General features: G+C 40.2%; 6 protein-coding genes and 1 pseudogene across 6 annotated transcripts in view; 5 read left to right on the forward strand and 2 right to left on the reverse strand.

The window, feature by feature from the left end:
* Positions 1–4,039: 4,039 nt before the first annotated feature.
* Positions 4,040–4,981, forward strand: LOC113266608 (olfactory receptor 1J4-like). The gene has a single exon (XM_026514342.4). The coding sequence runs from the start codon at positions 4,040–4,042 to the stop codon at positions 4,979–4,981; it is 942 nt and encodes a 313-aa protein (XP_026370127.3).
* Positions 4,982–18,560: 13,579 nt separating this feature from the next.
* LOC113249781 (olfactory receptor 1L8-like) lies at positions 18,561–19,490 on the reverse strand. Its single transcript, XM_026491239.4, has one exon. The coding sequence runs from the start codon at positions 19,488–19,490 to the stop codon at positions 18,561–18,563; it is 930 nt and encodes a 309-aa protein (XP_026347024.3).
* Positions 19,491–30,162: 10,672 nt separating this feature from the next.
* LOC113266264 (olfactory receptor 1J4-like) lies at positions 30,163–31,095 on the forward strand. Its single transcript, XM_026513730.3, has one exon. It carries the CDS (start codon positions 30,163–30,165, stop codon positions 31,093–31,095), a length of 933 nt encoding a protein of 310 aa, XP_026369515.1.
* Positions 31,096–52,445: 21,350 nt separating this feature from the next.
* On the reverse strand, positions 52,446–52,777 carry LOC113266266 (tubulin beta chain-like). The gene is made up of 2 exons (XM_026513731.2): positions 52,656–52,777; positions 52,446–52,614 (listed from the first exon to the last, which is right to left on the reverse strand). Exons 1-2 carry the CDS (start codon positions 52,775–52,777, stop codon positions 52,446–52,448), a joined length of 291 nt encoding a protein of 96 aa, XP_026369516.2.
* Positions 52,778–57,872: 5,095 nt separating this feature from the next.
* Positions 57,873–58,814, forward strand: LOC113266609 (olfactory receptor 1J1-like). The gene has a single exon (XM_026514343.4). The coding sequence runs from the start codon at positions 57,873–57,875 to the stop codon at positions 58,812–58,814; it is 942 nt and encodes a 313-aa protein (XP_026370128.1).
* Positions 58,815–62,486: 3,672 nt separating this feature from the next.
* On the forward strand, positions 62,487–63,651 carry LOC113266267 (olfactory receptor 1J4-like; annotated as a pseudogene).
* A 5,434-nt stretch (positions 63,652–69,085) lies between these two features.
* The window catches only part of LOC123001870 (olfactory receptor 1J4-like), an 8,501-nt gene continuing 5,497 nt past the window's right edge, over positions 69,086–72,089 (forward strand). Inside the window, exon 1 of the mRNA XM_044389515.2 lies at positions 69,086–69,996. Coding sequence (XP_044245450.1) covers positions 69,086–69,996 — 911 coding nt within the window. The remainder of the gene's footprint in view (positions 69,997–72,089) is intronic.

Below are 72,089 nucleotides of genomic sequence, written 5' to 3' on the forward strand. Positions count from 1 at the left end.
ACTATATATATATATATATATATATATATATATATATATATATATGTAATATATACAAGATTCAAGTCTCCACACCTCCTACCTTCCAAAAACTGGTCACTTTTCTATTTGCAGAATTGCAGCATTTATTTTCTCAGATCTCGGATTGATTTTGGAGGTGTTCAGAATGATTTGATAACTACCTAGCTGAATTCCAGGTACCAGATGAACTTAGGGTCCCCTAATCCTCCACCATCTTAACTCTTCTCCCTTGCATAAATCAATTCTTAAAATCTCTCTCTCTTTCTCTCTCTGTCATATATATATTTCTGTGGTGGCATACTGAGGAAAGAAGACACAGTATCAAAAGTACAAAATGAAAAGTAAAGTCTTGTGTTCCTGTTTCCCATTGACAGTCTGCTTTTAGTTATTACTATCTTAATTTAAAATTAAATGAAGAGTTGGATTGGTGTGTTACACACGGGAACAGTTATTAAAGTGAATGTTTCATTTGGCAAATTCTATTAGTCCCTTAGGCCAGCTGGTCTTTAGGAAACTGGCTGGGTTTAGTACTTTTGCATGCAGTATCTCACTTAACTCTCACAATAACCTTGCAGGCAAGGTACTGTTACCACCTGCCAAAGATCTGAGGGAGCAGAACTTAAGTCCCTTTGTTAGAGCACCCAGTGGCAGAGATGTTAGTGATCTCAGATCAGTCTGTGTCTAATGCCCTGGGATCAATCTCACCACTTGACTGCTTCCTGAACAAGCCTCAGCCCCTGCCTTGCAGATACCTCAGGCGAGGCCTGCAAGCCCTCAGGGGGCAGTGGAAAGCTTGCTCTAATGGAAGCTAGGTCTGAGATGTGGGAGTCTGCAAGGGCCAGGCTTTACCCTGTCTTGGACATTCTGTGAGGTATAGAAAGGCTGACCCTGTGCCATAGCTATTTCAGAAGCCAAGGTGGCCATGGTCACTTCTACTTCCCATGTCATGAATATCGACATCTAGGACACCTTCTCCTGGGACTTGTGGCTCAGCCCCTCTAGTCCCTTCATAGGTTACCTACCATGGGTAGGCAGGAAATTGGGCAATTAGCCCACATAGGCTTCTTCTCTCATCAGAAGCTCATAGTGTCTCCCCCAGGGTATTAATCTTATTGGTGAATGGGGATCTTCTTGCCCATTTTTCTGCCACTCAAAAACAGGGAAGAAACATTCAAAAGGTCCCTAGGTCATAAGAACTTGTTCTTTGGATACCGGGTCTCCTGAACAGAAAGTAAAGGCTCAGGAAACAACCTTGACCAGAGGTGTCTGAGCTCACCAAGGAGGGTCTCAGGTGAGAGGAAGATGGAGAATCACCACCTGGCACTAAATTGTATGTTTATGCAAGAATGTGTATGCATGTCTATGTGTTTTGTGTTCTTTGTACTTACTGGTTAACAGATTCACATACCAACTCTGTTCCTGTAGGAAGGGGCTCAATAGATTATGGAGAGAATACTCTTCTTGGTCGTGTGTGTGTATGTGTGTGTGTATGCACACGCTGTTTCGGTTTATGTGGGTGTATGGTATGTTTGCATGTCTGCATGTGTACCTGTACGTATACAGTATGTGGTTTTTGGGTGGGTTGTGCTTTGTCTGGATGACTGTAATGTTTATGTATTATATCATGTGTGACAGTGTTCTATTTATCAGTTGTGTGTAAATTCATGTAAAAGTAACACAAACCCTGTTTTTTTTTTCTACCTAGAATGAGTATAGGTCCAAGGTCTATGATGGTGTGTATGTGTGTGTGTGGCCACATGTGTGTTTTTATGTATAAAACACTCACACTCTCACTATTTTTAACCTAGAATGGGTATAGAAGGGAGAGAACTAAAACCATGATAAGGCAATGTGTGTGTGTGTGTGTGTGTGTGTGTGTGTGTGTGTGTGTGCATGGGTGGGTGTGCTGGATAAATGGACTCAGCTCATTCTCCTCTTATGTCTTATCTCCTCTTATTTTGGACAGAGACAGGCAGTTCTAAGCAGTCATCCTCAAGCCAGGTTGTAATCCATTTGTCCATTGATTTGAAGACCCCATAGTGCTCCAAGGGTACTTTTCTTCACTGGTCTTCCATAATGCTGTATTTCTACTCTTGAGACATGGTAGTGTTTAAGTGCTTCGGCTCCAGTATCACACACATTTTGATTCAAATATCCTATTTTCAAAATTTCATTTTGGACCTTGGGCTCGATCTCTGTGAGGTTAAGAAGTCTGAACTGTAAAATATGATGGGAGTATTCAACACAGTATGTGGCATATTACAAGCATACACTAAATGGGTGCTAGCATCATGATTATTGCCTAAATGCATGAGATTTTAAACTCGCTAGTCATTTCTTGACTGTTTAGAGTATTTTGTGCAAAGGCAGAGGAAACATCCAAAGAGCCAGCTGACAGCTTCCCTCCTCCTTCCTGAGCAGGTGGCCAGCTGTTTCTTTCACATGGGGGTGGCTTGCGTCAGAGTTCTATTCTTCCTGATCCAATCACTGAATGTGAAAATCCTAGTTGACACAAAACTTTTGGATTTCACCCCCAAATGCTTGATTTCCAAAGAGAAATCTTATCCAATAAATGTCACCAGGCAGCCACGTATCAGCAAAACATTTAAGTCTCTGCCTTCCTTCTGGTCCCACTCACTGAGATGAGCTCAGAGTTCATCTGAGTTCATCTCTGTTCTTTGAAGAGGCTCTTCTATCAGATCCCTGTGCCTTAGAATGATGCTGTCTCACTGGGTTCCATTCTAGGGCTTCTGTATGTGGCCTCTACCTCTGATTTAACTCCCAGTGAAGGAGTTGCCTGGCCTCTAGTGTAGACTTATTAGAAGTCTTATGCTTAAGATCAGGGTCCATCAACTAGTATACACTCTGGAGTATGTGACTTCACACCTGTTTCCACAATAGTAACATAAAAGAATTAACTGTTGGAATGCCTGATTTACAGGCACTCAATAAATGTTTACTAATTAATGTAAGTAAGCGCACGTGGAAGTCCTTTGCAAATTGGAAAGTGTGGTGTAAGTAGGTGACCGTACATTCTGGTTTGCCCAGGAACATCTTGGTGTAGACCTGTTGTTCTGGTATAATAATAATAATAATAATAATAATAATAATTATTATTATTATTATTTTTAAATCACATCTTTTTTTTTAAAGATTTTATTTTATTATTTATTCGACAGAGATCGAGACAGCCAGCGAGAGAGGGAACACAAGCAGGGGGAGTGGGAGAGGAAGAAGCAGGCTCATAGCGGAGGAGTCTGATGTGGGGCTCGATCCCATAACGCTGGGATCACGCCCTGAGCTGAAGGCAGATGCTCAACCGCTGTGCCACCCAGACGCCCCTGTTCTGGTATAATTATTATGTAAATTCTCTTTCCAGTCTTAAAGAGTCCTGGCTTGGATAATAAAATATAGGGTCATCATATGTATGAGTATAGGTAGATAATCAAGCAGGTGGCTGGGGTAATTTTGAAGCCCTGAAACAATTCCAAGCATGGCCCAGGATTTTCTGCCTAGTGAATGAAGGGCAGGAATAGCAGAATGGTGAAGAGTAGGATCTCTGATCAGTGACATAGAAAAAGTGCCCAAGGCCACTCAGGTAATAAGTTGTTGAGGTTGGAATCCAATTCAAGATTTTTGGCTACAAAGCCCTCGCTCTTGATCAGTACTCTAAAATGTGCTCAATAATTATGAGCTCCAAGGAGGAAGAGGATTGAATGTTTTATTTTCTGTTCTATTCTCAGTGCCAAGAAAGCAGCTGGAACATGGCTCAATAAGTGAAGAAATTTATTCTGGTCTCCTTTGAAGGAAATCTTGTTTGCTGTTGGAAATCTGGCACTGTGTGACCAGAAGGGCGCAGACAGAAGATTTAGACAGCAAAATGTGTGGTTTGTCTCAATTTTGACAGTCTCCAGGAAAAAAAGCATGTGGCTGTTATGTGCACACAGTTATGATAACCACCATATCTCAGTCCCTTATATTTCCTACTCCTTTTATCCCAGCAGAGATTAAGGAGACAATGAGGAGGGAGAACCAGAGCAGTGTGTCCGAGTTCCTCCTCCTGGGGCTCCCCATCCGGCCAGAGCAGCAGGGCGTGTTCTTCGCCCTGTTCCTGGGCATGTACCTGACCACGGTGCTGGGGAACCTGCTCATCGTCCTGCTCATCAGGCTGGACTCTCACCTCCACACCCCCATGTACTTCCTCCTCAGCCACTTGGCCTTCACCGATGTCTCTTTCTCATCTGTCACAGTTCCAAAGATGCTCATGAACATGCAGACTCAGCACTTATCCATCCCCTATGTGGGGTGCATTTCTCAGATGTATTTTTTCCTACTTTTTGTTTGTCTTGAAAATTTCCTTCTTTCTGTGATGGCATATGACAGGTATGTGGCCATCTGTCAGCCACTCCACTACACCACTGTCATGAGGGAAGAGATGTGTACTTTACTAGTGGCTGGCTCCTGGCTCTTCTCATGTGCCCATGCCCTGTTGCACACTCTCCTTCTGTCCCACCTCTCCTTCTGTGCTGACAATACCATATCTCATTTCTTTTGTGATCTCACTGCCCTTTTGAAGTTGACCTGCTCAGACACTTCCCTCAATGAGCTAGTTATCTTCACTGAGGGGGGAGTGTTTGCCTTCCTGACATTTTGTGCTATTTTGGGCTCCTATATCCGCATTGGGGCAACCATCCTGAGAGTCCCCTCCATCAAGAGGATCTGCAAAGCCTTGTCCACCTGTGGCTCCCACCTCCTCGTGGTGTTTTTGTACTATGAGACTCTTGCAATGATTTATTTCATTCCGTCATCAAACAATTCCAAGGTCAAAGACATAATTGCTTCAGTTATGTATACAGTGGTGACACCCATGTTAAATCCCTTTATCTATAGCCTGAGGAACAGGGACATGAGATTAGCTCTGGGGATACTTTACAGGAGGAAAGTTATTGTTACCAAGTAACCATTACTCACTCATGTTCTTTTTTGAAAAAAATTTTTTTATAGAAAAGCATAATCACTTTTTTAAACTTTGTCCTGCACAATATTGAGTTGTTTACTCACTTCTCATTACTTATTTTTTTGCTATTTAAATTTTAAAGTTTGATTTTCTTTATTTTTAAAGTTTGTTTTTATTATTATTATTTTTCGTAGTGTTCAACAATTCATTAGTTGTGTATAACACCCAGTGCTCATTGCAACATGTACCCTCCTTAATATCATGTTCTTAATTTTCCTAGTGATGTTTCCAGGGACATCTCCTTGAAAAATTGTGGAGGTGACTGTGGTAGACTGCAAAAATGGCCAAGTTACTTTGTTGCCCCTCCTTGCAAGTGTGGTTTTTTTTCCCTATCCACTGAATCTGGGCAGGACTTGTGGTTGGCTTTGACTAATAGAGTCAGTGAAAGTGAGATTTCCAAGCCTAGATAGACTCCGTTGCTGCTGCTCTTGGAACCTTGAGACCACAATGTGAACTAGTCTAAGCTAGGCTGTGGGAAGGTGGGGGCCACATGGAGGAGAACCAAGATATTCCAGTTAACAATCAACAAGCTCCCAGGTGACTTGGTAGGTAATAGGAGAGGCATGAGTGAGCCCTTGTTGAAATCAACTGAACCAAACCCAGACAAGAAGCCTCATCCACCTGAGCATATTCCCAGCCCAAACTGTCAGCCCATGGAACTGTCATATAAACAATGGTTGCTGTTTAAGCCACTAAGTTTTGGAATGGTTTGTTATGCAGCAAAAGCTAACTGATACAGTGGTGCCCTCCAAATTCTCCTTGATTTCAATGGTTTCTCCCCCATTTTGGACCCCTGGCTGGATTGCATTCCCTGCCTATTTTTCTAGAACCCACTGAAATAAAAAAACATTCAGGTCATGATCTCCGTAACCTATTGCCTTAGCTTTAGGTATATCTCTTCTTGTCCTCATTATTTTCACATAACCCTTGGTATGTGGCATTATGAGCAACTCTCATTTTTGTAAAGTCAACATCTTAAGGTACTTCCTTATCCAAGAGATAAGAATGACTTGCTATTATATCAAAATATATGAACTTCTTTTTCTGAAGGAAGATTACACATTATATGTTTTCTCTTGAAGAAGAGAGACAATCTTAGACTAAGATTAAAGGTCTGAATAACATTGCATTTTGTGTAAGTTATACCTTCTTACCCCTTAACTTAGTGATACCAGGTTGAAAAGACAAGAATTCTCAAATGTGATCTGCTCCTTGTCTTTAGAACAAAATTAACATATGGACAATTACAGCTGAATTAGTAGGAAGGTTTGTGAAACATGGTTTTAGATAAACGAAAAGTCACTAAAATGGCTAATATGACACTGAGTAATATATAGAATTGTTGAATCACTATATTGTACACCTGAAACTAATATAACACTATGTTAACTATAGTGGAATTAAAATAAAAGGTGGCACATAAATGTTTTTGTTTGTATAAAGAATGGCTAATAAGAAATTTAATGATAATTCATAGTGTGTATCAATTATGTAAATGATATAATAAACATTTTAGTTTCTTTGTCCTTTGGCCTATCATGTCCTATAGTTATATAGTATGTGTTGCTGCAAGTGCTTAAAGTAATAAAGTTGAGAATGTTTGCATTTGTAATGTAGTTGCTAGTTATATATTGTGTCTGATTGTTTCCTAAAATCTAAACATATTGCAAAGATTTTGGCTTTATTACACTTAAGTCAGTTTTTGCCCATGATAAAAACCCAGCACAGGAGCACAGTGCATTAAATCTCATTTCCAAATTCCCTAAACCAATGTAGGCTGTATGTTTTTATAACCAGAACTTTCTTTGTGGGGACAGCTTACTTCTGCCTTCTCAATTCCAGGTTATGAAAATGAGTTATTTTTTGCTGCACAAACAGCATGACCTGATTTCTAAAAAAGAAAAAAGATATATATATGTAATTGATTTTTTTGACAGGTATTTATTACGTATCTACTGTGTTATGGAAATTTCTGGAAGTGAACAAATCAGACAAAAATATTTTCCTTTTGTGGAGCTTATATTTTAGTGGGGAGACAATGAAAACAAACTTAATATGTAAGTTTCGTGTTTTTTTAAGTGCTATAAAATCCAGCATTGTGAAGAAGTCAGGAATGCAGGGGACAGGCTATAACTTTAAGTGGTGTGATGATGACTGGCCTCACCCAGTCACCATCACAAAGATATTTGAACAAAGAATTGAAAGCAGCAGGGAACAGAGCCACTGGGATATTTGCAGGATAAGTATTTCAGGGGGCAGGTACAGCAACTGCAACATTCTGAGATGTGACAATGCCAGCTATGTTCAGGAACAAAAATGAGATTCATCCCTGAAGGAAGGGGAGTGAGCATGTAGAAGAGCCCGAGGAGAGGGATTTATATATATATATATATATATATTTTTTTTTTTTTTTTTTTTTTTTTGAGGAGATAATTTTAAAGCCAACAGGGGCTAGATCCTTTAGTCTTTGTGATTTGATTTTTACTGTGAATTATTTGTGTAGTGCCTGGAAACTTTTCAGCAGAAGAGTAACATGATTCAGCTTTTAAAAAGGATCATTCGGGCTGGAGAAGGGGTCTGTGTGGAAGGAGGGGGACCATCTAGGAGCTATGGCAACAGTGCAGTTAAGAAATGAGAGGCTGGGATCGTAGCAGAGGAAGTAGTAAAAATTTGGTGAATACAGTATTTGGTTGTAATTTGGAACTGACAAGAGTTACTGATGAACTGAGAGGAGTGTGAGAGAAAGTAGACATCAAGGATTCCTACATTAAAAAAAAAAGTTTTTATTTAAAATCCAGTTAGTTGGGGAGGAGTAGGGGTCCTCTTTTCAGCTGGTCCCCTGAGTCTAGCTGGATAGGTACCAGACCATGCTGAAAACCCACGGAATCAGCCTGAGACACAGGCAGATACATCTGGATCTCTACAAATGAACATCTCCAGCGCTGAATATTGAGGTACGAAGCGGGGAGCTGTGAATCCACGCACAGATATTGGAAGATAAACGGAAGGGGGAGGGAGCCTCCGCATTGGGCGCTGGGAAGCGGTAGCCACCTGCACTGGGGAGCAGGCTGGACTCCCGGATGGACACCCACGAGAGAGCAGACTGAGACCGTGAGCCTGGGAACGCGTGTGCATCCGAACTGAAAACCAGTGCTCCGGTGTGCTCACTGCAACCGGACTGAGACCGGGAGCTCGGGAGCGTGTGCGGGGGCGGCTGGCGGTGTTAGAAACACAAAGGACAGAGACATGCCAGCCCTGAAAGTGAGGGCTGGGACACTGGCAGTGGGGTGCACAACCCGGGATGCTGCAGGGTTTTTAGCAGCACCAACAGAAACAGAGTTAAAGGGGCCAAAAGAGCTCAGTGGAGAGCGGACTGCGATCTCTCTGTTCTGAGATAGAGGCTAGGATTCAGCCATTGCTGCTCTGACTCTCAGAAGAGGCACAGAAAACCACCAGGGAAAGCCGCAAAAGAACAAAAGCCCAGAAATACCAGCTCACATTGTGCCAATCCCTATCCCCCCTCGGAGGGGACAGGGAGACTTTAACCAAACAGTGTTGCCTGAATATCAGCGCGGCAGGCCCCTCAACTAAAAGGCAGGCTGAAAAATCAAAGCCCACATCCCTAAGGTCCCTATAAAACAAGTGCACACTGCCTGGGTCCTAGCCAATAATTTGGGCTCTAGGCAACCCTGCAACCTCTCCTCATCGGAATGACGAGAAAGAGAAATCCCCCCCAGCAAAGAAAAGATACTGACTCTGTGGCCTCAGCCACAGAACTGATGGATATGGATATAACCAAATTATCAGAAATGGAGTTCAGAGTAACAATGGTCAAGATGATGTGTAGACTTGAAAAAAATATTAACAAAAATATTAACTAGAATATAGAATCTCTAAGGGCGGAAACGAGAGCGAATCTGGCAGAAATTAAAAATGCTATGAATCAAATGCAGCCAAAACTAGATGCTCTGACGGCCAGGGTAAATGAGGCAGAAGAACGAATTAGTGAATTGGAGGATGGGATGGTAGAAGAGAAAGTTAAAACGGAAACTTGGCTCAAAAAAACCCAATCTCAAGATGTAAATTAAGGGAGATTACTGACTCAGTGAAACCTTCCAATGTCAGAACCATCGGCATCCCCGAAGAGGTGGAGAAAGAGACAGGTCTACAAGAGATATTTGAGCAAATTGTAGCTGAAAACTTCCCTAATCTAGCAAAGGAAACAAGCATTCAGGTCCAAGAGGCAGAGAGGACCCCTCCCAAATTCAACCATGACAAACCTACGCCACGTCACGTCATAGTGCATTTCACAAATATTAGATCCAAGGATACAGTATTGAAAGTGTCCAGGGCAAAGACATTTCTCATGTACAAAGGCAAAAATATTAGGATTTTATCAGACCTGTCTACAAAGACCTGGAATGAGAGAAAGGGTGGGGGGGGGCATTTTTCATGCTCTTTCAGAGAAAAACATGCAGCCAAGGATCCTTTATCCAGCAAGGCTGTCATTCAGAATTGATGGAGAGATAAGGACCTTCCAGAATCACCAGACACTGACCAATTTTGCAACCACGAAACCAGCCCTATAGGAGATATTAAGGGGGGTTCTATAAAAGTCAAAAGGCCCCAAGAGTGATACAGAACAGAAAGTTACAATCTATAGAAACAAAGACTTTACAGGCAACATGACATCATTAAAATCATATCTCTCAATAATCACTCTCAATGTGAATGACCTAAATGCTCCCATAAAACACCACAGGGTTGCAGATTGGATAAAAAGGCATGACCCATCCATTTGCTATCTACAAGAGACTCATTTTTGAACTTAAAGATACATCCAGACTGAAAATGAATGGATGGAAAACCATTCTTTATGCCAATGGACGTCAAAAGAAAGCTGGGGTAGCAATTCTCATATCAGACAGATTAGATTTTAAACTAAAGACTATAGTTAGAGACACAGAAGGGCACTATATTATTCTTGAAGGATGTATCCAACAAGTGGATATGACAATTATAAATATCTATGCTCCCAACAGGGGAGCAGCAAGATACAGAGGCCAACTCTCAACCAGAATAAAGAGACATAGATAAAAATACGTTAATATCCATTAGTTCTGTGGCAGACGAGAATGAAAACACAATGGTCCAAAACCTATCGGACACTGCAAAGGCAGTCCTAAGGGGAAAATACATAGCCATCCAAGCCTCACTCAAAAGAACAGAAAAATCTAAAATGCAGTTTTTATATTCTCACCTCAAGAAGCTGGAACAACAACAGAGGGACAAGCCTAATTCACGCACGAGAAAGCAATTGATCAAGATAAGAGCAGAGATCAATGAATTACAAACCAGGAGCACAGTGGAGCAGATCAACAGAACTAGAAGCTGGTTCTTTGAAAGAGTAAATAAAATTGACAAACCACTGGCAAGACTTATCCAAAAGAATAGAGAAAGGACCCAAATTAATAAAATTATGAATGAAAAGGGAGAGGTCACAACCAACACCAATGAAATTGGAAGGAATATTAGAAACTTTTATTAACAGCTTTATGCCAATAAATTAAGCAATCTGGAAGAGATGGAGGACTTCCTGGAAACCTATAAAGTGCCAACACTGAACAGGAAGAAATTGATTTTTTAAACAGGCCAATTAATTATGAAGAGATTGAAACAGTGATAAACAACCTTCCAAAAAACAAAACGCCAGGACTGGATGGTTTTCCCAGGGAACTCTACCAAACATTCAAAGAAGAAATAATACCTATTCTCCTAAAGCTATTTCAAAAAATAGAAACAGAAGGAAAACTAGCAAACTCATTCTATGAGGCCTATATTACCTTGATCCCCAAAACAGGCAAAGACCCCATCAAAAAGGAGAATTACAGACCGATTTCCCAAATGAATATGGATGCCAAAATTATCAACAAGATCCTTGCTTATAGAATCCAACAGTATATTAAAAGGATTATCCATCATGACCAAGTGGGATTCATCCCAGGATGCAAGGGTGGTTCAACATTCGCAAATCTATCAGTGTCATAGATTTTATCAACAAGAAAAAAACCAAAAAACCTATGATTCTCTCAATAGATGCAGAAAAAGCATTAGACAAAATACAGCATCCTTTCATGATTAAAACCCTTCAGAGTGCAAGGATAGAGGGTACATTCCTCAATCTCATAAAAACCATCTATGAAAAGCCTACAGCAAATATCATTTCAATGGAGAAAGCTGGAAGCCTTTCCCTTAAGATCAGTAACACGACAAGGATGCCCACTCTCTCCACTATTATTCAACATAGTACTAGAAGTCCCTGCAACAGCAATCAGACAACAAAAAGGGATAAAAGGTATCCAAATCAGCAAAGAAGAAGTCAAACTGTCTCTCTTCGCAGATGACATGATCCTCTATATGGAAAACCCAAAAGAATCCACCCCCAAATTACTAGACGTTATAGACCAATTCAGTAATGTGGCGGGATACAAAATCAATGCTCAGAAATCAGTTGCATTTCTATACACAAATAATGAGACTGAAGAAAGAGAAATCAGGGAATCCATCCCATTTACAATAGCACCAAAAACCATACGTTACCTTGGAATTAACTTAACCAGAGAGGTAAAGGATCTATATTCTAGAAACTACAAATCACTCTTCAAAGACATTGAAGAAGACACAAAGAGATGGAAAAATATTCCATGCTCATGGATCGGAAGAATTAACATAGTTAAAATGTCCATGCTACCCAGAGCAATCTACACTTTCAATGCTATCCCGATCAAAATACCGAGGACATTTTTCAAAGAACTGGAACAAATAGTCCTTAAATTTGTATGGAACCAGAAAAGGCCCTGAATCACCAAGGAACTGTTGAAAAGGAAAAACAAAGCTAGGGGGATCACAATGCCGGATTTCAAGCTATAGTACAAAGCTGTGATCACAAAGACAGCATGGTACTGGCACAAAAACAGACACATAGACCAATGGAACAGAATAGAGAACCCAGAAATGGACCCTCGGCTCTTTGGGCAACTAATTTTTGACAAAGCAGGAAAAAACATCCAGTGGGAAAAAGACAGTCTCTTCAATAAATGTTGCTGGGAAAACTGGACAGCTACATGCAAAAGAATGAAACTTGACCAATCTCTCACACCATACACAAAGATAAACTCCAAATGGATGAAAGACCTTGATGTGAGACAGGAATCCATCAAAATCCTAGAGGAGAGCATAGGCAGCAACCTCTACGACATTGGCCACAGCAACCTTTTTCATGACACATCTCCAAGGCAAGGGAAACAAAAGATAAAATGAACTTATGGGACTTCATCAAGATAAAAAGATTCTGCACAGCTAAGGAAACAGTCAAAAAAACTAAGAGGCAGCTCACGGAATGGGAGAATATATTTGCAAATGACACTACAGAATAAAGACTGGTATCCTAGATCTACAAAGAACTTCTCAAACTCAATACACAAGAAACAAATAAACGAAACATAAAATTGGCAGAAGATATGAACAGACACTTTTCCAATGAAGACATACAAATGGCCAACAGACACATGAAAAAATGTTCAAAATCATTAGCCATCAGGGAAATTCAAATCAAAACCACACTAAGATACCACCTTATGCCAGTTAGAATGGCAAAAATAGACAAGGCAAGAAACAACAATTGCTGGAGAAGATGTAGAGAAAGGGGATCCTTCCTACATTGTTGGTGGGAATGCAAGTTGGTACAGCCACTCTGGAAAACAGTGTGGAAGTCCCTTAAAAAGTTAAAAATTGAGCTACCCTATGATCCAGCCATTGCACTACTGGGTATTTACCCCAAAGATACAGACATTGTGAAGAGAAGGGCCATATGTACCCCAATGTTCAAGGCATCACTGTCCACAATAGCTAAATCGTTGAAGGAGCCGAGATGCCCTTCAAAAGAGGACTGGATTAAGAAGATGTGGTCCATATATACAATGGAATATTACTCAGCCATCAGAAAGAACGATTACCCAACATTTGCATCCACATGGATGGGACTGGAGGAGATAATGCTAAGTGAAATAAGTCAAGCAGAGAAAGACAATTATCATATGATTTCTCTCATCTATGGAACATAAGAACTAGGAAGATCGGTAGGGGAAGAAAGGGATAAAGAAAGGGGGGGTAATCAGAAGGGGGAATGAAGCATGAGAGACTATGGACTCTGAGAAACAAACTGAGGGCTTCAGAGGAGAGGGGGTGGGGGAATGGGATAGACTGGTGATGGGTAGTAAGGAAATCAATGCTCAGAAATCAGTTGGTGCACTGGGTGTTATACGCAACTAATGAATCATCGAACTTTACATCAAAAACCGGGGATGTACTGGATGGTGACTACCATAATATAATTTAAAAAATTAAAAAGAAAAAGAAAAGAAAAGTCATCCTAATATCAACACAGAAAATTGTCTCATGAGTAAACAAATTATAGTTTACATGTTAAGAAAAAAATGTATCCAAATCACACTGGGTGTTATACGCAAATAATGAATCATGGATCATTACATCAAAAAGTAAGGATATACTGTATGGTTACTAACATAAAATAATAAAAAATTATTATAAAAAAGAACATTTATTGCAACTGAAAAAAAATAAATTCAAAAAAAAGAAGAAAAAAGTTATCCAAATCGGCAAAGAAGAAGTCACAGTTTCTCTCTTAACAGATGACATGATACTCTATATGGAAAACCCAAAATAATCCACCCCCAAACTACTAGAAATTATAGAGGTATTCAGTAATGTTCGGGATACAAAATCAATGCTCAGAAATCAGTTGCATTTCTATATACGAACAATGAGACTGAAGAAAAAGAAATCAGGGAATTGATTCCATTTACAATAGCACCAAAAATCATATGTTATCTCAGAATTAACGTAACCAGAGATGTAAAGGAACTATATTCTAGAAACTATAAATCACTCTTGAAAGACATTGAAGAAGACACAAAAAGATGGAAAAATATTCCATGCTCCTGGATCGGAAGAATTAACATAATTAAAATGTCCATGCTACCCAGAGCAATCTACACCCTCAATGCTATCCCGATCAAAATACCAATGACATTTTTGAAAGAACTGGAACAAACAGCCCTTAAATTTGTGTGGAACCAGAAAAGGCCCCGAATTGCCAAGGAATTGTTGAAAAGGAAAAACAAAGCTGGGGGCATCACAATGCCGGATTTCAAGCTATAGTACAAAGCTGTGATCACAAAGACAGCATGGTACTGGCACAGAAACAGACACAGAGACCAATGGAACAGAATAGAGAACCCAGAAATGGACCCTCGGCTCTTGGGCAACTAATCTTTGATAAAGCAGGAAAAAACATCTGGTGGAAAAAAGACAGTCTCTTCAATAAATGTTGCTGGGAAAATTGGACAGCTACATGCAAAAGAATGAAACTAGACCACCCTCTCACACCATATAGAAAGATAGACTCAAAATGGATGAAAGACCTCAACGTGAGACAGGAATCCATCAAAATCATAGAGGAGAACATAGGCTGTAACCTCTTCGACATCGGCCACAGCAACTTTTTTCATGACACATCTCCAAAGGCAAGAGAAACAAAAGAAAAAATGAACCTGTGGGACTTCATCAAGATAAAAAGCTTCTGCACAGCCAAGGAAACAGTAAAAAAAAAAACAACAAAAAAAAACCACAAAAAACTAAGAGGCAGCCCACAGAATGTGAGATGATATTTGTACAGGACACTACAGATAAAAGACTGGTATCCAAGATTTACAAAGAACTTCTCAAACTCAATACATGAGAAACAAATAATCAAATAAAAAAATGGGCAGAAGATATGAACAGACGCTTTTCTGATGAAGATATACAAATGGCTAACAGACATATGAAAAAATGTTCGAAGTCATTAACCATCAGGGAAATTCAAATCAAAACCACATTGAGATACCACCGTTTGCCAGTTAGAATGGCAAAAGTTGACAGAGCTGGAAACAACAAATGTTGGAGAGGATGTGAAGAAAGTGGATCCCTCCTACATTGTTGGTGGGAATGCAAGTTGTACAGCCACTTTGGAAAACAGTGTGGAGGTCCCTTAAAAAGTTAAAAATGGAGCTACCCTGTGATCCAGCAATTGCACTACTGGCTATTTACCACAAAGATACAGACGTATTGGGGCGCCTGGGTGGCACAGCGGTTAAGCGTCTGCCTTCGGCTCAGGGCGTGATCCCAGCGTTATGGGATCGAGCCCCACATCAGGCTCCTCCGCTATGAGCCTGCTTCTTCCTCTCCCAGTCCCCCTGCTTGTGTTCCCTCTCTTGCTGGCTGTCTCCTTCTCTGTCGAATAAATAAATAAAATCTTTAAAAAAAAAAAGATACAGACGTAGTGAAGAGAAGGGCCATATACACCCCAATGTTCATAGCAGCATTGTCCACAATAGCTAATTTGTAGAAGGAGCCGAGATGCCCTTCAACAAATTACTGGATTAAGAAGATGTGGTCCATATATCTAAGGGAATATTACTCAGCCATCAAAAAGAACGATTTCTCAACATTTGCTGCAACATGGACGGGAATGGAGGAGATAATGCTAAGCGAAATAAGTCAAGCAGAGAAAGACAATTATCATATGGTTTCATATGGAAGATCGGTAGGAGAAGAAAGGGAAGAAGAAAGGTCGGGGTAAACAGAAGGGGGAATGAACCATTTGAGACTATGGACTCCGAGAAACAAACTGAGGGCTTCAGAGGGGAAGGGGGGAAATGGGATAGGTTGGTGATGGGTATTAAGGAGGGCACGTATTGCATGCTGCACTGGGTGTTATATGCATGTAATGAACTATGGAACATTATAAAGAAAACTAGGGATGTACTGTATGGTGACTAACATAATAAAAAAATTATTATTAAAAAAATAAAAAATAGAAAATTCAAAAAAAAATAAATTCCAGTTAGTAACATATATTGTAATATTAGTTTCAGGAGCAGAACTTAGTGATTCATTACTTACATACAACACCCAGTGCTCATCACAACATGTGCCCTCGTTAATACCCACCACCCATTTAATCCATCCCCTGCCCACCTCCTTTCTGGCAACCCTCAGTTTGTTCTCTATAGTTAAGAGTCTGTTTGTGGTTTGCCTCTCTTTTCTTTTCCCCCCCTATGTTCATCTGTTCTAGTTATGTACTTGGATAAATACTAAACTAAATTAATTATGGTACCTTTGTACAAGTCTTGAAATTTGGTAATGTGTTTCCTCCAACTTTATGATTTTTTTCTTCAAGAGTGTCTTGGCTGTTCTAGGTTACTTTTCATTTCCACTTAAATTTTATAATGAATCATTGAACACTACATCGAAACTTGTGATGTACTATATGTTGGCTAATTGAACATAATAAAAATTTTTAAAAATTATAATGGACTTCTTGATGTCCAAGGGCAATTATCAGACCCCTGTACTCAGGCTTGGAGTAAACTGGGTAGAATCATGGTTCACTCTCCCACAGCCTACTCAGTGGCAGGGGGCCATATTTGGTGTTGGTATCTATAGACTGTGGTTAGGGGAGGAAGTCACAAAGGAATGCAAATTACAATGACCTCTTGTTTCTAACTGAAAACATTTGATGCACTAGGACAGTGCAGATATATTTTTAAACTTTCAGAAGTTTTGGTACCTTGAGTACTATCAAATTATCATTAAACTGAAAGAGCCAAAAGTAATGCATACACTTAGAATATTTCTCTTCTTTGGTACCCTACATAGAAATTCTTTCACTATTGGTTTGGTCATCTGATATATTAATAGGTTTATATTACATGAGATATATATATATATATATATATATATATATATATATATCAATTTAAACAAATCAGACATTACTAATGTGTATGAGTTGGAAATTCTCTCCCTCTCTGTCCACTGCACTTCTATTCTTACTCTAGTGACTACACACACACACACACACACACACACACACACACACAGATTGATACAGTTTTTAAAAACATAATGAATTCATACTTTTATAATTATTCCACATCTTGATTTTTCTACCTGGTGGCTTTTCAAGGAAGTCATAGACATCCATTTGATTCTTTCAACCTGCTGCATATTCTACATTCTATGTGATTAATCTTTATTTCCCCATTGCTGATTGATTGGATTTTAGGTTGTTTTCAATTTTTATCTGTTATAATCCGGGAATGACTGAAAAAAATCTCAATATCGAACATATATTTATGATAATATTTCCATAGGATAGACCCTCAGAGTGGGAGTTTCTAGAATGAAATACTTAATCCCATACTTTAAACATAACTTTGGGGATAGGTGGGAATGAGAAAGGTTCCAACTTCCTCACTGTGGAATGGATGACTTCCATGTAATCACTCTTGTTTCTTAATCTTTCTGACCATTACCATTCTTAAAGAGGTATGTATGTATGTATGTATGTATGTATGTATGTATGTATTTACTTACTTATTTGAGAGAGAAAGAGAATGCGCACACGGGGGGGAGGGGCAGAGGGGAGAGAGAAAGAATCTCAAGCAGACACCCCACTGAGCGTGGAGCCTGATGCAGGGTTCAGTCCCATGACCCTGAGATCATGACCTGAGTCAAAATCAAGAGTTGGATCCTCAACCCACTGAGCCACTCAGGCACCTATGGCCATTACCATTAAATTGTATGGTAAAAAAAACAACAACAGGAAATTAAAAAGAAAAAACACAACATTTTAATAAAGGATAGAAATTTAAGAGGGAAGTAAAAGTAAACATTTTGAAGGAAGAAAAGTTTTTGAAAGAAAAAATAAGGAATTCTAAAAATCCTCATAATGAGAAAGGTTACTAGAATATAATTCTCCTCCTCCCCTTCCCTCTCTCCCTCCATTCTTTCCCCTTGAAATGTTGCAAAGACACTCAGAAGCTATAAATTCAGTAATCATTTTCAGCAATAACTGTAATGTGAAGGGTTTTGGAGAGTAGGTCTTTTTTTTTTTAAAGATTTTATTTATTTATTTGACAGAGAGAGACAGCCAGCGAGAGAGGGAACACAAGCAGGGTGAGTGGGAGAGGAAGAAGCAGGCTCCTAGCAGAGGAGCCTGATGTGGGGCTCAATCCCAGAATGCTGGGATCACGCCCTGAGCCGAAGGCAGACGCCCAACGACTGCGCCACCCAGGCGCCCCTGGAGAGTAGGTCTTAATAAAAGGAGTGAAATTTGTTCAGGATTTATTTCTGACAAGAGAATTAGTTTAAAGCAATATTTGGAGATTGAGAACATAATGAATCTTCACGGGAAAATGGAAGAATAGTGAGGAAGCATATCATGATTTCAGCAGAGGCAGGGACAATTGGTCAGCTATCATCAATGGATGTGAGTCTTGTCTCACATGAGTTAAAAAAAGCTAACCTCCCACAGTTTAATTGTTCACCAAGACCTAATAGAGACCAGATTTGAGTGGAGAAGATTATATTTGTGGGTTTGTCAAGAGGGTGCTGCTTAGGGCTTCCTCCTGCCCATCAGCTTCCTCAGACCCTGTTTCAGGTCTTTGTTTCTCAGACTATAGATAAAAGGGTTTAGCATGGACGTAAGAACTGTGTAGACAAGTGTTGCTATGTGGTCCCTGGCAGTGTAGGTGGACAGGGGCTGTAAATAGATGTAGAAGATGCTTCCATAAAAGAGTGTTACTACAGTGAGGTGAGAGCCACAGGTGGAAAAGGCTTTGCGTTTCCCAGCGGCTGAGGGGATCCTGAGAACTGCAATGAGGATTCGTACATAAGAGAAAGTAATGCACAGAAAGGGGGTCACCAAAACAACAGAACATTCTGACATTATCACGATTTCATTTACAAAAGTGGGGGAGCATGACAATTTCATCAGCGGACTGAGGTCGCAGAGGAAGTGATGGATAACATTGTTGTCACAGAAGATGAGGCGATTCAGTAGCAGTGTGTGTAGGAGTGAGTGGAAGTGAGGAAGTGAGCAGGAAAAGGCCACCAGCAGGACACAGCAGCGGTGGTTCATGGTGGTGACATAGTGGAAGGGGTCACAGATGGCCACATAGCGGTCAAAGGCCATGACCGCCAGAAGGCAACTGTCAGTGTTGCCCAGAGCATAAATGAAATACATCTGTGTCAGACACCCAGCATAGGAGATGGTCTTCTCTGACAGGAAGTTCACTAGCATCCTGGGGACAATTGTTGTTGTAAAGCAAATGTCAGTGAAGGACAGGAAACTCAAGAAGAAATACATGGGGGTCTGGAGCTGGGGGTCAGAGCGGATGGCCAGGATGATGAATAGGTTCCCTATTATGGTGACCAGGTACATGGTGAGGAAGAGGATTAAGAGTGGCTTCTGGTCTTCAGGCCGGGAGGAGAGTCCCATGAGGATGAATTCAGAGACAAGGCTGGTTTGGTTGACTCTTGCCATTGACTTGGTTCTAGTTATATATGTTTTGTTATTTACCTTACCCCAAGTCCACAACCCAGCAAGTCTTCATTTTCTCTAGTCACAATTAGTTGCTATGCAGGGACAGCTTGTCAATCTCCCTTGAATTTGCCCTCCCTTCCCAAATCCATGGCATCACAAGTCCTTATAGTGAAGGCTGGTGGGACAGAAGAAGAGTTTTCCTTTAGAAACCATCAGAGATGGACCTCACTGATTCCAGTTCACTAGTTCCTATTCTGTGAAAATACTGCTCCCTTGCTGGCGATTTAGTAATAAAAACAGGCAGATCCATGTATTGTGTAGCTCAAGTTCTAGGTTGGGAGACAGATCATCAACAAACAACTTCAGGCAGTGTATAAGGAATGGAGATGGATGGGGGATGAGTTTGCCAAAATAACCAACAGGGAAAATCTAAGGGGAATGTTGAACCCATTTCAACAAAATGGGCTTTTTCTCCTCTGGGCACAGGATGAGGGGTTCATCCTCCTTAGCTCATGCCATGCTATAAGTGTAAGTTTCCCCACACTGTAAACTATTTTTTGTTTCTTTAATGATTTGTACTAGGACATGTTTGTACAGGATGGGCATCCATTGTTCAGTATTCAACTCATGATTTATAATTCACCAGTCATATGTGTATGCAAAAATACCTATGAGAACATAGTAATTTTTTATATATTAAGTGTTGATATATATATCAGGTTGATATATATTTTTTTCAGTCTTATCCAGCTACCTGGCAATTGACATCAAAGTGGCCTCCATTTTCTTGCTACTACAAAAATCTCTGCGCTGAGAGATCTTGTATAAGCAAAGTATTTTAAATCAACTCTTTTTTTTAAAGATTTTATTTATTTATTTGACAGAGAGCAGGAGAGAGAGTGAGAGAAAGCACAAGCAGGGGGAGCAGCAGAGGGAAAGGGACAAGCAGACTCCCTGCTGAGCAGGGAGCCGGATTTGGGGCTCAATCTCAGGACCCCGGGATCCTGCCTGGAGCCGAAGGCAGATGCTTAGCCAAATGAGCCACCCAGGCACGCCTTAAGTCAACTTTTTAGAGTCAGCATATCTGTCCATACCTCATAAATGGACATATTACATAGAGATTTTCAAATGGTTTGAGATATTGGTTATTTATGTATTCCTACTTACTATAAAAATCTCTAACATGAACATACTTAAATCACCAATGTGTTTGAAATAATTTCTTTAGAAGCACCATATTCTTTCACACCTTTTTAATGATCCCTTTACAGTGGACTTTTCATGGATTCAATATTGTTATTCTAATTAATATATTAATTCATTTAACATTGAAATAGTAATATATTAATTAATTTAACAATTAAATGCAGTAATTACATTAAAATTAAATGATGTCATGTGCATAACAGTGATTATGGTTAACAACACTTTATTGCATATTTAAAGGTTGCTAAGAAGGCAAATTTAAAAGAATGCTTTATTTTTCTTTTGAGGGAGAGAAAGAGAGAGAACATTCAGGAGAGACAGTGTGAGCAGGGGAGGGGCAGAGGCAGAGGGAGACAGAGAATCTTAAGCAGGCTCTATGCCCAGGGTGGAGCCTGAAGTGGGGCTTGATCCCACAACCCTGAGATCATGACCAGAGCCAAAATCAAGAGTCAGCCACCCAGGTGCCCTGACTCAGGAGAAACTCTTCATCGTCATCATCTCAGTGTCACCTTCCCTTATCTGCTGTTACTGGTTGTCCTCAAAATCAATTAACTCACAAGCTTAAAATATACTCCTCACTGCCAAGTTGTCAGACTAATCTCATGATTTTACTAGATCTTACAGAAGAAATGTTAGTTTGTGCATTGAATGATTTGAGTGAACCAGTAGTTAAAAGTTAATAACAATAACCAATATCATCGAAAATTTTCTATGTGTCAAGCTTGTGCTAAGTACCTCACAAATCCCATGATGAGGGACGATGAGGCATGTGTTCTTATTAGGAGCCTGAGGCTTAGAGGTGAAGTGGTTTGCTCAAGGTCACCAAGGAAGTGAATAGCAATCAGGATTTGAACCCCACTCTGAATCACTCTGAAACCCATGCTCTTAACCCTTAGGCTACACCTCCTCATGTTTTGGTGTGTACATTGTGTGTCACAATCATACACAGGCACTGTTTGCCTCACGGTGGTCATTTCCTACATGACCTCCCCTTCTATCCCCCTTTACTGACAAGCTTTCTTCTCCCATATTCAAAGTCTATCCTTGTAGTGGCTAGGGAGGTGCCTATCTTTCTGTGTTACACAAATGGAGGATACGAAGTTTTGAACATCCATGATTAACTGGCCAAAATCAGGTGGAAAAAACTGGCCACGTATGGCTGGGGCATGTCTGTCACATGGAGTTGTGGTCAGTGCTGGGCAGTGTCCTGGACCAAGACAAAAGATGGGGTTTGATTTATCCTCTGTCACGTGCTCATAAGCTGATTCCTGATGTTTTATGAGTAGCTAGTGAGATACCATGTCTGCAAAACAATTTGTCAAACACAGGTCAATAATAAATAAGGAGCCATTTGTGAAAAGGCTGCTTGTGGAAATAAGAAATTAGTGGAGATTTGGGTTAATTGATGAGGTTGGGTGATCCAGGTCATAGGTGTGAGGGTCACCTATTCTGATGACTAGGAAAAAGAAGGTTTTGAGAGTGAGAACCAGGAAGAACAGTCTTCAAAGCACAAGGTGAGTGGGTAAGACCAGGAATATAATAGTTTTCTTTCCTTTGTTTCCTTTCTTTGAAAACTGATGGCGTTCTCCTTCCACCAAATTCCACAGTGTAGACTGCCTAGAGGTCAAACTGGATGGACTGAAAACTAAAAGTCAGATGGAGGTTTTAGTTGGACCCTATGACTGCTTAATCCATGAAATATTTGAAACTCTCAGGGAGGAAAGATTAAGTGCTAGAGGTTGGAGGAGCCAAGCAGGTGGTTAGTTTACTGAAGCTCACCTCCAGATCCAGGTGCTCTTCTTTCCTGCCCACTGTCTCCAGAAGCTGGTCTGCACCACATCTGCTACTCACCTGTCAGTCTGCTTCTCAGCCAAGTACAGCCCCCTCATTTGTCTCCCACAACATTCTGGGCTGATGAACAAGGAGAGGAACAGGACAGGCAGGGGAACTAATATGGTACTTGGAAAGGATAGCACGTTTCTCCTCACTGGCCACCAACCCCTCGTGTCTAGTCCCCAGCATGTTGCTGCTTTCCCAGCTCCCCATATCAGAAGGCAGAGATGCCCTGACTCAAGGGACAAGGACCCTTTTGATTGTGAAAGCCCAGGCAGTGTCTCCTGAGTCTGAGCTCTGCTCTTCTGGCCTCTGGGGTCCTTGTTAGGCTGAGGAAGTTGTGGAGTGATGACCTCTCAAGGGAGCTGGTCCTGTGATCCCTCTAAGCAGAGTAAGCAGACTGGGAATCACACCTAGCAGGGCTGACTCCAGGGGACAGGGGAGCCCATAGCTCCCTGTTTTGGTGTGGCGACTCATCCCAGAGCTTCTTAATCTCACTGCAACATCTCAAGGGTGTGCTTCAGTTTCCCCAACTCTGGGTTATCAAGGGTGACCAAATATTTATGTGGGTGAATATTTTTATGTTTGGGGATTCAGGTGTGGACCTAGGTGTATTCTAGAAATGAGGAGGTTGTAGTTTGCAGAGGATTCAGTGAGGGTAGATCAGTGATGTATGGTGTGTTCCAGTATCTTGGCAGCCACGTGGATTCGATTTCTTTCTATGTGGGATTAGGTTAATGTCTGTTTATGTATGTTTAAAGCACAGGATAGAACAACAGTTATTGTCAGATTTAGCAAAAGGACTTTGGAAATATGCTGCATGTGTTTTCAAAGTTTAGGTCCAGAGTGTCTGTTAAGGTTTAGTGTTGAAGAAGGAAGACATTTGATAGAATGCCTACATTTCCAGTAAGTAAGTTGCTTTTAGCAGGTTACTGAGTGTCTATAAGCCTGAGTTTACTCATCTGAAAAATGAGGATAACAACTATTCTTGGCACTGAAATAAAAAAAGAACATTTCCTTTTAGGTTTTATGTAGAGAGTATTGTGTATCTTGTTGATCATCATCCATAACAATGTGTAGGAAATAAAACACATTCTGTTCTTGCCCTCAGTGTAAACCACCATCTCACACAATACAGCTGTCTTTTTCCTTAGCTTTTGGAGTAATATTTAAAGTTTAATCTATATTTTATGAGTAAATAATACAGAGACAGAAAGCTTTGGGTTAGAATTCTGCCTATTCATGGGGCTGTGCTTTCTATTCATTCATTCAACTTCCTTCCTCCCTCCCTTCATTTTTTACTAGCTTTATTCTGATATAATTGACATAGAACATTGTATAAGTTTAAAGTGTACAGTGCAATAATTTTATATATATACATATTACAAAGTTACCACAGTCATATTAGCTGCAACATCCACTACCTCACAAGTTATCATGCTTTTTGTGTGATGAGAACTTTCAAAATCTACTCTCTCAGCAACTTTCAAATATACAATACAGTCTTATTAACTGTAGTCACCATGCTGTACGTTACATCTCCAGACCTTATTCATCTTATACCTGGAAGTTTGTACCTTCATCTATTTCTCCACACCCTACTCCTGGCTCCTGGAAACCACCCATCTACTCTGTTTCTCCTAGATTTTTTTTTTCAGATTCAACATATAAGTAAGATCACAAGAATTTGTCTTTCTCTGTCTGACTCACTTCATTTAGCATAACGTCCTCAATGCCGAATAGGAGTAATAAGAGAGGGTATCTTTGTCTTGATCCTAATCTTAGAGGAAAAGCTTTCAACCTTTGACCATTGAGTATGATGTTAGCCGTAGGATTGTCAAATAGGGCCTTTATTATGTTGAGAGATGTTCACTCTATACACAATTTATTGAGGTTTTTATCACACAGGGGTTTGCATTTAGTCAACTGATTTTTCTGTATCTACTGAGAGGATCAAGTGATTTTTATCTTTTATTCTATGAATGTGGTGAATCACATTTGGATTTGCATATGTTGAACTACTCTTGCAACCCAGGGATAAACCCTACCCTATCATGGTGTATGGTTCTTTCAATGTAGTGTTGAATTAAGTTTCCTCATACATTGTTTTTCCAATTTATTTAGTTGTCTGTCTGTGTTCTTGTAGTTCACTAAACCTTAAGAGGATTATTCTGAATTCTTTGTCAGACAGTTTACTGATGTTATTCCTTTTGTTTTATTATTAGAGCTTTATTAGTTTTGTTTGATAGTGTCATTTTTACCTGATTCTTCATGATCCTAATTCCTTGCGTTGGTATTTGTATATTTGAATAAGCAGTCTCTTCTTCTACACTTAGCAGATTTGCTTCGGCAGGGACAGTCCTTCACCAGTCAGTTCAGCATGGGTTTATGGCCAGGTCAGTTGGTGGCACCCTTGAGCAGAGGAGGCTTGCTGTTCGGGTCTCTACTGGATGAGGCCACTGTCCACGCTGAGGTCAGGGGGGTACAGTGGCTGGATAATTTATTTTTCTTGACTGGTATTTTTAAAAATGTGTCCGCTGTGTTTACAGAAATTTCTAGAAGTGAACAAATCAGAAAAAAATATCTTCCTTTTGTGGAGCTTATATTCTAGTGGGGAAACAATGAAAATAACTTAATATGTAAGTAAGTTTCTTTGCTTTTAAGTGACATAAAAAGTAGTATTGTGGAAAAATCAGGAATGCAGGGGACAGGCTGCAACTGGTGTGATGACGACTGGTCTGACTCTGAAGGGATATTTGAACAAAGAATTGAAGGCAGCAGGGAAGAGAGCCACCAGGATATTCGCAGGAAAAGTATTTCCGGGAGCAAGTACAGCAACTGCAACATTCTGAGATGTGACAATGCCAGCTACGTTCAGGAACAAAAATGAGATTCATCCCTGAAGGGGAGTGAGCATGTAGAAGAGCCCAAGGAAAGATATTTATATATGGGTTTTTTTTTTTTTGAGGGATAATTTTAAAGCCAACAGGGCCTAGGTCCCTTAGTCTTTGTGGTTTGATTTTTACTGTGAATTATTTGTGTAGTGCCTGGAAACTTTTCAGCAGAAGAGTAACATGATTCAGCTTTAAAAAGGATCATTCTGGCTGGAGAAGGGGGTTGTGTGGAAGCAGGGGGACCACCTAGGAGCTATGGCAACAGTGCAGTTAAGAAATGATAGGCTGGGATGGTAGCAGAGGAAGTAGTAAAAATCTGGTGAATACTATATTTGGTTGTAAGTTGGAACCGACAAGAGTTACTGATGAACTGAGAGGAGTGTGAGAGAAAGGTAGATGTCAAGGACTCCTACATTAAAAAAATTATTTTTATTCCAGGTAATTAACATACAGTGTAATATTAGTTTCCGGTGTACAATATAGTGATTCAACCCATCTATACAATACCTGGTGCTCATCACAACAAAGATGCTCCTTAATCCCCATCACCTACTGAACCCATCCCCCTCCTCCCCCCAGCTCTCCTCTGGTAGCTAAAGGATTTCTACATTTTGGTTTGAACAACATGGAGTTATCAGTAACTAAGATGTTAATGAAATAAATGTGTGAGCATGTGTGAGCAGCTGAAGGTAATGAGTCCGTAAACCACAGCAACAAAATAGACAAAGTTTATTCAGGACTTACAAAATGCCAGACAATGTTCTAAATTCATTATATGTTTTAACTCATTTAATCTCTTAGGGTGGGAATACATTCTTACTATTAGATTGGGAGAATAAATTAATCAGTTAATTCAGTTATTCATTCAATAGAAATCCTCTGGTAATAACAGTGATTCTAGAAATCATTATCTTTTTTTGGAAGATACAAAGATCAAATGATCACAAGAGCTGATGTCTACTGTGCATTGATTATGTGCTTTACCACAAAACATCTCATTTAATTTCAAGAATAACTTCTGCGGATAATGTATTTTTTTTCTTTCTCTTTTTTAATTTAAATTCAATTAGCCAACCTATAATACATCATTAGTTTTTGATGTAGTGTTCAATGATTATTTGCGTATAACACCCAGTGCTCATCACATCACATGCCCTCCTTAGTGCCCATCACCCAGTAACCCCATTCCCCCACCCACCTCCCTTTCCCCAACTGTCAGTTTGTTTCCCAGACTCAAGAGTCTCTCATGGTTTGTCTCCCTCTCTGATTTCTTCCCATTCAGTTTTCCCTCCCTTCCCCTATAATCTTCTGTGCTATTCCTTATATTCCACATATGAGTGAAACCATATAATAATTGTCTTTCTCTGCTTGACTTACATCATTTAGCATAATACCCTCCAGTTCCATCCATGTAGATGTAAATGGTAGGTATTAATCCTGTCTGATGGCTGAGTAATATTCCATTGTATATATGAACCACATCTTCTTTATCCATTCATCTGTTGAAGGGCATCTTGGCTCCTTCCATAGTTTGGCTATTGTGGGCCCACAATTAATGAGCGGCATAGCCCAGACCCAGTTCTTCTGAGAACTGAGCCCAAGGACTAAATCTCCCCTCTCTACACTCTCTTGGAAAAGGCATGCCTCCAAGCCCTGAAGTCTCTTCCCAGGGAGAGAGGGGACCTGTAGGATGTGAAGTTAAAGCTAGATCTGAGTGCTCATGGTAGCGAGTGGTGTGGGAGTTTGCAGAAGCCAGACATACTCTTCCTGGATCATAACGTGCTGTTGGGAGAGGCAGACCCACTGCATTGGAAACACTGGTGATAGAGGCTGACTAAGCCATTCCTACTTGCCTCCCTGGAACTACGAACAGGCAGAGAGGACCCCAGAGTGTCCCTGAGATCTGGGTCACCCTCTCAGGTGGCTCTAGCAGTTCAGTCCCTCCCCTGAGCTCCTGTACAAGCTCCTCCCTAAGGTCTGATAGGAATTGGTGGCCTTTAGTCTGCTTTGATTCTTTCCTTAACCAGGAGCTTAGGGACTTCCCATGAGTCCTCTCCCACGTTTGTAAAATAGTTATCTCCTGCCTGTTGCCCTGGAGCTCAAGGACAGACACAGAGAGCTCATGAGGTCATGAGCTCACAGAGGCCTTCTTCTTACATTTTGTTCCTGGTGTTCTCAACAGAAGCTGAGGATTCAGGAAACTGTATTAGAAGGTACCTGAGCTCACTAAGGAGTGGCACAGGTCAGAGTGAGCTGGGAATTCTGGGTGGGCAAGGTGTGTCTCTGTGTCTAGAGTTCTACATATATATGGGTCTGTGTGATGTTTCCTTGCCTGTACAATGCGGATATATGTATGTTTTCTTCATGAATTTTCTCTCTGTGTGTGTGTGTGTGTGTGTGTGTGTGTGTGTGTGTAATTGACTCCCAGTCTTATTCTTTTCCTCCCTTAGACAAGAGCACAGAAGTCTAAATAAGTGTTGCCCCTTTAAACAAGGGCAGGGAGTTTGTGTGTGTGATCTGGGATCTCCTAATCAGTCCCATTGAACTCAAGTATTTGCTCCACTCTCTTTCTATAACTCCCACATTTTCATCCTTGGGCAGACATCATAGTTAAGTAAATGAGATTGTGTAGTCTGAAGAGGGAGATATATGCTCCCCAGTCTGAGTGAGAAGTTTCCTGAATTTACTCATGACCAGCAATAGGTAAGAGGTCTTGAAATGTCAGCTCAATGTGTGATTATGTGTGATATTGCATTTTGTTTATAAGTCATATTTTAAAATGTGGTTCCAAATGTTTAGAGTGCATTGTTGTTGTATGTTTCATGTACTTGCCTTAAGGGCCTCTGGTTCTTTTCTATGAACTCAACTACTTTTTTAACTGTGTTTCAACAGTGGCTATATATAAATATAATACTGCATTAAGCAGGCAGGTTCACATGCATTTCCAGCCCTGGACAGGTGTTATGTACTAATGGGTATAACCTCAGTGTCTACAGTACGGCAGACCGGGGCCCAATCTTCAGTCTGGCTCTTATATGTTTTGTGATCTTAGGAAGTGACTTTCTCTGGCTCAGATTCTTCACTGGCAAAGGAGAGGTAACCATTCTTACTTCATCATGCTATTTTGAGGATAAATGAGGCAATGCACACAAATTATTCAGCACCATGCCTGGAACAAAATAAGTGGAATAGGAGGAATTTTTATTATTTTTTTCCCGAATCTGATGTTTGTGTCATAGAGGTTCCTATTTCACCATTGTCTGGAGCAGGACAGGTAGAATTCTGAGAAAACAGATCCATCTAAAGGCTCTTTCTCATACTTCGAGGTCATGGTCTGACATCTTTTCCATGGCTAATGGCCCAGCTGTCTCCTTCTAAATGTCCTGCCTGAATCAAGGTTCCTGGTTGGTCCTGGCCCTCTTGTTTTCTTCTGGTTTCTCAGTAAGGACTGACACAAGCTATGTCAGTGAGCAGGCATACCTTCACATAAAAGTCAAGTCATTGTCCTTCTTGGTAGCCATGAACTGAGAAAACCAGTGCCCCTGAGCAAGGTTGTGGTCCTTGAGGAGGACTCCCTGTCCTGTTCCTACACTTGAGTGAGAATGTCAGTCTTGATTTCCTCTTCAAGGGTATGTGTTTATCCTAACCTCTAGTCAAATGTCCAAATAGATACTAAATCTGGAATCCACCACCAAAAAGCGGAGTCAAGGGGGGTAAGTCAGTAATCTTTTTAGTTTCAGTTGTTGTATCTATAAAATGAGGACATGAAGTTTGCCTTGTGAACTGAACAGTCCCTAAATATTTACTTACTTTTTTCAGAGAAGTCAAAGCATGTGAAAGTCCTTTGTATATTGTATGACGTATAAATGTGAGTGTAAATTTTTCTTAGAGGGAGTTAAGGACATTTTGGATAAAGGTAGCTGATATATAGCTTCTCCGGACATTCTAACTAATGAGGGTATAATTTCTATGCAGAGTGGTTGAAAGTATGCATTCTTGTCAGACATATGTTGTGATTCTATCTGTTGCACTTAATTGTGTGTACTTTTGCACATTTAAATAATGTATGTATTTGTTGTCTCATAGTTAAAATGACTATAATAATACCATTTGTTAGGACTACGGTGAGGTTCTGATATGAAGGTACACGTAAAACACTTGAAATAGTGCCTGATGCTATTCTCAATGTTGGTTTGAAAACCTGTCTTGGACACTTTTGGTAACAGGGAATTTTAAATGACTTAAAACAGGTAGGACCCAGCCAATTATACTGAGTGCCTGTGATGAAGCTAATTCTGTTCCAACTTAGGGAGCTTCGCATCCTTTTTAAGAGGAAATGACTCATATCTCTTTCCTGGTGCCCATTTCACATTTTGATCTTAGTAAATTATTTGGGTTTGAACCTGGCTTGATATAAAGATATAAACTCCTTGAACATAGAGACTTACCATTTCTTGTTCATTGCTATGTACTCAATATACGAAAGATGTTGTTCAATAAATATTTGTTGAATAAAGAATAAAAGTCTTTTGTTTGGCGAAAAACCTGGCTAATGTGATAGTTTCATGTATCATTAGTGCTAGAGATGGGCAAATTAACTCATGCAATGACAGTTGTGAGAAATAAACAGAAAGGTAGCTAAAATTAAGAATTTTCATAGAAAGGACCTTACTATAATGTTATGACATGTTCACTGACATTTCCCACTTTCTCCAATTGCCAGCAGAGATAAGAACAGCATGAGGCTGAAGAATCAGAGCAGCATGTCCGAGTTCCTCCTCCTGGGGCTCCCCATCCGGCCAGAGCAGCAGGGCGTGTTCTTCGCCCTGTTCCTGGGCATGTACCTGACCACGGTGCTGGGGAACCTGCTCATCGTCCTGCTCATCAGGCTGGACTCTCGCCTCCACACTCCCATGTACTTCTTCCTCAGCCACTTGGCCTTCTCTGATATTTCCCTTTCATCTGTTATAGTTCCAAAGATGCTCATGAACATGCAGACTCAGCAACAAGGCATTCCCTATGTGGGGTGCATTTTTCAGATGTATTTTTTCATAGTTTTTGGTTGTCTCGATAACTTCCTTCTTGCAGTGATGGCATATGACAGATATGTGGCCATCTGTCAGCCACTCCACTACACCACTATCATGAGGCAGGAGCTGTGTATCTCATTAGTAGCTGGGTCCTGGTTCTTCTGTTGCATCCATGCCCTGTTGCACACCCTCCTCTTGGTCCAACTGCCCTTCTGTGCTAATAACACCATCCCCCACTTCTTCTGTGACCTCACTGTGCTCCTGAAGATAAGCTGCTCAGACATCTCTCTCAATGAGCTGGTCATCTTTACTGAAGGAGGAATGCTTTTCATCCTGCCTTTGAGTAGTATCTTGGGCTCATATATTCGTATAGGAACAACTGTCCTGAGGATCCCCTCTACTAAGGGACTCTTTAAAGCCTTTTCTACCTGTGGCTCCCATCTTTTTGTGGTGTCTCTATACTATGGGACACTTGCAGGTGTTTACTTTTTCTCCTCATCAAGGGACTTCAAAGACAAAGACATTATTGCTTCAGTCATGTATACAGTAGTTACCCCTATGTTGAACCCCTTCATCTATAGCCTGAGGAACAAAGATATAAAACAGGCCCTAGAAATATTTGTCAAGAGGGATAACTTTTAAGTGACAATCACTAAATCTGATTATTGCGCTCATGCACATTGAGATATATCTCCTAAAACTTTTATATAGTTGCCAACTCTATGTAACTTAAAATGAATATACATTCTGCTGTCATGTATAGTGTTGTTAATATGTCCACCAGGTCAAGTTTGTTACTTGGATTGTTAAATATTTTTTATCCTTAATTTTTTCCTCCTTGTTCACTACCTCTTATATGTGCAAAATCGTATGTGAAGCATGCTGCCAATTGTAATTGTGCATTTATTTTTTCCCCTTTTAGATATACCCAGTTATTGCTTGTGTCGTTTATATACCATGTTATTGAGGACATGCAGATTCAGCATCATGATCTGCTCTTGTGTACTGATTCTTTAATGCACTTACATTGGCTTCAAACTGAATGTGAACATCTCTTTCAACTCCCCATTCAATGACATCACATTGGTAGACTGAAATCAGCCATACTGGAAATAATTACACTATGGAAACTGGCAAATGCTACAAAGCAAGGTTCCTCTGAGAGCTATTTTTATTCATTTAACAGCACACCACTGCATTTATAAATAGGAGATATTTCTCTTTATTTCTAGCAGCAGCTCCTGCCTTAACATCTCATCTACTTCTTCTGATTATTAGTATACATGTATCAGCTTTCTTTTGGTTAGTGTTTACACAGTATTTTTTTTATGTTCAGTTAGCCAACATATAGTACATCATTAGTTTTTGATGTAGTATTCAATGATTCACTAGTTGTGTATAACACCCAGTGCTCATCACAACACGTGCTCTCCTTAATACCCATCACCTGGCTACCTACATGGTATTTCTTTTCCAACAATTTTCTTTAAACTGTTCTATGTCCTTATATCTGCGACACGTTGCTTGTTAGCACTCTGAAGTCAGGCTGTGTTTTTGTTTTTGTTTTTGTTTTTTTTAAGAAATAGCTGTGTTCTTTTTATATAGATTCATAATCATTGTAGTTCTGGAGAATTTGATCTTGTAACATTTAATATAATTATGATATATTTGAATTTATATTTTTCATATTACTATATGTTTTCTTTTAAAAAATTTTTATTTAAATTCAGTTAGCCAACATATAGTACATGATTAGTTTCAGATGTAGAGTTCAGTAATTCATCAGTTGCATATAACACCCAGTGCTCATCACATCATATGCCCTCCTCAATGCCTGTTACCCAATTACCTCATCCCGCCACCCACCTCCCCTCCAGCAACCCTCAGTTTGATTCCTACAGTTAAGAGTCTCTCATGGTTTGTCTCCCTCTCTGATTTCTTTCCATTCTCTTTTCCCTCCCTTCCTCTATGGTCCTCTGTCCTGTTTCTTATATTCCACGTATGAGTGAAACTATATGATAACTGTCTTTCTCTGACTGACTTATTTTGCTCAGTATAATACCCTTAAGTTCCATCCATGTTGATGTAAATAGTAAGATTTCATCCTTTTGGTGGCTGAGTAATATTCCATTTTATATATATGCCACCTCTTCTTTATTCATTCATCTGTCTGTGGACATCTGGGCTCTTTCCACAGTTTGGATATTGTGGACATTGCTACTATGAACACTGGGGTGCAGGTGCCCCTTCAGATCACTACATTTGTATCTTTGGAGTAAATACCTACTAGTCCAATTGCTGAGACATAGGGTAGCTCTATTTTTAACTTCTTGAGGAACCTCCATACTATTTTCCAGAGTGTCTATACCAGCCTGCATTCCCACCAACAGTGTAAGAGAGTGTTTTATGCAAACAATGAATCATGGAACACTACATCAAAAACTAAGGATGTACTGTATGGTGACTGACATAACATAATAAAAAAAACCCAAATAAATACATATTTTGTTATTCTATTCCCCCTATTAACTTATTAATCATATGTTGCTATTATTATTATATATTTTGTCTGTGCTTTATGCTGAGATGACATCTTTCTTTCTCTTTTAGATTTTAAATGTACTATAATATAGATGCATGAAATTTATAACTTTAACCACTTGAGGTACACAATTCAGTGGCAGTTAGTACACTTCATCACCACCATCTCTTTCCTGGACCCCATGGAAGGTAACTCCATGGAAGATCAATGCAATTGAGTACTTTGCAGCTATGAAAAAATAATGACAAAGACACCTACGAACCAGTGTGGAGGGATGGCTAAGATATCTTAAGTGGAAAAAAACAACGTATAAAAGAGCATCTATAGCTCACTACATTTTTTTTATAGTTCACCACTTTCTGTATAATAATGAAGGAAAAATAAAATATACATTTATCTGCCCATTCAAGCAAAAGAAACACAGGAAGAATAAATCAGAAACTAGTGAGATTGCTTACTTACAGGAGGTAGGTAAGAATGGGGAAGAAAGGATGGGGAGATGAGTTAATTTACTTGTATGGTTTTGACCAGGTTATCTTTTACCTAGTAAAAATATATAGAAGAGGACAGGGAATAAAGCAAAATAGAATAAAACAAAACAAATGAACCAAACTATATTTCAAACTAATATCATAAGTGAATTAAAGGGGTAAATAAAATACCTAATCTAATTACTGAACACAGAATTTCTTATCTATATATTCACAGTGAAGAAAAAACTGTAGACCAAGATTTTAGGCTGTAGTTAGTTTGTCATTACAGTGGAATGAGTTGAAAATTCTGAAATTAGTTAGCATGTATTCAGAGATTCAGTAAATAAGTAACATACTGTAGAAAAGGGAATGGCTCCTTCCTATCAGGGAATGGTGCTATGTACATGGAAAAAGGGAGGCTGGAAAGAATTCTAGGGTGCCAAACTGGAATTGGAGATATCTATTTGAACTCATGGGTATTAATATGTACAAATAGATTGAAATTTATATATTATATATTAATATCGATACTTTTCCCAGTCCTCCATTCTTTCTTTCTTTTTTTTTTTTTTTTTGATTTAAGAGTTCTTTTTCTCTTAGTTTTTTTGACTGTTTCCTTGGCTGTGCAGAAGCTTTTTATCTTTTTTTTTAAATTATAATAATATTTTTTTATTATATTATGTTAGTCACCATACAGTACATCCCTGGTTTTTGATGTAAAGTTCAATGATTCATTAGTTGCGTATAACACCCAGTGCACCATGCAGTATGTACCCTCCTTACTACCCATCACCAGCCTATCCCATTCCCCCACCCCCTCCCCTCTGAAGCCCTCAGTTTGTTTCTCAGAGTCCATAGTCTCTCATGCTTCATTCCCCCTTCTGATTACCCCCTCCTTTCTTTATCCCTTTTTTCTCCTACCGATCTTCCTAGTTCTTATGTTCCATAGATGAGAGAAACCCTCCATTCTTTCTGTCTCTTCCTTGACCCACCTCCTATGAGTAAACATTTCTTTAGTTTATTAGTTTGTGGTTTCTATTTCCTGTGTTTCTTTTACATTTATTTCCTAGCTGCATTCTCAGATCATGTAGAGGCCTTGTAAGCTATGAGCACAACTAATGCCAAATGTGCTCTTTACCATTCTCCTTTAAAAGGGACCAAGGTTAGCCCTCTGGAGAGGTCTCTGTACTGCAGGATACCAGGCACATACTCTCACTCTGGCCCTAACCCTAACTCTAGATCTGAGGGGAAAAAAGATGTGGCGCACGTGCACACACACACAGAGGAATATAACTCAGCTATCAAAAAGAATGAAATCTTGCCATTTGCAACAACATGGATGGAGCTAGGGAGTATTATGCTAAGCAAAATAAGTCAGTCAGAGAAAGACAAAGACCACATGATTTCACTCCTATGTGGAATTTAAGAAACAAAACAAAAGAGCAAAAGGAAAGAAAAAAAGAGAGAGAGAGGCAAACCAAGAAACAGACTCTAAACTATAGAGAACATACTGATGGTTACCAGAGGGGAGGTGGGGGGGGGGATCAGTAGGTGATGGGGATTAAGGGGTGCACTTTTTGTGATGAGCACTGGGTGTTGTATGGAAGTGTTGAATCACTATATTGTACACCTGAAACTAATATTACATTGTATGTTAACTAACTGAAACTTAAATAAAAACAAAACTAAACTAAAAGGGACCAAAGTTACCTAGAAAAATGGCTGATTCCAGGACTGGGGCAAGGACATGACAAGATTATCCAAGAAAATTTTGCTGAGCCTGAAAGGAAGTGCTCAATGAATCAGAGAGATTCAATAGCCAGCTTGAAGAGGGTCCCACCGGCCAAATCTGAAATAGTGTGAGCCTCAAAATGAAGAGCAAAGGCAACGGATTATAACTAAAAGAATAAATAAGAATCCATGAGTCCACAATATATATAAATCAATGAAAAAACAAACAAGTGGGGGATGAGGGAGAGTTCCTTCTTATATACAATTAATAAATGTAGAAGAAATGATAGAATTAGAAAATCACCATTTGGCCACCACGTTTGCAATAATTTTTTTTTTTTTTTTGGTATAAGAATCACCAATGGATGTTAAACATAGTGGGTGAAATTTTGATAAGAAAAAAGTTACAGTTATATAGTTTTAAAGATATATCTGAAGTCCATAGTATGGACTCTGGGAAAAAAACTGAGGGCTTCAGAGGGGAGGGGGTGGGGGATTGGGATAGGCCAGTGATGGGTACTAAGGAGGGCATATATTGCATGGAGCACTGGGTGTTATATGCAAATAATGAATCATGGAACATTACATCAAAAACTAAGGATATACTGTATGGTGACTAACATAACATAATAAAAAATTATTATAAAAAATAAATAAAGAATATATTCAAATGATATTGATTAATTACAAAAGTTAAAATAGTAACTTTATAGTAGAGAACCTAGCTGGTGTTGTTCATTCAACCTTGCTGTCACGGTACTCATGGGGGCTGTAAATGTATCTCTTCTAAAAGCTGTAACTTGGCTAGGTCTTATTAACACTTTTAACTTACCTTTCTTTTCTTGGTCTCATTTTATGTTTCTTCTCATATTTATGCTCACCTGATTGTTCTTTTTCCCCACGTGCTGTCTGAATTGTGTGTGTTAATGTTTTGCAGTGAAACTACGTGCCCTCCTATACCCTGACATTCTCTGTAAGCTTGTGAAAATTTCGTGTCCATTTCCCTGGGCTCTAAGAAGTTTTAAAGTCTTCATTTTTTCTTTTTAACCCTATCTGGTATTGATATCAACACATATCTATCTGAGTTTTCACAATCCAATAGAGCTCACTTATTTCATGTGCGAGAAATCCAGAAGTCACCAAACTGCTATATCTACGAAAGAGATGAGAGTCGCTACTGCAGCTGGCATTCATCAAGCATTAAAATTACTCAGCCATCAAAAAGAACGATTTCTCAACATTTGCTGCAACATGGACGGCACTGGAGGAGATAATGCTAAGTGAAATAAGTCAAGCAGAGAAAGACAATTATCATATGGTTTCACTCATCTATGGAACATAAGAAGTACGAAGATCAGTAGGAAAAGAAAGGGAAGTAGAAGGGGGGGTAAACAGAAGGGGGAATGAACCATGAGAGACTATGGACTCTGGGAAACAATCTGAGGGCTTCAGAGGGGAGGGGGGTGGGGGAATGGGATAGGCTGGTGATGGATAGTAAGGAGGGCACGTATTGCATGGTGCACTGCGTGTTATACGCAACTAATGAATCACTGAACTTTACATCAAAAACTAGGGATGTACTGTATGGTGACTAACATAATATAATAAAAAATATTATTATAATTTAAAAAAAGAAAAGAAAAGATAAAAACCTTCTGCATAGCCAAGGAAACAGTCAAAAAAACTAAGAGGCAGCCCACAGAATGGGAGAAGATATTTGCAAATGACACTACAGATAAAAGATTAGTATCGAAGATCTTCAAAGAACTTCTCAAACTCAATACACGGGAAACAAATAATCAAATCAAAAAATGGGCAGAAGATATGAACAGACACTTTTCTGATGAAGACATACAAATGGCTAACAGACACATGAAAAAATGTTCAAAATCATTAGCCATCAGGGAAATTCAAATCAAAACCACACTGAGATACCATCTTACACCGGTTAGAATGGCAGGAAACAACAAATGTTGGAGAGGATGTGGAGAAAGGGGATCCCTCTTAATAGATAATATCTTAAAAAATCAGATGAAGTGCTTGCTTTCAATTTCTACTCTTCCCAACTCCTCAGAAACATTTATACAGTCCATCTTTTCTACTGTACACATTCTTATGGGTTTGTAGAAGTCATGTGTTTAGTTTTAATTCGCATTCATCTGATAACCCATGTAGTTTATTGCCTCTACTTATGCTTATTGGTAATTTGGGTAATTTTATCCTGTGCTTATGGGTAATTGTAAATGGTCTGTTCTTAGTCATTTGCTGCTGTTTCATTGGGTAGTCTGTTTTTTCTCATTGGTTTCTAGGAGTTCTTCATGTCTATGTATATTCCTGGATATAAACCCTTTGCTGGATATATGTATTGACAATGTATTCTTTTGTAATGCAGCTTGCTTTTTCTTTTCTTTTTTTTGATTTTTCAAGGTTTTTTAAAAATTACATTCAATTAGCCAATGTAGTAGTGTTCAACAATTCAAGGCTTGCTTTTTCTTTTTCTTTTTTCTTTTTTTTTTAGTTTCAGAAGTAGAATCAGTTGCATACAACATCCAGTGCTCATTACTTCAAGTGCCCGCCTTAAGTCCCATCACCCACTTACCCCATCGCCCCATCCACCTACCCTCCAGCAACCCTGTTTCCTATAGTTAAGAATCTCTTATAGTTTGTCTCTCTCTCTGTTTTCGTCTTGTTTTATTTTCCCTTCCTTTCCCCTATGTTCATCTGTTTTGTTTCTTAAATTCCACATATGAGTGAAATCATATTATATTCTTCTTTCCCTGACTGACTTATTTTGCTTAGCATGTTGGCTTCCTTTTCCATAATCTTTATGGGTCTTTTGATGAATTATGTATATCAATGTAGTCATTATATATTAAGATTATGTATCTTAATGTAGACATATCTATTAATTTTTTCCTATGTGTCTTACTTCATATCCAATTTAAGAAATTTTTGTTTCCCAAAAGAAACTGAAGATATCCCCCTAAGTTTTTATATTAAAAAGATTCTTCTTTGGGGCACCTGGGTGGCTCAGTCAGTTAAGCGTCCGACTCTTGATTTTAGTTCAAATCATGATTTCAGGTTCATGAGACTGGGTCCTGTGTTGGGCTCCATGCTGAGCTTGGACCCTGCTTGAGATTCTCTCTCTCTCTCTGCCCCTCCCACCCTGCTCATGTGCTCCCTTTTTCTCTCTCTTTAAAAAAAAAAAGATTCTTGTTTTTCTTTTCATGTGTGTCTAAAATCTATAGGGTTTCACTTTTGGTGTATGTTTTAAGGTACAGACACAAATTAATTTTCTTCTGTATGGATAGAATTTATTAAAAATTCCATCTTTCTCTGACTGATCAAGTTTGCAACATAACAAACTTCTCTGTATTCTATCTGAGTAAATCAGTTTTTAATTTTTTGTGCTAGGGCTCACTTATCACAGCACAGATAATCAAGATGCATTGTATAGCAGTTCTAGTTACAGTAGACACAAGAATGTGGTAAAAAGATTAGGTCAAGATAAATGGTTTACATAAATGTTGCGTCTCAAAGGTAGATGGGGTAATTCCTATGTATAAAATTCATAAAAATTTTTTAGGATATTTAAATAAAAGGTACTATTATAAAATAATATATTACTTTGACCTTTATCATTGCTCAAATGTATTGCCTTGCTTAAGAGTACAAATTATAGTTGACAGCACTAATTTTCCAAACAATAAATCATTTCCATGAAAACTGCATGGTACTGAGGGGGCACAGATTCTTTTAATTCTTGAGTCTCTAGTGAGTACAAAATACTCTGTCTCTTGTATTTTGTGCATTTTGTCACTTTACAGGTTTGCCCTAATTAGGGCTTGGTTAAATGATGTTGCTAAAGTCAGAGAGTAATAGTTAAGAACATAAATTAAAAATTAAAACATATAATTTGTATTAAAACACTTTAATTTCTTAAAAAATTGAATGCACTGTGGTGAACTGAACCTCTTATTAAGAGCATCTTTAAATAGTCCCTAAAATTCAGAATAATGTTATCAGTCAAATCTAGAAGAAGAAAAAATTCCATCCTTTCTCTATTCCACTTCAATATTGTCTTTGTTGTGGATCAAATGACTGAATATAAGTTACCGTGACTCTTTTTTCTTCTTGAATTTCCATTTGAATTTTAGATTCTGCTTGACAATTACAAAACAAAACTATTAATACTTTATTTAGAATGCTATTTAAAACATAAAACAGGTCATCTGTGAAGATGGCGGAGGAGCAGGAGTCTTAAATTTCGTCTGGTCCCAGGAATGCAGCTAGATAGCTATCAGACCATTCTGAACACCTACAAACTCAACTGGAGAATGAAGAAAAGAATGGCAGCAACTCTATGAACAGAAAAGCGACCACTTTCTGCAAGGAACTCAGTTTAAAACAAGAGTTGAGCTCCAGCTCGGTGTTCCAAGATGGCGGAGGAGCAGGAGACCTAAAGTTCATCTGGTCCCAGGAACTCAGCGAGAGAGCTACCAAACCATTCTGAATACCTATGAATGCAACTGGAGAATGAAGAAAAGAGTAGCAGAAACTCTATGAACAGAAAAGTGACCACTTTCTGCAAGGAGGAGAAAAGATGGTGGAGGAGTAGGGGACCCCTTTCTCAGCTGGTCCCAAGTCCAGCTGGATATCTACCAGACCATCCTGAAAACCCATGGAATCAGTCTGAGACACAGGAAGATACACCTGGATCTCTACAAACGAACATCTCCAGCACTGAGTATTGAGGTATCAAATGGGGAGCTGTGAATCCGCTCAGATATAGGAAGATAAACGGAAGGGGGAGGGAGTCTCGGTGCTCGGGAGCTGGGAAGCAATAGCCACTTGTGCTCAGGAGCAGGCTGACTCGAGGACCGGCACCGTGAGAGAGCAGACTGAGCCCGGGAACGCGCGTGTCCAAACTGAAAACCGGAGCTCCAGAGTGTACACTCGAACTAGACTGAAACTGAGAGCTCGGGAGTGCGCGACCAGACTGAAAACCGGCACTCCAGAGCGCACGCAAGCCATACTGAAACAGGGAGATCGGGAGCTCGGGAGCGTGTGTGGGAACCGGGGCGGCTGGCAGTGTTAGAAGCACAAAGGACAGAGACGCGCCAGCCCTGGAAGTGAGGGCTGGGACACAGGCTGTGGGACGCACATCCCGGGTTGCTGCAGGGTTTTTAGCAGCACCGATAGAAACAGAGTTAAAGTGGCCAAGAGAGTTCAGTGGAGAGCGGACTGCGATCTCTCTGTTCTTTGACAGAGGCTAGGATACGGCCACTGCTGCTCTGACTCTCAGAAGAGGCACAGAAAACCGCCAGGGAAAGCCACCAGAGAACAAAAGCCCGGAAATACCGGCCCACAGTGTGCCCAGCCCCATACCCCCTTGCAGGGGACGGGGCAACTCTACCCAAACAGGGTTTCCTGAATATCAGCGCAGCAGGCCCCCTCCCCGAGAAGGCAGGCTGAAAAATCAGGAAGCCGACATCCCTAAGGTCCCTATAGAACAAGTGACACTGCCTGTGTCCTGGTCAATAACTTGTGCTCTGGGCATCCCCACAACCTCTCCTCATCAGAATGATGAGAAGGAGAAATCCCCCCCAGCAAAGAAAAGATAATGAGTCTGTGGCCTCTGCCACAGAACAGATGGATATGGATATAACCAAATTGTCAGAAATGGAGTTCAGAGTAACAATGGTCAAGATGATCTGTAGGCTTGAAAAAACTATTAATGAAAATATTAATGAGAATATAGACTCTCTAAGGGCAGAAATGAGAGCGAGTCTGGCAGATATGAAAAATGCTATGAATCAAATGCAGTCTAAACTAGACGCTCTGACAGCCAGGGTAAATGAGGCAGAAGAACGAATTAGTGAATTGGAGGATGGGATGGTAGAAGAGGAAGTTAAAACAGAAACTTGGCTCAAAAAAATCCAATCTCAAGAATGTAGATTACGGGAGATTACTGACTCAATAAAACGTTCTAATGTCAGAATCTTCGGCATCCCTGAGGGGGTGGAGAAAAAGAGAGGTCTAGAAGAGATATTTGAACAAATTGTAGCTGAGAACTTCCCTAATCTGGCAAAGGAAACAAGCATTCGTGTCCAGGAAGCAGAGAGGACCCCTCCCAAGGTCAATGGGAACAGACCCACACCACGTCATGTCATAGTGCATTTCGCAAATATTAGATCCAAGGATACAGTATTGAAAGTGGCCAGGGGGAAGAAAATTTTTACGTACAGAGGGAAAAATATTAGAATAACGTCAGACCTGTCTACAGAGACCTGGCAGGCTAGGAAGGGTTGGCAGGGTATTTTCAAAGCTCTGTCTGAGAAGAACATGCAGCCAAGGATCCTTTATCCAGCAAGGCTGTCATTCAGAATTGATGGAGAGATAAGGACCTTCCAGGATCGGCAGAAACTGAAGGAATTCGTAACCACCAAACCACCCCTACAGGAGATATTAAGGGGGGTTCTATAAATGTCAAAAGGCCCCAAGAGTGATACAGAACAGAAAGTTACAATCTATAGAAACAAAGACTTCACGGGAAACATGACATCATTAAAATCATATCTCTCAATAATCACTCTCAATGTGAATGGCCTAAATGCTCCCATAAAACACCACAGGGTTGCAGATTGGATAAAAAGACATGACCCATCCATTTGCTGCCTGCAAAGACTCATTTTGAACCTAAAGATACATCCAGACTAAAAGTGAAGGGATGGAAAACCATTTTTCATGCCAATGGACCTAAAAAGAAAGCTGGGGTAGCAATTCTCATATCAGACAGATAAGATTTTAAACTAAAGACCGTAGTGAGAGATACAGAAGGACACTATATTATTCTTAAAGGATGTATCCAACAAGTGGATATGACAATTATAAATATCTATGCCCCCAACAGGGGAGCAGCTAGATACATAAGCCAACTCTTAACCAGAATAAAGAGACATATAGATAATAATACATTAATAGTAGGGGACCTCAACACTCCGCTCTCAGCAATAGACAGTTCACCTAAGCAGAAAATCAACAAAGAAACAAGAGCTTTGAATGACATACTGGAACAGATGGACCTCATAGATATATATAGAACACTACACCCCAGAACAACAGAATACTCATTCTTTTCGAATGCACATGGAACTTTTTCCAGAATAGACCATATACTGGGTCACAAAACAGGTCTTAACTGATACCAACAGGCTGAGATTATTCCTTGCATATTCTCAGACCACAATGCTTTCAAACTGGAACTTAATCACAAGGAAAAATTTGGAAGAAACTCAAACACTTGGAACTAAGAACCACCCTGCTCAAAAATGATTGGGTAAACCGGGAAATTAAAAATCAGTTTAAACAATTTCTGGAGACCAATGAGGATGAAAACACATTGGTCCAAAACCTGTGGGACACTGCAAAGGTTGTCCTAAGTGGAAAATACATAGCCATCTAAGCCTCACTCAAGAGAATAGAAAAATCTAAAATGCAGTTTTTATACTCTCACCTCAAGAAGCTGGAGCTGGAACAGAAGAATAGGCCTAACCCACGCACGAGAAGGCAGGTGATCAAGATTAGAGCAGAGATCAATGAATTAGAAACCAGGAGCACAGTAGAGCAGATCAACAGAACTAGAAGCTGGTTCTTTGAAAGAATAAATAAGATCGATAAGCCACTGGCCAGACTTAATCAAAAGAATAGAGAAAGGACCCAGATTAATAAAATTATGAATGAAAGGGGATAGATCACAACCAACACCAATGAAATAGGAAGGATCATTAGAAACTTTTATCAACAGCTTTATGCCAATAAATTAAACAACCTGGAAGAAATGGATGCCTTCCTGGAAACCTATAAACTACCAAGACTGAAACAGGAAGAAATTGATTTTTTAAACAGACCGATTAATTATGAAGAGATTGAAGCAATGATCAAAAACCTCCCAAAAAACAAGAGTCCAGGGCCTGACGGATTCCCTGGGGAATTCTACCAAACATTCAAAGAAGAAATAATACCTATTCTCCTGAAGCTGTTTCAAACAATAGAAACAGAAGGAAAACCACCAAATTCATTCTATGAGGCCAGTATTACCTTGATCCCCAAACCAGGCAAAGACCCCATCAAAAAGGAGAATTACAGACCGATTTCCGTGATGAATATGGACACCAAAATTCTCAACAATATCCTAGCTAATAGGATCCAAAAGTACATTAAAAGGATTATCCATCAAGACCAAGTGGGATTCATCCCTGGGATGCAAGGGTGGTTCAACATTCGCAAATCGATCAGTGTGATAGATCATATCAACAGGAAAAGAGTCAAGAACCATATGATCCTCTCAATTGATGCAGAAAAAGCATTTGACAAAATACAGCATCCTTTCATGATTAAAACCCTTCAGAGTGTAGGGATAGAGGGTACATTCCTCAATTTCATAAAAACCATCTATGGAAAGTCTACAGCGAATATCGTTCTCAATGGGGAAAAGCTGAAAGCCTTTCCCTTAAGATCAGGAACACGACAAGGATGCCCAATCTCACCATTATTATTCAACATAGTATTAGAAGTCCTTGCAACAGCAATCAGACAACAAAAAGGGATTAAGGTATCCAAATTGGCAAAGAAAAAGTCAAACTGCCTCTCTTCACAGATGACATGATACTCTATAGAGAAAACCCAAAAGACTCCACCCTCAAACTACTAGAACTCATAGAACAATTCAGTAACGTGTCAGGATACAAAATCAATGCTCAGAAATCAGTTGCATTTCTATACACGAACAATGAGACAGAAGAAAGAGAAATTAGGGAATCCATCCCATTATAATAGCACCAAAATCATATGTTATCTCAGTATTAACTTAACCAGAGACGTAAAGGATCTATATTCTAGAAACTACAAATCACTCTTGAAAGACATTGAAGACACAAGAAGATGGAAAGATATTCCATGCTCATGGATTGGAAGAATTAACACAGTTAAAATGTCTATGCTACCCAGAGCAATCTACACTTTCAATGCCATCCCAATCAAAATACCAATGACATTTTTGAAAGAACTGGAACAAACAGCCCTTAAATTTGTGTGGAACCAGAAAAGGCCCCAAATCGCCAAGGAATTGTTGAAAAGGAAAAACAAAGCTGGGGGCATCACGTTGCCAGATTTCAAGCTATACTACAAAGCTATGATCACAAAGACAGCATGGTACTGGCACAGAAACAGACACATAGACCAATGGAACAGAATAGAGAACCCAGAAATGGACCCTCGGCTCTTTGGGCAACTAATTTTTGACAAAGCAGGAAAAAACATCCAGTGGAAAAAAGACAGTCTGTTCAGTAAATGGTGCTGGGAAAATTGGACAGCTATATGCAAAAGAATGAAACTTGACCACTCTCTCACACCATACACAAAGATAAACTCCAAATGGTTGAAAGACCTCAATGTGAGACAGGAATCCATCAAAATCCTAGAGGAGAACATAGGCTGCAACTTCTTTGACATTGGCCACAGCAACTTTTTTCATGACACTTCTCCAAAGGCAAGAGAAACAAAAGAAAAAATGAACTTGTGGGACTTCATCAAGATAAAAAGCATCTGCACAGCCAAGGAAACAGTCAAAAAAACTAAGAGGCAGTCACAGAATGGGAGAATATATTTGCAATTGACACTACAGTTAAAAGACTGGTATCCAAGATCTACAAAGAACTTCTCAAACTCAATACACGTGAAACGAATAATCAAATCAATAAATGGGTAGAAGATATGAACAGACACTTTTCCAATGAAGACATATAAATGGCTAACAGACACATGAAAAAATGTTCAAAATCATTAGACATCAGGGAAGTTCAAATCAAAACCACCTTGAGATACCATTACACCAGTTAGAATGGCAAAAATGGACAAGGCAGGAAACAACAAATGTTGGAGAGGATGTGGAGAAAGGGGATCCCTCCTACATTGTTGGTGGGAATGCAAGTTGGTACAGCCACTCTGGAAAACAGTGTGGAGGTCCCTTAAAAAGTTAAAAATTGAGCTACCCTATGATCCAGCCATTGCACTACTGGGTATTTACCCCAAAGATACAGACGTAGTGAAGAGAAGGGCCATATGCACCCCAATGTTCATAGCAGCAATGTCCACAATAGCTAAATCGTGGAAGGAGCTGAGATGCCCTTCAGCAGATGACTGGATTAAGAAGTTGTGGTCCATATATACAATGGAATATTACTCAGCTATCAGAAAGAACGAGTTCTCAACATTTGCTACAACATGGACGGCACTGGAGGAGATAATGCTAAATGAAATAAGTCAAGCAGAGAAAGACAACTATCATATGATTTCTCTCATCTATGGAACATAAGAACTAGAATGATCAGTAGGGGAAGAAAGGGATAAAGAAAGGGGGGGTAATCAGAAGGGGGAATGAAGTATGAGAGACTATGGACTATGAGAAACAAACTGAGGGCTACAGAGGGGAGGGGAGTGGGGGAATGGGATAGGCCGGTGATCGGTAGTAAGGAGGGCACATATTGCATGGTGCACTGGGTGTTATACACAACTAATGAATCATCGAGCCTTACATCGGAAACCGGGGATGTACTGTATGGTGACTAACATAATATAATAAAAAATCATTATAAAAAAAAAAAAAGAAGATGTGGTCCATATATACAATGGAATATTACTCAGCCATCAGAACGAACAATTACACAACATTTGCAGCAACATGGACGGGTTTGGAGGAGATTATGCTAAGTGAAATAAGTCAAGCAGAGAAAGACAATTATCATATGGTTTCACTCATTTATGGAATAGGAGAAATAGGAAGATCAGTAGGAGAAGGAAGGGAAGAACGAAGGGGGGGTAAACAGAAGGGGGAATGAACCACGAGAGACTGTGGACTCTGGGAAAAAAAACTAAGGGCTTCAGAGAGGAGGGGGGTGGTGGATTGGGATAGTCTGGTGATGGGTATTAAGGAGGGCACATATTGCATGGTGCACTGGGTGTTATATGCAAGTAATGAATCATGAGCATTGCATCAAGAACTGGGGATGTATTGTATGGTGACTAATATAACAAAATAAATATTATTTTAAAAAATAAAACATAAAACAGCTTGAGAGAACTGACATTTTAAAAATATTGAATCTCTAATCTGGGACTATATGTATGTATCTGCAATTATTTTGTTTTCTTATCTTCTTTCAATACATTTTGTAGTTTTAGGATAGATTACCTACATATCTTTCATTTTTTTTCCTTTTATAGTGATGTTTATTTTTTTTAATTTTTATTTTATTTATATATATATTTATTCATTCATTTATTTTTATGTAGTGTTCCATGGTATTATTAATGTATAACACCCAGTGCTCCATGCAAGATGTGCCCTCCTTTTTTTTTAACACTAATTTTTTATTATGTTATGTTAGTTACAATACAGTATATCCCTAGTTTCTAATGTAGTGTTCCATGATTGATTATTTGCATATAACACCCAGTTCTGCATGCAATCAGTGCCCTCCTTAATACCCATCACCGTCCTATCCCAAACCCCACCCCTCTCCCCTCTGAAGCCCTCAGTTTGTTTCCCAGAGTCCATAGTCTCTTGTGGTTCATTCCTCCTTCTGTTTACCCCCCCCCTTCATTCTTCCCTTCCTTCTCCTACTGATCTTCCTGCTATTTCTTATGTTCCATAAATGAGTGAAACCATATGATAATTGTCTTTCTCTGCTTGACTTATTTCACTTAGCATTATGTCCTCCAGTCCCATCCATGTGGATGCAAATGTTGGGTAATCGTTCTTTCTAATGGCTGAGTAATATTCCATTGTATATACGGACCCCAACTTCTTAATCCAGTCATCTGTTGAAGGGCATCTCAGCTCCTTCCACAATTTAGCTATTGTGGACAATGCTGCTTTGAACATTGGGGTGCATATGGCCCTTCTCTTCACTACGTCCTTATCTTTGGGGTAAATACCCAGTAGTGCAATTGCTGGAAAATAGGATAGCTCTATTTTTAACTTTTTAAGAGACCTCCACACTGTTTTCCAAAGTGGTTGTACCAACTTGCATTCCCACCAACAGTTTAAGAGGGATCCCCTTTCTCCACATCCTCTCCAACATTTGTTGTTTCTTGTCTTGTCAATTTTTGCCATTCTAATTGGCATAAGGTGGTATCTCAATGTGGTTTGATTTGAATTTCCCTGAAGGCTAATGATTTTGAACATCTTTCATTTACCTTTTTCCTAGATATTTTATATTTGTGTGCAATTTAAAAATGTAATAATTTAAATTTCATATTCAATCTTTCTAAAATATAGAAACATAGTTGACTTTTCTAAGTCAAAGTCGATATATAACTGTACTGAATTCACTATTCTTATAATTTGTATATTGTTTTGGATATTTTTGGTAAGCCATGAAATTATCAGTGAATAATAATTGAGTTCTACACTCTTAATATTTAGACTATTTCCTTATATTTACTCAATGTACTAGTTAAAGCTTCTGCTATAATCTTTTATTCTTGCAACTTTATATAATAAAATTTAGTTCAATGATTTTTAATAAATTTACTGAGTTGTAACCTAGATGAAATTGATTAATTCCCAGAAACATACAACCTACCAAGATTGAATGATAAAAGAAAGAGAAACCTTGAAGAGACCATAACAAATAAGGAGATTGAGGGGCACCTAAGTGGTTCAGTTGGTTAAGTGTTTACCTTTGGCTCGAGTCATGATCCCAGAGTCCGGGGATCGAGCCCCACGTTGGTCTCTCTACTTAGTGGGGAGTCTGCTTCTCCCTCTCCCTCTGTCTGCCACTCCCCCTGCTTGTGCTCTCTCTGTCTCTGGCTGTCAAATAAATAAACAAAATCTTCTAAAAAAAATAAGGAGATTGAATCAGTGATCGTAAACCTCCCAGTAAAGAAGAGCCCAGGACCAGACGGTTCCACTGGTGAATTCCATCAAATATTTAAAGAAGAATTAGCACCAACTCTTCCTAAAATCTTCCAAAAAATTAAGAGGGAACACTTACAAACTCATTTTAGGAGGCCAGCATTACCCTAGTACCAAAGCCAGCCAAAACCACTGCATGAAAAGAAAACTAAAAGCCAATATCTCTGCACAATGAAGGAAACAACCAACAAAACTAAAAGGTAAACTACAGAATGGGAGAAGGTATTTACAAATGACATACCTGATAAATGGCTAGCATCCAAAATATATAAAGAACTTACACAACTCAACACCCCCAAACAAATAATCCAATAAAATATGGGCAGAAGACAGGAACAGACATTTCTCCAAAGAAGACATCCAGGTAGCCAACAGGCACATGAAAAGATACACATCATCAGGGAAATGCAAATCAAAACTATAATGAGATATCATCTCACACCTGTCAGAATGGCTAGTATCAAAAATACAAGAAACAAGTGTTGATAAGGATGTGGAGATAAAGGGACCCTCATGCACTGTAGGAGGCAATGCAAACGGGTGCAGCCACTGTGGAAAACAGTATGAAGATTCCTTAAAAAGTTAAAATTAGAACTACCCTATGACCCAGTAATCACACTACTGGTATCTACCCCAAAAATACAAAAACAAAAAAAAAAACAAAAAAAAACAAAAAAAAAACAAACCAAAAAACCAAAAAACCCCCTAATTCAAAGAGATACAAGCATGCCTATGTTTATAGCAGCCTTTTTTTTTTTTACAATAGCCAAATTATGGAAAGAGCCCAAGTGTCCACTGATAGGTAAATAGATAAAGAAGAGGTCATACACACACACACACACACACACACACACACACACACACACAGAAGAATATTAGTCAGCCATAAAAAGAATGAAATCTTGCCATTTGCAATGTCATGAATGGAGCTAGAGAGTGAAATGCTAAGGAAATAAATCAAAGAAAGACAAATACCATATGATTTCACTCATATGTGGAATTTAAGAAACAAAACAAATGAGCAAAGGAAAAAAGAGAGCGATAAACCAAGAAAAAGAGTCTAAACTATAGAGAACAAACTGATGGTTATCAGAGGAGAGGTGGGTAAGGAATAGGTGAAATGTGTGATGAGGATTAAGGAGCACACTTGTTATGGTGAGCACTGGGTGATGCATAGAATTGTTGAGTCACTATATTGTACACCTGAAACTACTATATTACTGTATATTAACTATACTGGAGTTAAAATAAAAAATAAAGACAATATCTTGATCAACATGGATGCAAAAATCCTGAACAAAATGCTAGCAGACCAAATTCAACAGCTCATTAAAAAGATCATACTCCATGACCAAGTGGGATTTATCCCTGAGATGCAAAGATGGTTCAATATATACAAATCAATTAATCCAATATACCACATTAACAGAATAGAGAAGAAAAACCACAAACCATTTCAATTGTTGCAGGAAAAGGATTTGGCAAAATTCAGCATCCCCCCCCCCCCCACCATGGGATGTATGTGACGTTCCTCAGGCACTCTTGGCTGCCCTAAAGGACAAAGAAATAGTTGACCTATAGATACCACAATCCTGCAAGACTTAAGTCTCCCTCAGTTTACAAATGTCTTAGCAGTTTACAAGAACCAAGCATTTCTATCAATAACCTAGCTTGTGAAAGGGAATGTAGATACAATTAAGTGTCCTTGTAATCTGCAGGCTCCAGGAAGTTCCCAACTATCTTCATGTTAATGCCTTACTAGAGGGGTAAACAACCTTAACTTGACAATGGCAAGGCCTTTGGTATCTTGTGAGTCTTCTTTAACATATGAAAGTATTTCCTCAACCTCCCTTTTTCCTTACCTCCTCCAACCCCATGGTATATAATCAGCCGCCCCTCACAACCCCGGTGCAGCAGCTCTTTCTGCCCACGGGTCCTGTCCCCGCGCTTTAATAAACCACCATTTTGCACCAAAGATGCCTCAAGAATTCTTTCTTGGTCGTCAGCTCCGAACTCCACCCCACTGAACCCCATATGTATTCCGTGTCCTCATCACTTTCATGATAAAAACTCTCAACAAAGTAGGAATAGAAGGAATTCACTTCAACATAACTATATGTTGGCTAATTAAACGTAAAAAATAAAATTAAATTAAAAAAATAAAATTTTAAAAAATTAATTATTTTAATGATTTATTTAAGAGAGAGAATGAGTGAGGGGGAGGGGCAGATGGAGAGCTGAGCAGGGAGCCCAATGTGGGGCTCAATCCCAGGACCCCAGGATCAGGACCTGAGTGGAAGGCAGAGACTTAACCGACTGAGCCACCCAGGTGCCCCTCAACATAATAAAGTTTATATATGATAAGGCCACAGCTAATACCATACTTAACAGTGAAAAGCTGAAAGATTTTCTTCTAAGATCAGTAAAAAGACAGGAATGCCCATTCTTGCCACTGCTGTTTTTTTTTTTTTAAAGATTTTATTTATTTATTCGACAGAGATAGAGACAGCCAGCAAGAGAGGGAACTCAAGCAAGGGAGTGGGAGAGGAAGAAGCAGGCTCTCAGCAGAGGAGCCTGATGTGGGGTTCAATCCCACAACGCGGGGATCACGCCCTGAGCCGAATGCAGACGCTTAACCGCTGTGCCACCCAGGCGCCCCTCTTGCCACTGCTGTTTAACATAGTACTGGAAGACATAGAGCAATTAAAAGTGATATTTATAACTATAGAGGTGTGTTAGTTAACTTAAAGGAGAACAAAGTGGGAGGTATTTCACTCCCTGATTTAAAAATCTACTGTAAATCTACCATCACCAAGAAAGTGTAGCACTGGCATAATGATAGACATACAGAACAATGAAACAGAACTGAGGGTCCAGAAACAAACCTCATAAGGAACAAACCTTACTTTTATCATCAACTGGTTTTTGATACAGGTGTGAAGGCAATTCAAGGCAATTCAATGAGGGAGGGATAAACTTTTCAACAAATGGAGCTGGAGAAATCAGATATCCTCATGTAAAACCTTCAACTTAGACCCTTACTTCATACTATACACAAAAGTTAAATTAAAATGGTTCATATACAAAAATATTAAGAGCTATAAGGCATTTAGAAAAAAATAGGAGAAAATATGTATTTCCTTGGGTTAGGCAAAGATTGCTCAGATGATCCATAAAAGAAAAAATGAGAAATTGGACTTCATCAAAGTTCAAAACTTCTGCTCCAAGAGAGACACCGTTAAGAGAATGAAAAGAAAGACACAGATTAGGAGAGAATATTTGAAAATTATATGTATTTATTTTTTTCTTTTTTTAACTTAAATTAACCAAGGTATAGTACTTTAGCTTTTGATATAATGTTCAATGATTTATTAGTTGAATATAACACCCAGTGCTCATCATATCACATGCCCTCTTTAATTCCCATCACCCAGTTACCCCAGACCCCCATCCACCTCCTTTTCCACAACCCTCAGTTTGTTTCCCGGAGTCAAGAGTCTCACATGGTTTGTCTCCTCTGATTTCTTCCCATTCAGTTTTCCCTCCCTTCCCCTGTGGTCCTCTGCACTATTCCTTATGTTCCACGTATGAGTGAAACCATATGATAATTGTCTTTCTTTGCTTATTTCACTTAGCATAATCCCCTCTAGTTCCATCCATGTCGATGCAAATGGTGAGTATTCATCCTTTCTGATGGCTGAGTAATATCCCACTGTATACATGAACCACATCTTCTTTATCCATTCATCCTGTGAAGGACATCTCGGTTGCTTCCACAGTTTGGGTATTGTGGACATTGCTGCTGTGAACATTGGGGTGCAGGTGCCCCTTCTTTTCACTACATCTGTACCTTTGGGGTAAATACCCAGTAGTGCAATTGCTGGAAAATAGGGTAGCTCTATTTTTAACGTCCTGAGGAACCTCCATACTGTTTTCCAGAGTGGTTATACCAGCTTGCATTCCCACCAACAGTGTAAGAGGGTTTCCCTTTCTCCACATCCTCACCAACACTTGCTGTTTCCTGTCTTGTTAATTTTATTCATTCTGACTGGTGTAAGGTGGTATCTCATGTATTTATATAAGGGTCTAGTCTCCACCTGGAATGGATAGAAAACTTCATACACAAATATCTCATGCTGTAGCGCATGTGCTGTCAAGACAGGAAGAAGAGCAGTGAACACACAGTGAGACATGGCCATCAGAGAACAGGTTGTGAGTAAATAAAGAGTATGCACAGCTTCCATGTTGTACTGGGTACCAGACAGCTTTAGGCCACCTCCTCCTCTGCCTTCTCCTCAAATTCACCCTCCTCCTTGGCCCTGACATCCTGGTACTGCTGATACTCGGACACCAGGTCATGCATGCTGCTCTTGGCCTCAGTGAGCTCCACCTCATCCATGCCCTTGCTTGTGTACCAGTGCAGGAAGGCCTTGCACCTGAACATGGCCATGAACTGCTCTGAAACATGCACTTAAACAGCTCCTGGATGGTGGTGCTGCTGCCCATGAAGGTGGCAGACATTTTTGGCTCCTGGGACTGAATGTCACAGGGGAAAGACAGAATGGCAGCTATTTTCACATTGTTGGGATCCACATTCATTCTTTCACATGTAGATATCCAGTTTTCCAACACCGTTTATTGAAGACTATCCTTTACTCATTGTGTATACACTTGGTTCCCTTGTCAAGGCTTAGTTGATGGCCTATGCATGGTTTTATCTCTGGGCTCTGTATTCTGTTCCATGGTCTATATGTTTTCATGCCAATAACATACTGTGTTGATTACTATAGGTCTGTATTATAGTTTGAAGTCAGAAAGTGTGATGCCTCTAACTTTGTTCATTTTTCCCAAGATTGCTTTGGCTTTTGTGGATTTTTTGTGGTTCTCTAAGAATGGAAAGAATGGTGGCAGTGTAATACGTGCTCTAATGCAGTTTGGGGTCAGTGGTGTGGGAGTCTACAAGGTTAGTACTACTCTATCTGGGCCTTTCTATGATGTATGGAGAGACAGATTCCATTGCTGGGTTCTTCAGGTCAAGGATGTTCATGGCCTCTCCAGGTTCTCATGACCAGGCAGAGGGGAGGCCAACATGTCACTGACACCAGGGACACTTTCTCCTGGGACTTTTGTGGTTCAGCCCCTTTTGGCCCCTGCACAGGATCCATCTCAAGAGGGAGGCAAGAAATTGGGCAATTACTTCTGTTGGCTTCTTCTCTAACCAGAAGCTTGAGGTTGTGTTCCCCTGGGTCTTTGTCTTATTGGTAAATGTGAATCTTCCTGCTCATTTTCTAGTGCTTCTGAACAAGCATGAAAGGTGCTAAAACCCTCAGGCCATGAAGGCATAACAGGGGAGTATTCGGGTAACAGCCTGGACCAGCAAGAATTGACATAGATCAGAGTAAGGTGGGGAACCATCACTAGATCTAGATACATGCATTTATGTGAGGACTAGGAGACAATGTATTTATGTTGCTTGTGTTTTTAGAGGCTGACTTGCACACTGACCTTTATGATGCTGTTAGCCACATGTGGCCATAAAATTAAAATTAATTGAAATCAAAATTTTCATTCCTCAGTTGTAGTAGCTCCATTTCAAGTCCTCAGTAGTCACATGGGGCTAGTGCTGCTACAGTGGACAATGTAGACAGAGAGCATTTCCATCATTGTGGAAATTCCTATTGTATAGTGCTGATGATAGATCATGGAAAGCTGGAAATCTCCTGCCAATGCATATACGTGTCTTGTGTGGGTGTGTGTATGTTGCTTCTTTTTAGGTTGCTTGTATGTTGTGTTGGACTACATGTGATTCTTACTGTGTGTAGTGAGGTTTTCTGTGTGTGTGGTTTGTGAGTTGCCCGGACGACTGGATGTGGTGTTTGCATGACTTTTTAAATAGCTTGAATGACGTGTAACTGATAGAAAAAACTACAAAATTAATGTATGCAATTTAATGAGTTTGGACATATGCATATACATTCGAAGCTATTACCACAATCCAGGTAATAGATAATCCATCACCTCCAAAAATTTCCTTGTGTCCCGGTTTTTTTTCTGGATAAAAAAACTTAAAATGAGATTTACTCTTTTAATGAATTTTTAAGTGCACAATGAAGTACTGTGGACTACAGGTACGATGCTGTAGAGCAGGCCTCTCGAACTAATTCATCTAAGTACTGAAACTTCATATCTTTTGAATAACAGCTATACCTTTTCCCCCCTCCCTTTGGTAGTTACTATTTATTCTCTCTTTCTATGAGTTTGACTCTTGTAGACACCTCATAAAAGTGAAATCATACAATATTTGTCCTTCTGGAACTGGCTTATTTCACTTAGCATAATGTCCTCCAGGTTCATCCATATTGTCACAAATGGAAGGATTTCCTTCTTTTCTAAGGTGGAATAATATTCCATTGTATGTTTATACCACATTTTCTTTATCCATTCTTTTGTTGGCGGACATTCGGATTGTTTCCATAACTTCACTGTTGTGAAGAGTACTGCAATGAGCATGGAAGTGCTTTTGATATCCCTTTGAGATCTTGATTTCAATCCTTCCTAAAGGTATATACCCAGAAGCAGGATGCAAGATGGTGTGGTAGTTCTATTTTCAATGTTTTTTTTTTAATGTTTTTTTATTATATTATGTTAGTCGCCATACAGTTCATCCCTGGTTTCCGATGTAAAGTTCGATGATTCATTAGTTGCATATAACACCCAGTGCACCATGCAATACGTGCCCTCCTTACTACCCATCACCAGTCTATCTATTTTCAATGTTTTGAGGAAACTCCATACTGTTTTCCATAGCAACTGACCATGGAGATGAGCAACTGGAGATGAGTATAGGTCAGATAGGGCCATAAGCACAGCACCTTGGGTTTATTTGTTTCTGTGTTACTCTGCGTGTCTTTTTGTGTGTGTGTGTGTGTTGTGTATGCACTTGACCTAGGGAAAGTGCCCTGCAGCCTGACTCCTCTCTTGTCTCAGCTCTAGACATAACAGGAAACTCCAAGGAAAGTCCTCTTTATGCAAAGTTGATGGAAATTTGTCCATGTGGTTTGAAGGCTACTGAACTGCTCCAGTGCCCCCAATTTTCTTCACTGACCTTCAGTGATTTCCACATTTCCACTTTGGGTAACATGGTGTAGCTAATTCTGGAACCTTGTCTAGTTACTCAGTGACTGTGAATTCTGATACAGCTCCTTGGGCCAATGACATCTGTAATATCTTGTTCTCTGGGGCCACATCATTGGGCAGATTCTCATGTCACTTACATCACATCTACACTCAGAACTCAGCCACTATGAAGTGCAGAGATGGAAGGGGAGAGACAGAATGGCAGATATGAAGGGAGTTATTTATTGGCAAATTTATTAAAAATGTGGTGAGTTAAGTGCTGTGGATGTACTAATCTCAAGGGACCATGGTCTGGGCCTTCACTATTTCCCTGGATGTGGGAGAGACCACAGAAGTAAAGACATATTATCAGGAAGTTACTTAATCTTGCTTGATGGCATATTTATACCTCTGTTATCTTTAATTCCTGACCTATGATCTTGGTCATTCATCCTGCCAAAACAGTGAGCTTATTTATTCTATTTTTTGGTCACCCTCTTGTTTCTTATTGTTGTTGTTTTATTTAAATTCAATTAGCCAAGGTACAGTACATCATTAGTTTTTGATACATTGTTGAATGATTCATTAGTTGAATATAACACCCAGTGCTCATCACATCATGTGCCTTCTTTAGTCACCCTCCTTTTAAATGCAATCTTTATTTTTTCAAAGTTTTTTTTTTTTAGGGGCACCTGGGTGGCATCTGCCTTTGGCTCAGGTCATGATTCCAGGGTCCTGGGATCAAGTCCCGCATTGGGCTCCCTGCTCAACAGGGAGCCAGCTTCTCCCTCTCACTCTGCCTGCCGCTCCCCATGCTTGTGCTTTCTCTCTTTCTCTCTGTGTCAAATAAATAAATAAATAAATAAATAAATAAATAAATAAATTTTTAAAAAGATTTTAAATTTATTTATTTATTTAGGAGAGACACACAGAGAGAGAATGAAAACTGGGGGAAAGGCAGAGGGAAAGGGAGAGAGAGAATCCCAAGCATACTACTTGCTGAGCTCAGAGCCTGACACAGGGCTCAATCCCAGGATCCTGAGATCATGACTTGAGCTGAAATCAAGAGTTGGATGTTTAACCGAGTGTGCCATCCAGGTGCTCCAAAAGATTTTATTTTTAAGTAATGTCTATACCCAGCATAGGGCTTGAACTCAAAACCCTGAGATCAAGAGTGGCACGTACCGGGGCGCCTGTGTGGAGCAGTCGTTAAGTGTCTGCCTTCGGCTCAGGGCGTGATCCCAGTGTTCTGGGATTGAGCCCCACGTCAGGCTCCTCCGCTAGGAGCCTGCTTCTTCCTCTCCCACTCCCCCTGCTTGTGTTCCCTCTCTTGCTGGCTGTCTCTGTCAAATAAATAAATAAAATCTTAAAAAAAAATGAGGTAAACTCAGCAAAAAAAAAAAAAAAAAAGAGTGGCACGTACCACTGACTGAGCCAGCCAGGCACCCCTTGAGTCAATAATTTGTTAACTCTTATTGATATATTTTCTATCTTAAAACATTTTTATTGTGGTGAAATATATAATTTAAAATTTGCCATGTAAGTAATTTTTAAGTGTACAGTTCTGTGGTATTAAGTACATTCACACCATCACCACCATCTACTTCCAGAACTTCTCCTGTCTTCCCAAGCTGAAACTGTATACATTGAACAATAACTTCTCATTTCCCTTCCCTCTAACTGCTGGCCACCACCATTCTACTTTTCGTCTCTATGAATTTGACTATTCTAGGATCTCATGTGGGTGGAATCACACAGTATTTATAATTTGATGACTGGCTTATTTTACTCAGCATAATGTCTTCAAGGTTCATCCACATTGTAGCATGTGTCAGGATTTCCTTCTTTCCACTCCACTGTATGCATATACCACATTTTGTTTATCCATTCCTTCCCTTCCCTTCCCTTCCGTTCCCTTCCCTTCCCTCCCCTCCCCTCCCCTCCCCTCCCCACCTCTCCCCTTCCTCCCCTCCCTTCCCTTTTCCTTTCCCTTTTTTTGATAATAGTCAATCTAATGGTGGGAAGTGAGTTTATGTATTGAGGACTTATTTTGTACATGTAATGTTTCTTTAATCTTCTCAGTGCTATAAATGGCAAGCAGGCTTATGTCTGTGAGAAAGACAGACAGAGAGGGCGAGCAACAATCACGATAAGCAAGAACCAGATACAAGCTCATAAGCAGTCAGGCTGCAGAGCCATGCTCTTGATCAGGACTGTGAGGCTGCTCACTGGAATGTGGACTCCCCAGAGGACGGGACTGTGTCTTATCTATGATTTTCTCCCTAGTGCCTACAACAGTGTCTCTGTATGTGTAAAAAACACCAATAAAGAATGAGCTGTTCCTGATTCCCACTGAAGAGTTGGATGTCACATTCTTTCTCCAAGTGGCTGTGTCAGGGTACAGACAAATCTCATTGCATACCTCCCACAAGGCTGGATGAGTGCGAGGCAATACTTGTCGGAACTCTGACATAGTCACTTGGAGAAATATGTGACCACAGGGTAATTGCTATGCTTAGTATTTCTAAGTGCCTGACATTTCCCATTTCTCTTTATTCCACCAGGAGAGAAAAGCAGCATGAGGAAGGAGAACCAGAGCAGCGTGTCCAAGTTCCTCCTCCTGGGGCTCCCCATCCGGCCAGAGCAGCAGGGTCTGTTCTTTGCCCTCTTCCTGGGCATGTACCTGACCACGGTGCTGGGAAACCTCCTCATCATCCTGCTCATCAGGCTGGACTCTCGCCTCCACACCCCCATGTACTTCCTCCTCAGCCACTTGGCCTTCACTGATCTTTCCTTTTCATCTGTCACCATCCCAAAGATGCTCATGAACATGCAGACTCAGCACTTATCCATTTCCTATCCAGGATGTATTTCACAGACGTATTTTTATATACTCTTTGGTTGTGTTGATAATCTCCTTCTCGCAGTGATGGCATATGACAGGTACGCAGCCATTTGTCACCCTCTACACTACACCACCATCATGAAGGAGGACCTGTGTGTGCTGTTGGTGGCTGGCTCCTGGATTCTCTCCTGTGGCAGTGCCCTCCTGCACACCCTCCTCCTGACTCAGGTGTCCTTCTGTGCTGACAACATCATTCCCCACTTTTTCTGTAGCCTCCCCATCCTACTCAAGCTGTCCTGTTCCAACACCTCTCTTAATGAGCTGGTCATATTTACTGCAGGGGCTGCAGTTGTCATTTTTCCATTGAGTGGTATCCTGGTCTCTTATGGCCACATTGGGGCCTCTATTCTAAAGGTCCCCTCTACCAAGGGCATCTGCAAAGCCTTGTCCACCTGTGGCTCCCACCTCTCTGTGGTGTCTCTATTCTATGGAACAATTATGGCACTGTACTTTTCCTCCTCATCGAGCAACTCTAATGACAAAGACATGATTGCCTCACTGATGTATACAGTGGTCACCCCTATGTTGAACCCCTTCATCTACAGCCTAAGGAACAGAGACATGAAATTGGCTCTGGGGATTCTTTTCAGAAACAATATCCTTTTCACCAAGTGAGAATCACCTAATTGTGTTATTTCACCTACTGACCTTGTCAGAGATGCCTTCTTGAAAAATTGTGTGTTGATTACCCATGTATCCTGCCCTTTAAATGGGCAGTTATGTTATAGGACCTGACCCATTTCAATTTGGTCACATCTAGCTTTTAATTATAACTCACAGTTTCTATCTATTGAAGTAAATGAGATATAAATTAGCTCTCTATTTCCTGTTTATCTATTATTTCCCAAAGCTACAAATATTCAGTAAAGTATCTAATGTTTAGTTTTAGAAAGTCCAGAATGCCTACGTTCTTAATGCAGTAGCTAGAAAATAAAGTGTTTTTGATAGTTTTCTAAAACTTAAACTTAAATTTGATTTTGCCTATGACAAGAAATTAATAGGGGAGCACAGAGGAGTCCATCAAGTCACCTAAGTTCTCCATTCTAGGAAGATTGCAATTTTCCACTTTAAATTGGATTTTTGTAGTGAGAATATCCTTTATCTGCCTGATTAATTTTAATTTGGGAAAATGAGTGTTGTCTTGTTCCCAAACTGAGAGCTTCTATTTCTAAGAAGGAAAAGATAAATACATGAATTCATAACTCATGCACACAAAAATATTTACCATTTGACTACTATAAGCTAGGCAATTTTCCAAGCTCTGCGCATGCAAGTTAAAAAAGGAAAAGACCACAGAATGGGAGAAGATATTTGCAAATGACACTTCAGATAAAGGGCTGGTATCCAAGAGCTATAAAGAACTTCTCAAACTCAACACCCAAAAAACAAATAATCAAATCAAAAAATGGGCAGAAGATATGAACAGACACTTTTCCAATGAAGACATATGAATGGCTAACAGACACATGAAAAAATGTTCAACATTATTAGCCATCAGGGAAATTCAAATCGCAACTAATGAATCATGGAACTTTACATCAAAAACCAGGGATGTACTGTATGGTGACTAACATAATATAATAAAAAATATTATTAAAAAAAACCACATTGAGATACCACCTTACACCAGTTAGAATGGCAAAAATTGACAAGGCAAGAAACAACAAATGTTGGAGAGGATGTGGAGAAAGGGGAACCCTCCTACACTGTTGGTGGGAATGCAAGTTGGTGCAGCCACTTTGGAAAATAGTGTGGAGGTTTCTCAAAAAGTTAAAAATAGAGCTACCCTATAACCCAGCAATTGCACTACTGGGTATTTACCCCAAAGATAACAGATGTAGTGAAAAGAATGACCATATGCATCCCAATGTTCATAGCAGCAATGTCCACAATAGCCAAACTGTGGAAGGAGCCGAGGTGCCCTTCAACAGATGAATGGATAAAGATGTGGTCCATATATACAATGCAATATTACTCAGCCATCAAAAAGGATGATTACCCAACATTTGCATCCACATGGATGGAACTGGAGGAGATTATGCTAAGTGAAATAAGTCAAGCAGAGAAAGACAATTATAACATGTTTTCACTTATTTGTGGAACATAAGGAATAGCAGGGAGATGATTAGGAGAAGGAAGGGGAAAATGAAGGGAGGGAAAACAGAGGGGGAGACGAACCATGAGAGACTATGGGCTCCAGGAAACAAACTGAGGTTTTGGCGGGGGGGGGGGGGGGGCGATGGGCTAGCCTGGTGATGGGTATTAAGGAGGGCATGTATTGCATGGAGCACTGGGTATTATATGCAAACAATGAATCATGGAATCTACAACAAAAGCTAATGATGTGCTGTATGGTGACTAACATAATATAATAATAAAAATATTTGTCTGACACAGTGTTCATTAAATGTCAATTATTCTCAGTGTGAAGATCTAGGAAGATACTAGGAAGCAGTGACGGTAAATCAGGTAACTGTGAATTCTAACAGACACCTCCAGTTCTTCAGTATTTCCCACATTCCAGATCCCAGGTCCCACTCTCAGGTATCTTCCTGTCCATGAATACCGAGACCTGAGCCAGCTTCAAGCACCAGACACAGATGGAGAGAGAGGAGAACTGAAGTAAGATTTATTTCTTGGCAAAAAAAGATGAACATGTACTAAGTCAGGTTCCAGCAGGGAATTTACCCCAGTGATAGGAAATGAACTCAGGAACTCCTCTGAGAGTGTGAGCACTCAGACAGGTTAACACAAGGTTTTTGTTTTGTTGGTTTTTTTATAATAATTTTTTATTATGTTATATTAGTCACCATACAGTACATCCCTAGTTTTTGATGTAATGTTCCATGATTCATTACTTGCGTGTAACACCCAGTGCACCATGCAATGCATGCCCTCCTTAATACCCATCACCAGCCTATCCCAATCCCCCACCCCCTCCCCTCTGAAGCCCTCAGTTTGTTTCCCAGGAAGGGAGGGTAAAGAGAAGGGGGAATGAACCATGAGAGACTATGGACTCTGGGAAACACTCTGGTTAACACAAGTTTTAGATCAGCTACTTGGTCTTTCGTGCTGATCATCTCATAATGTTGTTTCATGAAATCCTTAAATTTGATTCTGGTTTTATTTGTCCTGTCATAAAAATAATCGCTAAAACTTTGTGTGTTTATTTTATGTAGGACTGTACTTGGATACTAACGTGTATTGAATTAGAGATCTCTTATTAACGTCTACAAATGTGTGATATTGGTATCTTTACATTATAGAAGCATAACATTAGGCCAAGAGAGATTTAGCTCCACAAGTCATACCGCTAGCAAGTGGTGGAGCCGGAATCTCAACACAAACAATCTGGCTGTAGACCCATACCTTCAGTCTGTCCTCTGTCAGGTGTTCTTTCAAGGGTCAGCATCCTGGGGGGAGATGGCCCGTGTGTCCTATTTATTCTTATATCTCCAATTAGTAGCATAATGCCAGGAACATGGTTGGTTAAAAACAAGTAAGAATGATTTTGCTCTTGGGGTGCTTAGGTGGCTCAGTCAGTTAAGTGTCTGACTCTTGATTTCAGCTCAGGTTATGATCTCAGGGTTGTGGGATGGAACCCTGTGTCAGGTTCCATGCTGGATGTGGAGCCTGCTTGAGATTCTCTCTATCTCCTTCCCTCTCTCTGACCCTCTCCTCCCCCCTCCTTCTAAAAAAAAGATTTTGATTTGGTTTCCACTAAAAGGAATCATGTTGGGCATTGAGGGTTGGTCTTGTACTTTGGCAACACTAGGGGATGATAGAAATTCAGACAGTTTTTTGAATTTTTTTTTTAGGAGAAAATAAGGATAATGCTAAGTGAAATAAGTCAAGCAGGGAAAGACAATTATCATATGTTTTCACTCATTTATGGAACATAAGAAGTAGGAAGATCGGTAGGAGAAGAAAGGGATAAAGAAAGGGGGGGTAATCAGAAGGGGGAATGAAGCATGAGAGACTATGGACTCTGAGAAACAAACTGAGGACTTTAGAGGGGAGGGGGTGGGGGAATGGGATAGGCTGGTGATGGGTAGTAAGGAGGGCACGTATTGCATGGTGCACTGGGTGTTATACGCAACTAATGAATCATGGAACTTTACATCAAAAACCAGGGATGTACTGTATGGTGCCTAACATAATATAATAAAAAAATATTATTATTAAAAAAAAAAAGAAAATAAGAAACCTCATTGTGGTGGCTATTATCAACTCCCAAAGTCTCTGACATTTCCTTATCCCTTCAGCCCCAGTAGACAGAAGAGGAGCATGAGGCTGGAAAACCAGAGCAGTGTGCCTGAGTGCCTCCTCCTGGGGCTCCCCAACCAGCCAGAGCAGCAGGGCATGTTTTTTGCCCTGTTCCTGGGCATGTACCTGACCACGATGCTGGGGAACCTGCTCATCGTCCTGCTGATCAGGCTGGACTCTCACCTCCACACCCCCATGTACTTCTTCCTCAGCCACTTGGCCCTCACGGATATCTCCTTTTCATCTGTCACAGTCCCCAAGATGCTGATAAACATGCATACTTGGGATCAATCCATCCCCTATGCAGGGTGTGTAACACAGATGTATTTTTCCGTATTTTTGTCTGTATTGATAATCTCCTTCTTGGAGTGATGGTGTATGACAGTTATGTGGCCATCTGCCATCCTCTATACTACACTACCATCATGCAAGAAAACCTGTGTATCTCACTAGTGGCTGTGCCCTGGTTATTCTCGTGTAGCAGTGCAATGTCCCACACCCCCAGCCTGGCCCGGCCCCATGTCCTTCTGTGCTGACAACACTATCCCTCATTTCTTTTGTGATCTTGCTGCTCTGCTCAAATTGTCCTGTTCTGACACTTCCATCAATGAGCTGGTCATCTTCACTGTGAGGGCACTGGGAATCATCATACCACTGACAGACATCCTGATCTTTCATGTCCTCATTGGGGTCTCCATCCTGAGGGTTTCCTCTACTAAGGGGATCTGTAAAGACTTGTCCACCTGTGGTTCCCACCTCTTTGTGGTATTTCTGTTCTATGGGACAATTATGGTTTTGTACATTTCCCCATCATCAAACAACTCCAATGACAAAGACATAATTGCTTCAGTGATGTACACAGTGGTCACCCCCATGCTTTTTTTTTTTTTTTTTAAGATTTTATTTATTTATTTGACAGAGGGAGACAGCAAGAGAGGGAACATAAGCAAGGGGAATGTGAGAGGGAGAAGCATGCTTTCCACTGAGCAGGGAGCCCGATGCAGGGCTCGATCCCAGGACCCTGGGATCATGACCTGAGCCGAAGACAGACGCTTAACGGCTGAGCCACCCAGGTGCCCCAGTGGTCACCCCCATGCTGAACCCCTTCATCTACAGCCTGAGGAACAGGGACATGAAAGAGGCTCTGGGGAGACTTTTTAGGAGGGACATCTTTTTCTTCAAGTGACAATCACCTCACCTTCTCAGTTTTTAGTTCACCAAATGGCACTGTCAGACATTCCTCTTTGGAATACTATGCAGAGGACCATCCTTTGTGGCTGCACTCCCAACAGCCACGAATGAAACTTCCTGTTGCTCCACAATCTTGCCAGCATTTGGTGTTGCCACGTTGAATTTTGGCTTAATGTTTTTCCCCTCTTGTCTGTAGGAAGGGAGCTAATCTACTGACTTCAGTGATTATCGAGTCCCTTCTACGTGTCCAGACCTGTGCTAGACAGTTGGGCAAAGAGAAAAGTCAGCCTCTGGGGGTAGAGTAAATGAGCCTCATCATATCTGGGGGCAGACGTATGTGTTTAAAGATTGATGATTTTAGGAAGCTTCTGGACTGAGAGAGTCTTGAGCAGGACCTAGAAAATCACGCATTTTGAGAGATGGAGAATATCTGAGGCAGCCATTTTAGCAATTACGGTGCTGGCAACTTTTTAACTGTGGATTGACATTGAGAATAATAGGGCAAAATGTGGATTTTCTATTATTTGTCAATTTTCTGTAGATTTAGTAAATTCTTTGCTGGAGTGTGAGGTTTCCTCCTCACATAATGGAATGTTAATGGAAACATTCCCATTCTAATCAACTATTATTAAAATCATATTTTACCTTCCCTGGACTCCTACTTTGACACGCTATTTAAATCTGAACTAGTGCACCTGGCTGGTTCAGTCAGAAGAAGAGGTGACTCTTGATCTTGGGGTTGTGAGTTCGAGCCCCACATTGGGTATAGAGATTACTAAAATAAATAAATAAATAAATAAACATCAATCAATCAATCAATCTGAACTGCTCCTACCCCTTCCTTGCTTTGTTGTATTCCATGACATTTTCCCCTAATTACCATGTCGTGGATTTTATTGTTTTGATTTTTGTGTTTTATTTTGTTGTGCACTGATTTGTTTTGGTTTTTGTTTGCTTCCTCTCCTTAAAATGTAAGTTCTGCCAGATGATGTATTTCTACTTTATTTATTGCTGTGCTCCATAGCCTAGATTGTAACCTTAATGAAGTCTTTAATAAATATTTATCGAAAAGGATGAATGAATGAATGAATGAATGAATTCATTTAATAATCTTCTGATGCTCAGTGCTCTGAAATTTAAAAAATTATTGGTGATAAACCCTAGCATATATTGAACATATCAGTAAGAACTGATAAGAACTCTAAGAACATTGCCTCATTTCATCCTCATAACAACTTCATGAGGAAGGTACTATCCCAATCCCACTATCCCCACTTTACACTTACAGACTGAATTAAACTTTTCAGGAGCTCATAGTAAGTGGCAGTGTCCAAACTCTTTTCTAGGAGTCTCTTTGTCAAGACACCATGAGGTCCATCCTTCCATTCTACCTTCTGAGCAAGGCACAGCTCCTGCCCTACAGAGCTTCTCCAGGTAGTGGGGGATCTGTGAGCTTCACAGGAGGCTGGCATGGGAGCCTTGCTCTCTGATAGAGGAAGTCTGTCCCTGACAGTCTTCCTCTATCTCTGTGTATACTTAAGAATGACTTTGGCCCCTCCTGCCAAAGAGAACCACCAGATCAGACAGAAGGAAGCCCAGAGTGTCACTGACATTCGAGACATTGTCCCCAGTGCTCCAGGGGCTCAGCCCCTCTGGTCCTTGCACAGTCTTCTCCCCAGGAGGCCAGCAGGAATTTTTTCAATTAGCTCACGATGACTGTTTCTCTATTGAAGATAATGGGTGTCTTCCCCCTGTGTTTTCTTTCTGCTGTAAAATAATAACCTTCTGCCCATTGTTCTGTTGCTGGTAAATAGACATGCAAGTCTGTGAAGGTCCTCAGGCCTGGGAGGCAGCATCTTGACCTCTGGCTCCTGGATCTCCTGGATAGAAAGCAAGGACTATGGTAACAGCCAAGAACAGAAGGTATCTGAGTTAACTGAGGACTAGCATAGGACAGAAGGGGCCAGGATTCTGCCCCTGTAAGTATGTGTGTGTGTGTGTGTGTGTGTGTGTGTGTGTGTGTGTGTGTGTGTGTGTGTGAATATGAGATTAGGTGCATGTGTTCTGTGTATTTCTATACCTGTGTGTCACTGACATGCACAGAGAATTTCTACCTGGGATGTGCATCAATCAGGTAGAAATCTTTGAGCAATGTGTGTGCTTTAGAGGTTACATCTATGTTGTCTGTGTATTTTTTATGTGATTCTGTGTGTTGTGATTTGAATATCTATGACTGTCTGAGAGTACCTGCATGTCTGAATTTCTGTTATATGTTGTTTGTCAGTGCTTTGTACGATTCTGTGCATTGTGTTTTGTACATATGGCAGTGTGTTTATTTATGAACTTTGTGTGACATAGATTTGCACCCTGACAATCTACATCTAGGGCATGTAAGAGAGAAGAGAAAATCATCCAATAATACATGTGTTGGAGTGTGTATGTGTGTGTATGTGAGAGAGAGAGATTGACTATAGGTGTAGAGGTGTTGGTATTATGTTTAATAAACTCACACCTCTACTAAATTCACCCAGAAAGGATGGGGGGAAAGTGAGGGTTTACAACTCTAACAAAGCAACAAAGCAGTATTTGTGTGTGTGCACACGCATGTGCACACCTTTGAATGAACAGTCTCACTTTCTGATGTTCCTCCTGACTCAGACCAGAACCCAGTGAGTCACTTTCAAGTTCAATCATCCTTAAGCCCCACTGGGGCTACCAGACTATGTGAGCTGAGTGTTCTGATAATGTACCCAGAGCCCTAAATATTTCTCACTCTGGCCTTTAGCATTGTCCATCTTTACACTTTGGAAGCAGGGTAGTCTGGTTACGTGTTCAAGTTCTGGTGTCTTTCGGAGCTGGTGGTTGCCATGCGATAATTTTGGAGCCTTACATTTGATCTGAAGCCAGCAGTCTTAAATGTGAAAGAGGACAATAATAACATTTGTAAGATATTGTTTATAATAGTTTTATCTGTTTCAGGCACATAGTAAGCACCCAGTAAACAGTAGCCTGCTGTGTAATTATTCCCCTAGGGGAGGCTGACTTGACCGATTCTCCTCCATTCAGGTAACTCTAACATGGGAGGGTATGTTGTGTCAGTGGTAACAGCACACATGTGTAAGGATTCTGTCTCAAACCTTAGGTTATAACTTCACTGTTGGGTATAGGTTACAGTGCCATTTATACTCAAGGTGAAGGTTCCCTTCCTGCTGGTTTGCCCCCGATGCCACAGCACCACGTCCACATCGGGTTTTCTGGTTCCCTCCTGCAGCCCACCCCAGAGAAGCCAGAGGTCTTGACTGAAGTCCCACTCAGCAACTGTCAATGAACAGCCAGGCCTTAGTAGGGGAGTGAGGTGGTCACCTCCATCCTCCCAATGTCCTAGTGTCCCTGAGAATCCCCCCGGTCTAGAATACGAATCAACTACTGGATATGCTGCCCTGTGTGTGAATGGCAATTTCCTCCTCCAGATGTGTGGGTATCTGAACTCTGTTAGCCGCTCTCCCCGCACAGCAATGGGAAGGGTGTGCCTCTAGTGACAAGAGCATCTGAAGACTTGATCTGAGCTCAAGTTCCCCCACCACATACACGGCTTAAGTGACTTCACTTCTCATATTAGGAGAATGAAAAGACAAAGTCACTGTGTTCTCTCCTTTTTAGATACAATAGATATTGATTGCATATAACTGGAAGTATGTGAAGGTCATTTGCAAACTGTAGGCTGCAGGAATGAGTGATGGCAGACATCTGAGCTGGTGGTTGAGGTGATACTGAGGGCAGAAATCCTCTTTCAAACACTGAAACAGGTCTCAAAGGACTGGCTCTTCTGCTGAATTACAGAAGGGGACGAAGAGTCTGTTCAATAGGGGCAGAGAATTGAAGAAATGAGTAAAGAATGGTGGTTTCATTCATTTATGGAACATAAGAAGTAGGAAGATTGGTAGGAGAAGAAAGGGAAGAAGAAGGGGGGGTAAACAGAAGAGGGAATGAACCATGAGAGACTGTGGACTCTGGGAAACAAACTGAGGGCTTCAGAGGGGAGGGGGGTGGGGGAATGGGATAGGCCAATGATGGGTATTAAGGAGGGCACATATTGCATGGTGCACTGGGTGTTATACGCAAGTAATGAATCATGGAACTTTACATCAAAAACTAGGGATGTACTGTATGGTGACTAATACAACAAAATAAATATTATTAAAAAAAAAGAGTAAAAAATTTATTAAAAAAAAAAAAGAATGGTGGCTCCAGCAGTTACTGGCTGTGTGACCATGGCTGGTTTCTCAACGTCTCATGGCTTCAGCACACACACACACTAGATGTGGTATACACATTTATATGCAACATATATGCACAAAAATCCCTTCATTTTGAGTGAAACTATTAGAATACCTACTCAAAAAATCTCAATTATATTAAGATCACTATAGGAATATAGGTCATGTCAATCAGGTAAATATTAATTCTAATAGGCATCACCAATCTTACAGCATCTACCAGTTTTCAGGTCCTAGGGCAAATGCTCAGGTGCTTCAGCACATACTTAGATCTGAGCCAGTTTGATTCACTAAAGATAAAAGCAGAGAAATGGATAAAACTAGAGATGAGTGAAGTATAATTTATTTTTTCCAAATCAAATAAAATATGCCAAGCTAAGTTCCATCAAGAAATTAACCCCAGGCTCTGGGGTGTGGGTCTCTGTGCTTTGCCTGAGAACGTGAGAGCCCATACAGTTAGAGCAGCTACCTGCTCCTTGCTAAGGCTGACCTCACGTTTCTGGTATATTGAGTTTCTAAAGATTAACCCAGGATTTATCTGGACACTTACACTGGCATGAAGACATTAGATGACAATCTCTGTCCTTACTGTAGGAAGAACTCTGTTCTAATATCCTAACTCTCACTGAATCACTTAATTCCTCAAACTGTAAGGGCAGGCATTGCTCTGCTTACCCTGCAGAGGTGCACAGCAGGGCTAAGAGAGAGTCAGCTATGGAGACTAGCTAGAAAAGAGTGGGGTCAGAACCCACCAGAAGTCTAGTCATACACTGCTCTGAACCAGTGCTTGAATAGGCTACTCCTTACTTAGAATGTGAGCTCCCTGAAGGAAGGCCTTCTTTCTTGTTTCTCCAGGAAAGAATATGGTTATTCTTTATTAAGTTATTAAGTAAATAAATTAAGTAAATAAAGTAAATAAAGTTATTTAAATTATTAAGTAAATAAATAAATTTCCTCTGTTACATTACAGGGGCTTTTCTGGGTCATTGGAGCTCTGACGGGGAGGGTGAGGATTCAGCCCATGGCAGGTGGGAAATATCCTGAGGAATTTCTTAGTAGAAAGTAAATAACCCTACTGTGATTGTCACTCTTCCTATTTTTCATCTGGAACATTCCCAATATTCCTTCAATCTAATCAGAGAGAAAAGCAGCATGAGGAGGGAGAACCAGAGCGGCATGTCCGAGTTCCTCCTCCTGGGGCTCCCCATCTGGCCAGAGAAGCAGGGTGTGTTCTTCGCCCTGTTCCTGGGCATGTACCTGACCACGGTGCTGGGAAACCTGCTCATCATCCTGCTCATCAAGCTGGACTCTCGCCTCCACACCCCCATGTACTTCTTCCTTAGCCACTTGGCCTTCACCGATGTCTCTTTCTCATCTGTCACCGTCCCTAAGATGCTGATAAACATGCATACTCAGGACAAATCCATCCCCTATGCAGGGTGTGTAACACAGACGTATTTTTTCATATTTTTTGGCTGCACTGATAACCTTCTTCTTGCAGTGATGGCATATGACAGGTACGTGGCTATTTGTCACCCTTTACAGTATACCACCATCATGAGGGAGGAGCTGTGTATATTTCTGTTGGCTGGATCCTGGTTCCTCTCCTGTGCAAGTGCCCTGTCCCACACCATCCTCCTGGCTAAACTGTCCTTCTGTGCTGACCACACCATCCCCCACTTCTTCTGTGACCTTGCTGCCCTGCTTAAACTCTCCTGCTCAGATACCTCCCTCAATGAGATTTTTATCTTCACTGTTGGGGGATTGGTCATTATCCTGTCATTTATTGGTGTTCTAGTGTCTTATGGCCGCATTGGGACCACCATCCTGAGGTTTCCCTCAATCAAGGGGATATATAAAGCCTTGTCCACCTGTGGCTCCCACCTCTCTGTGGTATTTCTATTCTATGGAACAATTATGGTTCTGTACTTTTTCCCATCATCAAGGAACTCCAATGACAAAGACATAATTGCTTCAGTGATGTACACAGTGGTCACCCCCATGCTGAACCCCTTCATCTATAGCCTGAGGAACAGAGATATGAAAGGGGCCATGGGGAAACTTCTCAGAATGGGATAGGCTGGTGATGGGTATAAGGAGGGCACGTATTGCATGGTGCACTGGGTGTTATATGCAAGTAATGAATCATGGAACATTACATCAAAAACTAGGGATGTACTGTATGGTGACTAACATAACATAATAAAAAATTATTATAAAAAGAAAGAAAATGAGAACAATCTAAAATTGATCATCTAAGCTTCCCCCTTAGGCAACTAGAGGAAGAAAGACAATACAAACTTAAAATACCAGCTCACATTGTGCCAATCCCCATCCCTCCTCGCAGGGGACAGGGAGACTCTACCCAAACAGGGTTGCCTGAATATCAGTGTGGCAGGCCCCACCCCCAGAAGGCAGGCTGAAAAATCAAGAAGCCCACAACCCTAAGATCCCTATAAAACAAGTGCACACTGCCTGAGCCCTGGTCAATAATTTGAGCTCTGGGCAACCCCGCAACCTCTACTCATCAGAATGACAAGAAGGAGAAACTCCCCCCACCCCAGCAAAGAGGAGATAATGAGTCTCTGGCCTCTGCCACAGAACTGATGGATATGGATATAACCAAATTGTCAGAAATGGAGTTCAGAGTAACAATGGTCAAGATGTTGTACAGACTGGAAAAAATATTAACAAAAATATTAACGAGAACATAGAATCTCTAAGGGTGGAAATGAGAGTGAATCTGGCAGAAATTAAAAATGCTATGAATCAAATGCAGTCAAAACTAGATGCTCTGACAGCAAGGGTAAATGAGGCAGAAGAACGAATTAGTGAATTGGAGGATGGGATGGTAGAATAGAAAACTAAAACAGAAAATTGGCTCAAAAAAATCCAATCACAAGAATGTAGGTTATGGGAGATTACTGACTCAATGAAACGCTCCAATGTCAGAATCATTGGCATCCCCGAGGGGGTGCAGAAAGAAAGAGGTTTAGAAGAGATACTTGAGCAAATTGTAGCTGAAAACTTCCCTAATCTAGCAAAGGAAACAAGCATTCATGTCCAAGAGGCAGAGAGGACCCCTCCCAAATCAAACACAACAAACCTACGCCACGTCACATCATAGTGCAATTCGCAAATATTAGATCCAAGGATACAGTATTGAAAGCGGCCAGAGCAAGGAAATTTCTCACATACAAAGGCAAAAATATTAGGATTATATCAGACCTGTCTACACAGACCTGGAATGAGAGAAAGGGTTCGGAGGGGCATTTTTAATGCTCTTTCAGAGAAAAACATGCAGCCAAGGATCCTTTATCCAGCAAGGCTGTCATTCAGAATTGATGGAGAGATAAGGACCTTCCAGAATCACCAGTCACTGACCAATTTCGTAACCATGAAACCAGCCGTAACCACGAAACCAGATATTAAGGGGGGTTCTATAAAAGTAAAAAGGCCCCAAGAGTGATACAGAACAGAAAGTTACAATCTATAGAAACAAAGACTTTACAGGCAACATGACATCATTAAAATCGTCTCTCTCAATAATCACTCTCAATGTGAATGGCCTAAATGCTCCCATAAAACACCACAGGGTTGCAGATTGGATAAAAAGGAATGACTCATCCATTTGCTGTCTACAAGAGACTCATTTTGAACCTAAAGATACATCCAGACTGAAAGTGAAGGGATGGAAAACCATCTTTCATGCCAATGGACCTCAAAAGAAAGCTGGGGTAGCAATTCTCGTATCAGACAGATTGGATTTTAAGCTAAAGACTGTAGTTAGAGATACAGAAAGGCACTATATTATTCTTTTTTTTTATTTTAATGTTTTTTTATTATATTATGTTAGTCACCATACAGTACATCCCTGGTTTCTGATGTAAAGTTCGATGATTCATTAGTTGCGTATAACACCCAGTGCACCATGCAGTATGTGCCCTCCTTACTACCCATCACCAGTCTATCCCATTCCCCCACCCCTCTCCCCTCTGAAGCCCTCAGTTTATTTCTCAGAGTCCATAGTCTCTCATGCTTCATTCCCCCTTCTGATTAACCCCCTTTCTTTATCCCTTTCTTCCCCTACTGATCTTCCTAGTTCTTGTGTTCCATAGATGAGAGAAATCATATGATAATAGTCTTTCTCTGCTTG

The sequence above is a fragment of the Ursus arctos genome, unplaced genomic scaffold (genome assembly GCF_023065955.2).
Source record: "Ursus arctos isolate Adak ecotype North America unplaced genomic scaffold, UrsArc2.0 scaffold_18, whole genome shotgun sequence".
Lineage (NCBI taxonomy): Eukaryota > Metazoa > Chordata > Mammalia > Carnivora > Ursidae > Ursus > Ursus arctos.

What these genes read in the sequence shown, in the direction of transcription:
- LOC113266608 (XM_026514342.4), top strand. Translation starts at nt 4,040, where the DNA reads ATGAGGAGGGAGAACCAGAGCAGTGTGTCCGAGTTCCTCCTCCTGGGG.
- LOC113266266 (XM_026513731.2), bottom strand. Translation starts at nt 52,777, where the DNA reads ATGAATGTGGATCCCAACAATGTGAAAATAGCTGCCATTCTGTCTTTC. An exon ending in AGCACCACCATCCAGGAGCT is followed by an intron (nt 52,615 to 52,655) that starts GTTTAAGTGCAT and finishes GGCCATGTTCAG; the next exon opens with GTGCAAGGCCTTCCTGCACT.
- LOC113266609 (XM_026514343.4), top strand. Translation starts at nt 57,873, where the DNA reads ATGAGGAAGGAGAACCAGAGCAGCGTGTCCAAGTTCCTCCTCCTGGGG.
- LOC113266264 (XM_026513730.3), top strand. Translation starts at nt 30,163, where the DNA reads ATGAGGCTGAAGAATCAGAGCAGCATGTCCGAGTTCCTCCTCCTGGGG.
- LOC113249781 (XM_026491239.4), bottom strand. Translation starts at nt 19,490, where the DNA reads ATGGCAAGAGTCAACCAAACCAGCCTTGTCTCTGAATTCATCCTCATG.